The 61,164-nt window shown below is 33.9% G+C and overlaps 3 protein-coding genes across 6 annotated transcripts; 2 read left to right on the forward strand and 1 right to left on the reverse strand.

Annotated features, from left to right (window-relative positions):
* The first annotated feature begins 18,336 nt into the window (after positions 1-18,336).
* Positions 18,337-23,493, forward strand: LOC149911362 (uncharacterized). 2 transcript variants are annotated; one of them, XM_090105563.1, is made up of 2 exons: positions 18,337-18,623; positions 21,066-23,493. In XM_090105563.1, exon 2 carries the CDS (start codon positions 21,134-21,136, stop codon positions 21,728-21,730), a length of 597 nt encoding a protein of 198 aa, XP_089961689.1. In that variant the 5' UTR covers positions 18,337-18,623; positions 21,066-21,133; the 3' UTR covers positions 21,731-23,493. The 2 variants fall into 2 exon arrangements, with proteins under 2 accessions (XP_089961689.1, XP_089961680.1); XM_090105554.1 differs by having other exon boundaries at positions 18,337-18,601.
* Positions 23,494-28,943: 5,450 nt separating this feature from the next.
* LOC149911363 (uncharacterized) lies at positions 28,944-46,207 on the forward strand. Of its 3 annotated transcripts, none has more exons than XM_090105574.1 (17): positions 28,944-29,063; positions 29,500-29,628; positions 30,083-30,210; positions 32,531-32,683; positions 33,368-33,466; positions 33,618-33,691; positions 34,018-34,187; positions 34,660-34,796; positions 35,190-35,340; positions 35,985-36,151; positions 36,506-36,642; positions 37,333-37,450; positions 38,822-38,938; positions 40,419-40,614; positions 41,407-41,558; positions 42,735-42,857; positions 43,007-46,207. In XM_090105574.1, the coding sequence occupies exons 2-16, from the start codon at positions 29,526-29,528 to the stop codon at positions 42,849-42,851; spliced, it is 2,019 nt and encodes a 672-aa protein (XP_089961700.1). In that variant the 5' UTR covers positions 28,944-29,063; positions 29,500-29,525; the 3' UTR covers positions 42,852-42,857; positions 43,007-46,207. The 3 variants fall into 3 exon arrangements, with proteins under 3 accessions (XP_089961700.1, XP_089961718.1, XP_089961708.1); XM_090105592.1 differs by having other exon boundaries at positions 32,531-32,674; XM_090105582.1 differs by lacking the exon at positions 28,944-29,063 and adding an exon at positions 29,117-29,308.
* Positions 46,208-47,251: 1,044 nt separating this feature from the next.
* Positions 47,252-60,326, reverse strand: LOC149911364 (uncharacterized). The gene is made up of 11 exons (XM_090105689.1): positions 59,984-60,326; positions 58,402-58,539; positions 57,170-57,508; positions 54,893-55,319; positions 54,132-54,285; positions 53,469-53,518; positions 52,289-52,390; positions 51,484-51,593; positions 50,684-50,782; positions 49,952-50,137; positions 47,252-49,542 (listed from the first exon to the last, which is right to left on the reverse strand). The coding sequence occupies exons 1-11, from the start codon at positions 60,110-60,112 to the stop codon at positions 49,246-49,248; spliced, it is 2,031 nt and encodes a 676-aa protein (XP_089961815.1). The 5' UTR covers positions 60,113-60,326; the 3' UTR covers positions 47,252-49,245.
* Between the last annotated feature and the right edge of the window lie 838 nt (positions 60,327-61,164).

Genomic DNA, 61,164 nt, shown 5'->3' on the forward strand with positions numbered 1-61,164 from the left:
CGAAATATGTACCACCACGGGCGAAGCCGGGGCGGACCGCTAGTATCTAATAAAAAGATTTTGTATTTACATAAATCTAAAATTCGCACGATAATAAACTGATATGTTGACTTGATAAGCTCCACGTTCGTCGATATGTCGATTTAAATAATTATTTTTTGTTGCCAAGTGTAGAAATATGGCACCGCTCTGTCTACGCGAATCTACAACCTGCGTATCTACAGGCAGCGTAGGTAAGGTATTTTCATAATTTTATATTGTATCAATTGTAGACCTACATTTTATTATTTATTTGAATATTTATTTATTTGAATATTTATTGCGATTGGGGGATTTTCCAGGATAAAACCTATTCTAAAGCATAATGAGGAGAGGTTACGAGTACGTACTACGTACCTTTGTCAGAAGGTCGACTAACTGAAAATGAAATGAAGATGGTCGGGATGCCTTTATAAAAAAATATTACGAGAAATAATAAATATGTCTCAACTCTCAAGATATTTCATCTAATGAATGTACAGGATAATCTATACTCCGGTTTTGCTAGATGTCTTCACATCATCATCATCATCATCATTTCCAGCCTTTCAGGACGTCCACTGCAGGACATAGGCCTCCCCCAAAGATTTCCAAAACGACCGATCACCAGCGGCCTGAATCCAGCGGCTCCCCGCCACTTTGATCAGGTCGTCTGTCCATCGCGTTGTAGGCCGTCCCACACTGCGACGTCCTGTACGTGGTCGCCACTCAAGAACCTTTTTGCCCCAACGGCCATCGGTTCTGCGGGCTATATGCCCAGCCCAGCGCCACTTCAACTTACTAATACGGTGGGCTATGTCGGTGACTTTAGTTCTTTTGCGGATCTCCTCATTTCTGATTCGATCACGCAAAGAAACCCCGAGCATAGCCCGTTCCATAGCTCGTTGAGCGACGCGAAGCTTTTGCACCATGCCCGTGGTTAGCGACCACGTCTCGGATCCATAAGTCAACACCGGTAACACACACTGCTCGAAGACTTTCGTCTTCAGGCACTGAGGGATTTTGGACGAAAAGATGTTGCGTAGTTTCCCGAACGCTGCCCAGCCGAGTCGGATTCGACGATTGACCTCTTTCCCGAAGTTGGACTTACCTAATTGGACGGTTTGTCCCAGGTAAACATGTCTACACATAGTAAAGCCTAAAGAGTAACATGCATATTGAATGTTGGATATTTTTATAATTATATTAGAATAATATTTTTATAATAAATATTTACAAGTACTTATAAAAAAAAATATATATTGGGTGCTAAATCTCATTGTAATCGGTTCAGTAGTATTTACGTGAAAGTGTAAGGCCATTCTCCCATTGCGATAGGTACGCACAGGCGATTCAAGTATCCTGCAACTGCAAGTCTCGGAGACTAGTCGCCTCTCCATATCTTTCCGTAACTTCTAGATGCTTCTAAAATCTAATTTCAGCTGTTATAATACCTACGTAACAACGTAGGCCTGTCAGTTACCATGGATACCAGAACCAGAGGTTGGGCAGATACATTAATAAACAAATTCTTGTTCTTCAATCGCACAATGGGATAAAGACCCATTCAAAAAAAACACGTGTGCGAATATCCCCCAAGCACTTAACCAGTTTAACCCTTCAGGTACTTACTTAACTTATAGATATAAGTACATAAATAAAAAAAAATATTAGGTCGATTGAAGACTATAGTATTGGTAAAAAAGGGGAAATTTTAATGTTAGGGATTGTAAACATAATTAATGCAACCAGAAATAAATATAGAACTAAATATAGTTGAGTATAAATTCTTAAATTAGCTATCTAACTACCTACGCATAAAATCTAAGAACCGTCTTTTTGTGTCGCAACCAATCAAATAAAAAATGAGTGCCTTCAATCCCTTCAATATTAAAGATGATGTTTCTGTCGACGAAATTAAAGATAAATAATATATGTATATGTAATATGATTTAATTTTTTTGAGTTGTTTTATGGGTTTGATGGGTTTGTTTCAATCCGAGCATACGAATATCTCCGTACAAACATTTTAAATATTTATTTAGACTTATTATGTTACCAAATTATATCGTTATTGGTGATAATTAAGAAGAGATGGTAAGAATTATAATCTTTATCTCCTCTATGCATAAAAGTAGGTCGGGTGAGTGGCACCACTTTTCTAGGTATAAGTTAAAAACGGCTGAATGGATTTTAATGAGGTTTCTTTTGTTTCCGCCTGCTTTAGGAAATCGGAAAAGTCTCGCATGACGAATTTGCTTACTTAACTTTTACATAAGTGTTTTTATTGTACCTGTATGTCGTTAATTTATTCCTTCGGTGTAGACCGTACTTATAAAATATAATTCTGAACTAAAAAAGATTTATTTTCCTTATTGCAAGGAAACAAGTATTAAGTATTCGTGTTTATATGAACTTAACAATAGCCGTGTTTACAACGATAACAAACTTATCAATACATAACTTTCACATCTTATAAGGTGTTAAATATTTATTTTCCAATATTGTTACAAAATAAAGTATTAGAGATACTTTATATCGCCTTGTGTATAATTGGTGTTCCATAGAATATATTGCAAATGATTAAAAAACATTATCCGTGTTTGCTTTGATCAGATCATTGAATCGAACCTTTATTACACCTACTAACTTAGCTGATAGGTAAGCATGTTGTGTCTTCGTAATAACCAACGAAACGAACGAATATTTGGTTATCTTGTAGCAGAAAAAGGAAATACCAAACAATTTCAAAAAATAAATTACAAGTTTTTAGCTTTCAACAATAAGTATATGTACTCGAATGAAATAATATGAATACATATACATAACAATAATTTATAATTGTTTTAAATACCTACGACTAATCATTCATATCGTCTTATGTTTTAAGTTCCTAAACTTATCTTAATCTATTCTTATACATATTATAAAGAGGAAAGGTTTGTATGTATGTATGTATGGTTTTCACGCATAAACTACTGGACCGATTTTGATGAAATTTGGCACAGATAATCTTTAGACCCTAAGAAAGAACATAGGCTACCTTTTATTGCGAAATATGTACCACGGGCGAAGCCGGGGCGGACCGCTAGTTAAATATAATTTTAGTTCAGACCAGCCTGTATTACGCAATATCATTTCACTATAAAGTTAATATGTTAAATTAATAGTATGTTAAATGTTTACTTCGATTAATATGTTTTAAAATACTGCATAATGTAAAAGCGGTTTCTCTTTGCCCTGCGGACATTCGAATCATTTACAGCATGCCAGACACCAGACAGGCTTTATAAAGTTTTCGTATGTACTTTCAAAGGAATCATTATTTTCAGCGGTCAGCCATCATCATCGTATTATTCATAACGCAAAGGCCTCTCAACCTTAGCTCTCAACATGTCATAAAAAAAGAAATTAAAAAAAAAAGAACATTGTCGACGTTTTTCATATGATTGAGTGTCCGGCATCGCAAACCGTATACCTCAGCGTTGTGCCGTGTGCGTCATGATCACCAGACCAAAGATTTACGCAGTACGCTTATTCGATCAGGTCACGTGTCCTGACGCGAGTTTAAGATTTTATACCCAACGCCGCTAAAGAAGTTTTCACTTCAAAAATAAGTGTTGCCAGTATGACTGCAAGCTACGTAGTATTTATAGTCTGTGCTACAAGACTAAGCCTTCCTACCTCTATACAAAAAAATCAAACTTTAAAAAATAACAAAGAGAGTTAAGCGTTCAGATGGTCAGATTGTAATTGTAAATTATTATTTCTTTAGGCGGAGGGCGCCAGCGCGAGCGCAGGTGTGACTCGTGAGAAAGCTCTCCCTTCCTTACCTAGGATTTATTTTGGCAGGCGGAGGGCAAATTTGCAAGACTACGGGGTTGATTATTCCCACGGGATATTATTTGTGATTCTTTTCTTTATGTTCTTAATCGTTGCGGCTATAGAAATCTTGCGCTATTGTAGGAGGAGGTTCGAATTCACAGTTAATTTTACTGTACAAATTAAATAAATCAATTGTCCGTTTGTCAAGTCAATATAATATAACGGTATTTTTAATAAATTATTTTAAATACATATTAACTATTGTTTGTCTATTCGTTTGACTGTATATTAGTAGGGGACCCACCTGTTAATGAAAACGACTATACTAAACTTATTTATATAACAATTATTATAACTTTGGAAAAATAAGTAAAATTTCTGCCAAAAATGTTTCAATCATCACTACATAGTATAAAACAAAGTCGCTAATTGCTCTGTCGCCATGTCCCTATGTAGGTATGCTTAAATCTTTAAAACTACGCAACGGATTTTGATGCGGTTTTTTTTAATAGACAGCGTGATTCAAGAGGAAGTTTTTAGTATATAATTTATTATGTTTTAGACAAAGCGGGCGAAGCCGCGGGCGGAAAGCTAGTTTATAATATTATCGACATTCGACACGAAGAACGAGCGATATCGTCTGAGTCGTAGTCACGTCGTAGTCGTATCGTTACATGTGAAGTTCATCAAAGACCAATCGAAGACTAATGAGCTTTTATGATTTTTTAATAAAAATCAACATTATCGATAGCAAAGAAAATTGTATCGCAAAGTGTCTATTTTCAGTCTTTCACCGAAGAGCATTTACGATATTTATTGCAGTAAAATATTACTTGTTTGACTACAATATTTTCAGGAATTGAGTTTTTATTCAGATAAAAAATGTATTAGTTGCAAATTAAACCTTTTCCGTGTAAATATTAGCTTTCAAAGTGCATCGAGGCAGATATCGCTTTGAGTTTTGAAATATGTAAAATATTTCGCAAAATTATCGAGTAGGTAGATAAACAAAGAGTATTTTGGCTAATGTTTTACTGCACAACTTGTTTAAATATGTAGACCAATATTTTAATAAAATATATTTAAGGGTTATATTAGCATAAAAAAAATACTATGTAAAAAATAATAATTAATAACAAATATTATAAATGCGAAAGTAATTCTGTCTGTCTGTTACTCAATCACGCCTAAACTACTGAACCAATTTGCATGAAATTTGGTATGGAGATATTTTGATACCCGAGAAAGGACATAGTCATAGGCTACCTTTTATTGAGAAATATGTAGGTGCCACGGGTGAAGCCGGGGCGGACCTCTAGTGTAAAATAAATGTAATAAATGTTGTTCTAGTTCATGGTTTCATAATTTTTTATTTTTTATTTATTTATTATTTATTTAAATAATAAGGATACCTGGCTATGAGTAATTACTAATTAGGAACCTAACATATCCTAACAATATTTTAATTCCATCCAACCCTTATTAAATACTTCTGAGTATTTTATTAATCCATACTTAATATTATAAATGCGAAAGTAACTCTGTCTGTCTGTCTGTTACTCAATCACGCCTAAACTACTGAACCAATTTTCATGAAATTTGGTATGGAGATATTTTGATACCCGAGAAAGGACATAGGCTACATTTTATCCCGGCAAAATGACGCAATCCCGGAAATCCCACGGGAACGGGAACTATGCGGGTTTTTCTTTGACTGCGCGGGCGAAGCCGCGGGCAGAAAGCTAGTATTTCATATATGTACTTATAACACGTATCTACAACCTACATGCAATTTTTCCAACATTTCCAAAATCCATTTTTTGTTCAAACTACCTTTCAAATTAATACCGGGTGTGACGTCAGAGTGGTTATAATACTAACATAATTATATTATCTGTGCCTGATAATAACGGGCGGGGGTACCGCGCACCGGGCTAGACCCCCACAAGCCCACAACACTCGCGAGGTTACCAGGTGTTGCTCGGCACTCGTGAGAATCTCAGGAAAGCCCTCGCATCGCGCGGCGGAGATAATAAGCCATAAGATCAATCGCGATTGTTGATTTTACGCCCCAACAATTATTTCATGACTTTGATAATGTCCTTTTGACGGTGCCTACACGGTTCTATATGTGTACAATGTCACGGGGATGATAATAATTATGTCGTCTTAAAAATGAATGGCGTATTTTATATGGATAATATATAATTAGATCGATTTAAATAATAATAAACGATTAGTATTTTTTTTATTTTAAAACAGGCAGTTTTAGGTCAAACTGCAGTTTGACCTTTTGAGTTTTCCATAACCCTAACATATGTGTTAGGGTTATGGAAAACTCAAAATTTAATTTGTCTTACCCTTGTCTTTCCTCTGACTTTTCGTATATCAGTTAAAACCAAAGTGTATCAAATGCAAGTTAAATTTTCCAATATCGAAAAAGAAGTTAGAAAATAGGTGCAATGTCTTAGCACGCCAATCATTATCAATTTCTTTGAGAGCGAACCGCAAAATATAAAGTAATACCGTAATAGGGACAAAAAGGAAGCCAATATAATTTTATTTTCAGTCAAGAATCTTGGTGACTGCGAGCAGCGATATGAAAGGAAAAACGGAGTTTAAACAGTTTGTACAATTTATTTAGTTCACCTTTTAATATTGTTATTTGTAAAATTGTTTCTATAACACCGCTGGAAACGCGGGAATAAAAATGATGAAAATGTCGTCTCATCGACCCATAGAGGAAGTATAGACATTCATTTTGTCCATAGAATAAGAAATATGGATTGATCGTAAACATTGTTATTTAGATTTCTATGATCGTAAACAATATCGTTGCATTGTAGGTTCCATTACAGAACTGTAATTGTACATTACATTAAATAAGTAAAATGTAGGTACAACCTCATCACTCAATTTGTAATAACAAAACCTATTAGTTAGTCCTATGTATTTTTTATTATATTGAGTTTTACCTTTTTTTTCAAGTGGGGAAATCTTGTCTAAGATACCCACGGCTCCCGGGGAAGGAGCCGTGGGTTATGTCGGATTCCTACCGACTAATACCCCACCGAATACACATTCATATTATTGAGTTTTACCAGTTTTTACCCGAATCGAGCTGATAGTATAAAAAATCCTAACTGACACATTTACAAAATTTAATATACAAATTGGAGTACTGGTGTACACACGAAAAATAATTAACTAGGTATATGCAACTTTACAGAAATACGTCGAAACACGCATCTTTTTCTTATCCCTACGATAAGAAAAGATGGCGCGTAACGGAAAAATGTCACGCGTAACGAAAAAAATGTCACTTACACTAAATTTTTGAAGTGAAACTTCTTTATCGGGGTTGGACAAAAATTTAGTGTACCTAACATTTTTGCGTTACGCCGTACGCGTGACATTTTTGCGTTACGCCGTACGCGTGACATTTTTGCGTTACGCCATACTCGTGACATTTTTAAGGTCATAAAGAAGTTTCACTTTTTACGTGTGTACTCTAGTACACGCATACATTTTTTTTCCAACTCCGATAAGGAAGTTTCAATTCAAAATATTATTTCGTTGTAAGTAGGATAATTTTCAAAAGTAGGTACCTACCGCAAGTTAGGATCACGAACATAATATCCAACAGTGATTTTTGAAATCAGTCCAGTGCTTATAGAATACTAGCTTTCCGCCCGCGGCTTCGCCCGCTTTGTCTAAAACATAATAAATTATATACCAAATCCTTCCTCTTGAATCACTCTATCTATTAAAAACACCGCATCAAAATCCGTTGCGTAGTTTTAAAGATTTAAGCATACCTACATAGGGACATAGGGACATAGGTACAGAGAAAGCGACTTTGTTTTATTTTAGTGATAGTGCTTCAGATTAGCGCGTTCAAATAATCTCTTCAGCTTTATATTATTATGAGAATTGTTGAGTTTCATAACGATGATGTGCTTTGATGGTACCTAGTTATGCTTTTTCATTTCATAGAATCGTTTCGAGTCTCGTCCACTACTTCATTAGATTTGATTTTACAAGGAAAATCTCCAGGTTATGAGAGGCATTAAGCATTTTCCACGGAAATTATATTTATGAATCGATAATATTTTGAATATTAAATTTTTAAACATATACCTAGGTAGCACCCGTTTTCACTATAAAGGGTATTTCAATGTGTTATAATAAAGATCCATTGAACGAAAATAAGAATTTATTACCAATAAAACAACTAGGTTCACTTTAGGCATCCCCAAAACAGCCTGACATAGGTAATACCAATGGTAATACACGCCCTAAGTTAAACCGATTAGCGCATAAAAAATAATAAACAGTTTTTTTATTTACAATATTGAAGCTTGTGGAATGGTTAACGGCGTTAATCCTGAGTCTATCTGCTATCGGGTTGTCTGTAAAAGTTAATTGATCCTACACGTGTTAATACCTAGCTTATCAAATAAGTCCTAAAGATAACTGAGCTGTAAGAGTCAATTATCTTTTCGAGTAACCACTTAGACAACACCTACGTTAACTTGAACTGAATTTGCCTCTGGAAAATAAATCGCTCTTTAAAGTTTTTGTTAAAGTTAGTTTTTGTTAAGTCAATCAGTTATTTTCTAATAAGAATCTGATTTCACGATTGCACTAATGGACAGAATTTCTTTGTCTTCGCGTGTTTACAATTACAGGACCATCGTTGAAATGCTTTGAAATACCTAGTTCCTGGGAACTTAAAACGACACGATTTATATTTGTACTAAATTAAAAAATATTGAGTCCGGAATTATAAGTTAGAAATGTGCTGATATTTTAGAGGGTGCCTACTGCCTATTTTTTTTTTATACAACAACCGACAATGGAGCGGGCGGTGTACTGATGAAAATAATCACTGCCGCCCATGAACAATTGCAACGTTAGGTAACTTTGCGATTGTTATGCCGGCCTTTGAGAGACGCGTAGGCTCTTTTTTTGAAGGCATCCATATCATAGGTAGATGGAAACACCTAAGATGGCACCTATTCAACAGGTGTGTTGTGTGAGTACTGGCTTGTAGATTGTAGTTAATAAAGATACAATTCTCTACGAGCATGTAATATTTACTATTTTATTCTCAGGTCCCAAAAGACTGAAGGAAATGAAGTAAATTACAGTTTACACGTGTATTGGTTAGTGAACATTTTATTTAATTTCAAAAGAAGTGTTAGGAGGAGTTCTAGATTTACGTTAAAGAAGTAAGGTAGTATAGAAGACGTGCAGATTATTATTTATGTCCTATAACTACAAAACCGTTCATGGAAAAAATTCGATTTAATCCAGCACTAACAAGCCGCTTAGGCATCAATACCTATACTTAATAAAATTGCACATGCGGATGTCACTGGTATATTTATAGAAGTTGCAGAAATACTAACATGTTGGAATTTATTCTTATAGAAAAAGGAAAATTTTATGTTTGTCTATTTTTGCTGCTTGAAAGTGCATTCCTCGGACTACTTATTGCAGTTCTTAGGACTACATTTCATGATTTCATGTGGCTAAACAAATGGGACTTGTTATATTCAGGTATTTTCGCGAACGAAAACACGGAAAGAATCCGATCATATTATAAATATCTTTACAAAAAACCTTAAAAATCAATTAAATATTTAATTGTTCATTCAAGATGTAATTTTCATAACAACTGTATGTTACATAATAATATATCTTTATCTGACTTCGTCACATAATAATAACAAGTACCTAGCTTACTTCGCCCCGCGCTGCGGTCGGTCTAATGGTGAGCATGTCTGGTACACACCGAGAGGTCGCAGGTACGAATTCATATATTTGGTACGAATTGGGCCAGCTGGCACCGGGGACGGTATCACACCCCACAGCAGAGTACCAAGCAAATGCTACTGTTTTTCGTACGTGGGCGTGAGTGGGATAGCCAAAGGCGGTTTCATTTTCCATAACCTTGGCATTAAAAATAATTGGATTTTTTCAATAACTGGAGTGGGCACCTGGTATAATTGGAACACCTTCGGGCCTTAGAATCACGTGTCGTTATCGGTCCTACGTCATTTCTTTCATCCCTCAAAAATCATACGAGTAATGGAATGAGAAGCTGGAAGTAGGTACCACTTGTGTTGGCGCACATACTTGTACCTAGCATAGACTAGGCTGCAAAAGCGTACCGCAGACTTGTACGCTATCTGCTGCTCTTTGCAATTTTCCATGAAGTGGGTAGGTACATTATGGCCGATGTTCAGCCAAAAGAACAATTTTTAATTTTTATACTCAATTGATTGGTAGGCTTTGTGATGAGATGAGCAGCAGTCATCTCACACCTTTTTTTGTTATTAAAGTTAACAGAATTAAGAAATAAATCTAATAAACAAATAACATTGCGCCCTTTATATTAGCTTCACCTGTATGTTTGTTTGTTTGTAACCGACTTCTTTGGGCGCGATTTTGACCCACTTTAAACGGCCAGATTTCGTTCAAACTTTGTAGATTTATTGGGGACCGATGACAATACACTAATTTGATAAAAATTTTCTATTTTTTAGTTCGGTTTTCTATAAAAAGCGTGTTTTTTAGTTTTTTTAAACTATTATTATTTACTCTCATGTACAATCTCGACACTAGCAATCTATACAATATACCTCCAATGTTTCGTAGCAACAGGTAGCACCTATACTACTAAGTACTAACCTACTTTTTACTATAAAATAATAATATAGTATATATACTATTTCTTGGCACGGTTCTATCTATCATTATATATTTTTTGAATAAGCAAAGTAAATTGCAGTGCTAAATAAAGAATAAATCCGACTTCAAAGCCGCCTTTTATGTGTGGTAACCACGTGGTAACGTTGCCATTGTCTACACTCTACTCGATGACAAGAATAACCATCCATACTAGAGCTGTCTGTCTGTTACTCAATCACGCCTACTTACAACTACTAACCTACTACTGAACTACTACTACTAATCACAACTACTGAACCAATTTGCATGAAATTTGGCATAGAGATACATATTTTGATACTCGAGAAAGGACATAGGATAGGTTATATCCCGGAAATCTTACGGGAACGAGTTTTTCTTTGAAAATGCAGGCGAAGCCGCGGGCGGAAAGCTAGTATAAAATAAAATGCTTAAATCTAAAATTATTAGTTCACATACATTTTCACTTACAATATCCTCCGATTGATAAAAGGATTATTCGCTGCAGTACTCACACACACATTAGTACAGCGTGGATTACCTGCGAGTGCGTCTGTGTGTGTATGAATATCCTTATAGCTTAGTTAATTAACGTATACAGGGTGTCCCACCGTCGGTATTCTAAGTTCAATGGAGGTTATAGATAAAATACTTATATACTTATAAAATTTCAGATGCATTTTTTTTTCAAATACATAATATACATATATTATATTATAATAGATGAATTCTTAAAACTCTTTGTGTTCCGTAGTTTTTGCGTGAAAGCCTAACAAACACACGCACACACACACATCCTCACAAACTTTTGCATTTATAATATTAAATATTATCAATAAATAATAATATTATCTAATTAATTAATATTAGTAGGATAATCCCTAATCAATTCATAATTATTCATATGTGTACCAATATACGATTAAATCCTTACCAATTAATTATATGTATCAACGACCCTTGAACTATAACAATTAATCATAGCCACTAATATTAAAAAACACAACAACAAGACACAACCAAAATCGCATAGCATGATCTTATCCGATACCGAAACAATAACAAGGTCAAGAGTAGGCGTTAGAATTGAATAGATTACCCTTCACCTAGGTCCATACATCTAGGCAGCTGGTACACGAAGCCACCCCCGTTCTCACGCGAACCCCTGAGTCGGACCCTCCTTAGACTACGCAATAAACTTCTTATTATTTTTTACCCCAGCTCTGATTTTACAGCATAACGGTTTACAGTACGCATTCGTCGGTAAGACATCGTGCGTGCGGGACCTCTGGTCCCGTTGACTCCCCAGTGACGTAGTTACCAGTTGCGAACTTGTGTTGTGAAATTATTCAACTTTTCGACTCTATTTTTAGATACATGGACTTTTTGATTGGTTTCCTAATCACCTGATATGGGCAGCATGGATTTGTCTGGTATGTTTAAACTTTTTTGGTGTGAAATTAATTTTTTTATTTTCGTATTTTGATGTAAATATGCAATTTAAAACGTTGATGTTATTTTCACATTAATTAAACAAATTTTGAAGAATAAAAGAAACTTTTTAACAATTTGGTGACCGAATTTTTATCGATTCAGACTTTAAATTTTAATAAAAAGATGCAATTTTTAGTCATAATACAATGATAACTTAATATAGGTAAACAACGCAATTATCTACATTTCTTTAAAATATTCGATTTTTAAATAAATTATTAATTGCAATTCCTTAATAATCCAAATACAGTATCTAATAATTTATAATTTAATCATGTGGGTAACTACATATAAAAAGCTTGCTATGTATTTTTATTCGTTTGAAGGTTTGAAGTAACCATAAAGTAGGTATTGTATCTTGGCGTAAAATCAAACCAACCTGTTGAATTGAATAGCTCGGTATTCTTGAAGTGGAGACATTTTTACAATGCATTAGGTACGGAATAATGTTTCATATTTATCCTTACATTTGTACATGTTTACAATACATCCTTGAAGATATAAGAATACCTTTGTCATAACGAAGTAGTTCCATCAATTTATTTGTTTGCGGTTCAAAGGTTGTGATACAACGACAGAAAATGTATTTAAATTTCATTGCAAAAATACGTTTTAAAATAAAATCACTAATGAATAGAATAGAGATCACTGTTCATTAATCCATAAGTATATCATAGGTATATATATACAAAAAGCACACAAATTAAATATAATTAAGTATATGTAGGTAAATGTATTACCTAGGTAGGTACTAATACAATTATTACAAACGTGAAAGTTTTTGACTTTTGAGTATGGATTATTCATTATTGTATGTCATGCTCATGCATGAATGTATGTATGTAAGTTCCTCTTTCGGTTAAACCTATGTAAGTGCCTATGTAGGTAACTGAATAACACGTCATGTCATAAGCATTCAGCTATAAAAATTCTTGCCTTTGCCCACGCATTCGATAGCGGTTGAAGCCGCGCGACACATATAGTTCATATTATTACTAGCTACCCGATATGCACACTAAATTTCGTAAAAATCAGTCTGGCTGTTTCAGAGGAGTTTGGACTTTGGTAGCAAACTCCGCGATACCACGTGACACGCCAATTTTATATGCCTACTTAAGCGCGTCACACACGGTGAAGATGCTATAATATTTTATCTTAAGATACTGTAATATTTTATATTACAGTATCTTAAGGTATCCGGTATCAGCGTTCTGACCATCATTTTTCTTCCTGTTACAAATGACCCGAAATTTTGTGGGTCATTTGTAACAGGATGGCGGTTCTACAGGGGTCGTAGTACGCAATGACAAAAAGAAAAATTATGGTCAAAACGCTGATACCGGATACCTTAAGATACTGTAATATAAAATATTACAGTATCTTAAGATAAAATATTATAGCATCTTCACCATAGAGTAGTTTCTGTGATCTGTGATCTTCACCGTGTGTGACGCGCTTTAGTATCATGTGTATGCAATTATAATATACTTATATACATATAATATAATTATGATATAATACTATTCAATATTCCTATTCTTCTTATAGTTTATAGTTTATACTATAGGTATGTATTTACCTACGTTTAAAATATTAACGGCAATTGCTATCAATATTCAGATTAGTTACATACCTACTTATCACTATCATCATCACTACATAGTATAAAACAAAGTCGCATTCTCTGTCCCTTTGTACGCTTAAATCTTTGAAACTACGCAACGGATTTTGATGCGTTTTTTAGGGTTCCGTAGCCAAAATGGCAAAAACGGAACCCTTATAGTTTCGTCATGTCCGTCTGTCCGTCTGTCCGTCTGTCACAGCCGATTTACTCGGAAACTATAAGTACTACAGTGATGAAATTTGATGGGAATATGTGTTGTATGAACCGCTACAAAAATATGACACTAAATAGTAAAAAAAAGAATTGGGGGTGGGGCCCCCCATACATGTAACTGAGGGATGAAATTTTTTTTTTCGATGTACATACCCGTGTGGGGTATCAATGGAAAGGTCTTTTAAAATGATATAAAGTTTTCTAAAAAACATTTTTCTTAAAGTGAACGGTTTTTGAGATATCAGCTCTCAAAGTCGTAAAAAGTATGTCCCCCCCCCTCTATTTTTATAACTACGGGGTATAAAATTCTAAAAAAAATAGAGGTGATGCATGCTAATTAACTCTTTCAACGATTTTTGGTTTGATCAAAGTATCTCTTATAGTTTTTGAGATAGGTTGATTTAACTGTAATTTATTATATTTGCTGCTACGGAACCCTTTGTGCGCGAGCCCGACTCGCACTTGGCCGGTTTTATTTTTTAATAGATAGAATGATTCAAGAGGAAGGTTTATATGTATAATAACAACAAATAGTGGAGAAGTACTGTTATTTTTGAGGTTTCTAATGTGATGTCGTAAATAAGTACCGCTTACATTGCAAACACAGGCTGAACCCTACGAGTTTTATCAAAATAATGTACTAAATATTGTACACATTGAAAAGGTCTACAGAAAAGTCCGCGATGGCATATGTCTATCTCTTATGGATAACCCACAATAACTTTTTTTTGTCATTTACTTTTTACGTCAAATAATGGCTAATTTTCGAAGTGATTTTAACCAATACAGCATTAATCCTTAACCAATTAAATACCTTGAATATTCATTGAATAAAATTGCGGGACGTACTTACCGTTTGCGGTGGTACCGCCGCGGCCGGTACCGGCCGGCCGGGCCGCTATGTTTTATATACAACGTAAAAGTTTTTCTGTAGTGTATTTAGTATCAGCATTGCACCCGTGCGAAGCCGGGGCGGTTCGCTAGTATAATATAATTATAATATGTATAATACTATTCAATATTCCTATTCTTCTTATAGTTTATACTATAGATATGTATTTACCTACGTTTAAAATATTAACGGCAATTGCTATCAATATTCAGATTAGTAACATTCCTACTTACTTATAATATGTATATAACATTACGAACAATGAGTACCTACTCATATTTACCAAACAATTTTAACGAAAAAATATGTATTCAATAAATTCTCAGGTTTTCATTAGAAAAGCGAATCAATTCACGAGTCAAAACAATAAAATATTATTGCAAACATCTTGAAATAATATAATAGAATTAAAGATACAACTAAGTAATTATTAATTAGTTAGCTAAAAAATCCAACGCTGCTACGTTATCTGTAAAGGGTAATGCTGCCTGTTACCGGATACGAAGAAATGTTAAATTGATTTGTATCGGAGATGCTTCAAATATAATACCTATTATGTAGAATGAAACTCTACCTTCCACTTTGAATTTCCTGCAATTTGTAATAGCACGGCGATACAGCATATTTTAAGCATCTGCTATTTATTATTAGCAGTTTATGTAGGTAGATTCTATCGAACGTTCACTAATTAATTACCTAATTATTACACGAGCTCAATGGTATTATAGAAATAAATATACTATTTTGAATTTTCTAGTGTTTGATTTTAGAAATTAAAGACTTTTTAACGGATTTTAAACGCGATTTATTCATTATATTATTTTCCCGACGTTTCGAACACTTTGCAGCGAGCGTGGTCACGGGGAGGCAGTGTCGTCCGGGTCTCCTCGTGACCACGCTCGGGAAAATAATATAATGAATACCTAAATCACGTTTAAAATCCGTTAAAAAGTCTTTAATTTCTAAATAAATATTTCAAAAGATATACATATTAAGTATAAGTACCTACAATACGTAGATACGCATTAAGCCTATCAAAAATAAAAATATTAATTAAAAACCTCCAAATATTATATAAATACCTACGCATTTGCCTTAGTTGAACAACAGATCAATATGAGGGAGAATATTCTTTTATTTATCGACAAAGGAGCTGGTGAAGGTTTGCAGAGGTGTAAGACTAATTGCAGAGGCCTTCCGCCTCTGTAAATGGCTTGCCGACTTATATAGGTATGGGATAAGGAAAGGAGTGGGATGGGCAAAGGAAAGGAAACGGGCCTCCGGTTCTCCCAGACACCGAACGAAACACAGTACTACAGTAGCATTCATAAGGGATACTGACATTATTTGGTCATTTGTACCAGTATTGGAGGTTCTTCAGGGGTCTTAGTACGCAATGACAAAAAGAAAAATGATGGTCAGAGCGCTGGTACGGGCGTTGTCGAACTCGTCGGATAAATTACGAGTGTCAAACGATTTGTTCCACAAAAATTTTAGGATTTTCTGATAGCCCATAAATAAGATATAGGCGGTAGCCGGTAGTGTCATACCATACTTCTCCGATGAGACACAAGTTACAGTCCGCCCGCGCCCTACAGAGGCGAATGCGTTAATTGAAAAAAAATCAACCATTTGTCAATAATGCCTCATAATTCTGTTCATTGCATTAAAAAGCATCTGTCAAAATAGAAATATTTTTCTGAGCAAACACAATAATTGCACCCTACATCGAAAACGTATCGTTGTTCATTCGATTTTGAACCATTCTTGAATAATAGTTAATCCTTACCGTATGATGATCACTGGAGGCTCTTTTCCTCATGAAACAAAATACTTACAGCCAGTTTCATTATATCATATTATGAATACAATGATGGCCGAAGAGGGATAAATACAGCTACCTATATATTATGAATTTAATGCGCTTCAGTTTTTACATTTTATTCTGTAAACATGTAGGTAATTTACGCGGAAATCGAAAACGAGCTTCAGTTTAATACTGATTATATTTTGTAAATAATATACCTAGATGAGTTTTACCATAAATATGAAAATATTAATTCCTGATAAGTTTTCAGAAGTTTAAATAAGCAGGCGGAAGAGTGGGTGATAGATAATTTTACTTAGAGCAAGTAATTTTATATTGTAAAAATATTCCTATTTATACCAAGAAACTATTATACTTAAGCTGTTTTTCTTTCTTTCATCGAATCTAACTTCTTCAAAAAAGATGTTAAAAAAATAAGATTAGGTAGTCAGTATCAACATGGGTATGGTATGCTCACAAATCACAACCCTACTTAACAATGACGTCACAATCTCATAGATACTTTATATATTTTTTAAATTTTAAACAATATACGATTACAATCGAGTGTGTACCTCTAGCGAGTATTGTAAATCAAAATATGCCTTACCTACATAATAATCCAATCTTGTCCGTTCTTTGGCTTTATAATTTACTAGCCGCTCCGCGCGGTTTCACCCCCGTGGCTCCTCTCCTGTTAGTCGTAGCGTGATGGTATATAGCCTATAGCCTTCCTCGATAAATGAGCTATCTAACACCGAAAGAATTTTTCAAATCGGACCAGTAGTTCCCGAGATTAGCGAGTTCAAACAAACAAACAAACTCTTCAGCTTTATAATATTAGTAATTTATATGTACCTACTACCTACCTACTCAGTTACTAAAATGATAGGTACGTTCAGTTTCTTATGGGATTAAAATGCTTTAGTTTGAGCTTAGTGATTAATTTGAAACTTCTATTTGCATTTTCGACCGCGTTGTGTAAATAGAAATTTTGACCACGTCAATCGGAAGAGAGTCGATTTTTATTAGAGTCTAGTGAACAACCCCATTTTATTGAAATTCGCACGAATGCTTGTTGTGCAAGTATTGAAACTTTCATGCAAATATACCTACTTACCATTCAAATTTTAAAATAACTTTACATTAAAAATTCTTAAATGTTGTTCTGATCATTACGAATTATGTTTGAAAAAATAAAAAAAGTATCAAATCTAGGTAACTAATTTAAACAAATAAAATTTTGGTCGTCTACATTTATCTATTTCGATATTCTTCTATTCAAAATAATCTATTGACTAGGTACCTAGTCAAAAACTATTTTATCAGATGAGCTATTTTTCTTCAATTGCATTTAATTTTGAAATGAGATTCATACAACCACAGACAATATGATACAGCCATCAAATATTAAAATATTTATAATACTAGATGCGATATTATGTAGTTAATCTTGGTCGCAGACGTAGGGATGAACGAACACGAATGCTCAATTATAACAGTTTCGATTTTCGTCGCCTTATATCAGTAGGTATTCAATATGTTATATTAACATACAAATAAAGTAACATCGTTTTTAAAAATTAATATAATGAAAATAACAAAGAAAAGCCTCGTAGGTTATATACATTTATAATTTATATTGGTATGTGCGTACGGTGCGTGTGCGCATTGCAGCGATTCGCATGGCAGGTGTAGCGGGGGTGGCGCGGGCGCTCCGCCTGTCGGCTGTCAGTCGGACTGGAGGCGTGTTGTGAGACAGACGTGTTAAAGTGCATTGAATTACGATCGTGTGTAAATGTGTATGCCTATACGAGGCGCGGGGGCGGCTGGACCGGTCGACGGTCGCACACCCGACCCGCCGACCTTACTTACCGTTCACTACGCAACACTCACGCTTCTAAGCGCATCCCAGTACCAAAAATGCAGTGGATTATAACTGCACGGAACGAACTAGTGCTTGTGTGAATGTGTTATCGACTTGGACCCTCACTTTGGATATGTAAATCATGTGCGTTCTCTTTAAGTTTCGTGTAATTATGGTTTTACTTTTTGTTAGTGTGCCAGCACTGCATAATACGTGTTTAAATATTTCCATTTAAAAGCAGTCGCTCTACGGTGTTCTATCAGTTTTTCCAGGAATGTGGAGAAATCAAATGCAACCTCTTTAATTCTGCAAAAGTTAACGAACTATTCTTTGCTTTCCGATATTTTTGTGAAAAAACGCAGATAGGTACCTACGAAAATTCTTAGAAGAGAGATATTGAAATTTCCACGGAAGTGCAAATATAATATTTCATCACTTCTGTGGATTCTTATATCAATAATTCCTGATTAAAGAACCAATAAGCTCTACATTTTCACTTCCTTGAAAGCGTGTAGGTACCTGACCGCCCAGTTGCAGTTGTTCAACTTCCCAAATGATTATTGCCAGAGGTTTTTTTTTTAATTAAGACTGAAATTTTTTAAGTTTACCCCAAACTTTTCTCAACCTTATCCTGTAATAGGTAGTACTTCATAATTGTGTATAGGTATTAATCAACCACAAAGTATAGGTACCTAATATAAATTCTCAATCCTTCGGCCTACAAATCAAACTGTGGTAGAATAATAATATATTATAGAACCTTTTAAAAAGTTAAAATAATAGCTTTGCGTAAGCTTAGCTTGAAGTCAAACCTATCGTCCATTTCCATGAAATTCAATCATTTCCCTATGAGATTGCATTCTATATTTAGTTTAATAATATCATTGGATTGATACAAGTTCGTTGAAACTTAATCAAATGATACGGCGTATGCAAAATTCTTGCAAAGAATTTCTGCAAAAATTACGCATACAATATTACCTATCTGCTTTATCACATTTCTGCGAAGCCTCGTTAGGTCCGCTTCGGCATCAATATAAGCCCGTAGAATGTATTGTATTGCTACCCCCCCTATCATTGCTTGTTACTTGTCATTAGCAACGCCTTGTAAGATCATAAAAAAATCATTCTAAATCCAGTACCCGCGCGTCTTTCTCAAAATATTAGGGGAAGTAGCTATTGTACCGGCCCAAAGACATCCCATTGGTTGAAAAAGTTTACCGTCTTACCAATCGCATGATTAGGATAAGGGTCGCCCATTATAGTCAAAAGACAGATGCGTTAAAGGTGCAATTTATTATCAGTAAGTATTTGCTTATGCCTGACATCTCGCAAAATAAATAAGAGCAAAAAACCACAGCACCTGCCTTTTATTAATAAAAAAAAAAATATTTTAAAATTAATAATTATACTTTAACTTATAATTGTATCATTGGAAATTACATACGAAGGTATAAAAAAAATGTGTGCGTGTAGGTACTAGTGTACACACGTAAGAAGTGAAACTTCTTTATGACCTCTTTTTCAAAAAATAATTTACTACATACCTATATATGCAACTTTACAGAAATACGTCGAAACACGCGTGATAGGGATACGAAAAAGATGGCGCGTAACGGAAAAATGTCACGCGTACTAACGAAAAAATGTTACACTAAATTTTTTTCCAACTCCGAGAAGTTTCACTTCAAATAATAAAAGTTTAAAAAACTAAAAAACACGCTTTTTATAGAAACCGAACTAAAAAATGGAATAGTTTTATCAAATTAGTGTATTGTCATCGGTCCTCAATAAATCTGCAAAGTTTGAACGAAATCTGGCCGTTTAAAGTGGGTCAAACCGCGCCCAAAAAAGTCGGTTACAAACATACAAACATACAGGTGAAGCTAATATAAAGCGTGTAAAAAGCATTGATGATTACACAAATTATTGGTGATAAGGTCTTACATAATACCTATTATTATATATTTGTAGTTTAGCAAGTTATGCCGCGCGGTTATACCCGTGGTTAAAGCCGCTGGCAAAATCAAGTATTTCTATAGCTCATGTAGTCATGTGATACTCAGGTCTCAGGACTCAGACGTATAACCTTAAAGGTATTAGTTATTACTCTAACTTATAATGTGGTATTATTAACTAAGTATGAAGTTTTATTCAAATCCGACGTAGTTTTTTCGTGAAAGAGTAACAAACATTTACATAACTACATACCTCAACAAATTTCGCTTAAAAAATATTAGTAGGTAACACGTGCCTAAAAAGTAAACATAAAAACTTAACCCGATAGAGCTGAGCAGTACCTAACATCTATGGATAGGATACCTAAAATCTAAAACAACGTTTCGCTTCAAAATTTTAGTGAAGACTAATCTAGTTATTATATTATCTGAACTAGATAGAGTTTACAATTTATTTGGCGGGAATATTGTACACACCATTTTCCTACTTTTTTACTGTGAAGGCTTTAGTACTTATATGGAAACATATTTTAGAAACTGTTATTAAATCACGTAAAAGCTGCTGTAATGTTCTATAGTTATACTAAGTGAGACAAAACAGTAAATAGAGTATATATTTATGTTGACTAATTTAGAATTTCCTTTATCAGGTTGGCACACAGCATTGGACCCGGAAAGGAATGGAGACGAACCGCCCCAGCCAAACAGAACGGGAAGCATGGCTGAAACTGTTCCCGAAACTTACAGCCCCCGGTCCATGTTCAAGAGGCGACGCCTGTCAAAACTGCTCGACAAACTCACGGTGCAAATAAATAATAATAATAATTATCCGTTTCCACATTGGCTAATGCTCGATACTTCTTATTACGACGTCAAGGCGCCCGAGGACGCACCGCTCGACCTGTCCATAAAATCTGAGCGGCCGAAGCCGCCTGTGCCGCCCGTGCACGCTTGCGAAATATGCGGACAGACTTTCTCGGTGCACGATCGTCTTGCCAAGCACGTCGCGTCCCGGCACAGGGACAAGGCCCCGGATGCTGCACGGGCTTACGAGTGCGAGATCTGCAACCGTCGCTTCGCTCGCTCCGACATGCTGACGCGCCACGCTCGCTTGCACAGCGGCGTGAAGCCGTACTCCTGCTCCGCTTGCGGTCAAGTGTTCTCGCGCTCTGATCATCTGGCCACTCATCAGCGCACGCACACGGGAGAGAAGCCCTACCGCTGCCCGTCCTGCCCATACGCGGCCTGCCGCCGTGATATGATAACTAGGCACATGCGCACTCACAATCGACGACCCCATCCCGCCGAAATCTAAACGCACTCTAACCCTCTTATTTTTATTATCGGTTCTGAGTACCTATTTAAGTTTATTAATTTATTCTTGTATATATTTTGTGAGATGATTAATTTAATTATATCGGTTATTAGGTGGAGGACTCGAAGGATCCGATGGCGGTCTACCCTTCTTGTTTCGGTAAGACATATCTCATTGCAACAAACTTAGATTTCAATGCAAATAATTTTTCTGCGAATGTTCATTATTTATCTGCAATGCGATGTGTCTATTTCCTTCAATGAACAGATTTCGAAGTAAACTTTATTTAAACGAGGAAAAAATTGGATCTCACATGGATTCGCAAGCTAAAGAGTAGGTATATAAGAGCATAAACCAAAAATGTAGGACTTGACTTACTTCGAGGTCTGGTTTGCGAAGAAAAAATTTTGCAATGTTACTTTTATTTAATTGTTAATTATTAGTTATTACTATATTTTGCTTAAAAGCAAAAATATAAGATGTTTCAGTACCTTTATTTGTGTTTATTATTTAACGTTTGATGGTTTGATTTATTGTTTTTTTTTTGCTCAGCGCTGTTAAAGTTATCTTTGACGAATTTTTTTTGTAACGTAGGTAAATAAGAGTCTATACATTAATACATAAGTATTATAGTTAATGTTTATTGTAGGTACCTGTTGAAAAATATTATTGTATTAAAAATACAAAAAAAAATGTGTCATGTCAAACTCTTTTCAAATTAAGTATACATGTTTCTCTATGTGTAGAAAGATGATAAATACTTTATTATTCACATCATTACTCATTAGTAGCATAAAATATAAAAAAAAAACAAAGCGTAGGTACATACTCATACCTGTAGTCGTAGTTAAATATCCTTATAAATATCTATAATATAATACCTAATTACAACTTATAAGTACCCACTAGTAGCCAATAGGTACTTTTGGTAAAAAAATGTTACGTTTCCAATTCAGCTAATTTATCAGTAATAGTTCCTCTTTTTTTCTTTTTCATCTTGTTATTTAAAGACATGACTTGGTATTTAATAATATATTATGTAAATAAATTAATTTTAAGAATATATTTAAAAAATAGAGGCTTATTCTGCTTGGATATTTTCTTTAGATGTGTCTCAGAACTCCTAAGATCGAGGTTTTGCGAAATACCAAATAGTATTTAAGGCGTGCATACTTTAATTATTATTAGAGGTTGTGTTTCTGACGTCATATAATAAATAATAATATATATTAATGTAATTAAATATATAGGATAAATTATTGTTATATAATAGATGTTGTTCGGTAAATATCTGTAAGAAGAGGTAAGAAGTTATCTGCTTATTTCGTTGCATTATTTTTTAGAAATAGATGTCAGTAGGGATTTTTTTCATTAATAGATAGTAGCTATTACTATATAAGTATTGATTAAACTACCAACAAAAAATTGTGTGCATTCAAGATTCTAGCATATAGACCGTACAAAAACTCGTTGACCCAGCAAAGGTTAGGGTACCCTTAACAATTGGGATTAATAATTATTATTAAGACCGATACAGATACTCACGACATTTTTATACAAAATTCCATAAAAATCGATCAAACCGTTTCCAATGATAATAATCAATAAACGTAACTCCCATTTGATAAACATTGGATAATATATTCTTTTTCATTCTAATTAAGTAGGTACTTATGGGATCGACTGATTCGATTGATTAATTAATTAATTGATTATTGGAAAAGTCTTAACTTGAGGTAATTAACAGAATGAGAATCTTTTGTTTTTTCTAGTAGGTATTTAAAGTTAAATTGTAGATTCAATGTTAATGTGTAATCCCTAGAATATACTAATAGGTGTCGTAAATCCTTCACTTTAAACTATCGCTTATATTATTGTATTTTTAAGTTTTAAGTTGATACATATTTCTGTTTTTTATTTATGGTTATAAATTAGAAAAACCATGAATATTTGTGTGTATTTTACTGTGATAGTGAGTGTTATATTCAAAGTTATTCCGTTTGTTATATTATGTCGTCTTAACAATATCTAAGGTGTCTATTTATTGAACTTTGAACTTAAATAAAGATGAAAAAATATTCAATGTTGTATATTTGCTTTATCACCTTTATCTCCCATTCCCCATACTGAAAAGACTAAGTATCATCCTCTTAAGTCACAGGTTGCTGTTGAATGTTGATCACCATATTCACAAATTTAAGTTATATATATAATTAACCTCCTGGAGCCTGCGGTCATATATATATTACATAAACAATAAAAAAATATTTCAACGCCATCTTTTGCGTATATGCGGGAATAATACCTCAAATCGATGTAGTGGTATGTCATCCACTACACTAATCGGTTTTTGGTTTTATAAGTGACAGTGATTTGAAGTATTCTCATTTAGAAGTTGACGGTGGCTGTGCGACGGCAAACACGTGGTCAGTAATCTTACATTTCTAGTGGAACCATTCGTATATTGCAGTATATCTTTGTATATCTAATGATAATAGATATTATTTCAGGAACAGCAATAGTTATTTTGTAAGATAAATCTAAAACTTGTGAAAAATAAGAATGTTTTCTTTTATGTCATACTGGTAAGACATTTGGTCTCAATTCTTGCCAAATTGGTATTGGTTACAAGGGCCCCATGTATTACCTATATGACATTATTTAGTTTATGTTACAGATTTTATTATAATTTTCAAGGATTATAAGATACTGAGATCTACCAACACCTGGATGAGTCAAATATTGACCAATATGATGGACCTATGGAGTTTCTTGCCGGTTCTTCTCCATAGATACTGCTTTCCGAATCGATGGTAAATGTTAATACTGTTGGGACGATTCAAAATTGCTTTTAGAAGAAGTCTAATTGAATAAATAAATGTTTGAGATGAAGATAATCCCCCAAATGATACCGATGAAGCCGCCCAAATTCCAGAAAATTATTTTTCTTCCATTTGTCCAATGAGATTGAGTCATTTCAGAACAGAATCGTCACTATGTATGTGATCTTCTGTTGTTGGCAGACCATCTCGGGGACGCACATGACGTGGACCAAGCATTAGAGGAGGCTGACCGAGAAGATGGATTAGAAATTAGACCTAGGGGTGGACGTGACAATATAAATACACCGCCGCGCCGGTGCAAAATACTTGAACTGGTCGTTTCTCACCCTTAAAAATACCTAACTTTGAACCAAGGTGCAAAAAATAGACACAGAACAATGGATACAATAATAAATATTTAGATTCAAGATTAAAAATATATAATAACTAAAAAAACATGTAGTTTTTCTTCATTTTCATAAACTTATTACACTTGGAACTGGGACCCCCTGTAATATATAAATGACATAAAGAAAATCCAAGTTTTCCACGAAAGATTTTTTCTTCCATTTTTTTTAATATCTATAATTGCATTAGAACAGATACAGCTAATTTTTATTAAAAAAGAAAGAAAAAATAATCCTGGGTCTCAGGAGGTTAAAACCTAAAGTACCTAGTAAAAAGGCATATTAATAAACCAGACTATTCGACATCTTCCGTGATTTTGTGGTATGTATTTCTAAATCCTAGCCATCCTAGGATTTCGTGAAACAATTTTCCAAATGAGGAAAATGTATTAATATGTACATATATCTACTAAAAGTCTAAATTATTAGAAAGGCAAATTATTTAAGTAGGTATTACCATACTGTCTTTATGATAACCGTATCGACTTTAACCAATTTTTTAGTTGGAGTTGAGTTGTTGAAACCATTGCGTTATATAAATTATCTGAAAAAAAAAAGAACTGGTTTTAACGGCAAAATTTTCAAACATTTCGATTTTTATTTATAATTGGTTAATCTATCTATAGTTAAGTACTAGGTAGGTACCTATTAATAAATCTATCGCTAAGATGACAGACTGACGGACGGATCGATCAACGCGCATAGCCCAAACTACTGTACCGATCGGGCTGAATTTTGGCATGCAGATAGCCACTATGACGAAGGCATCCATTAAGAAGGGATTTTGGTAAATTGTACCCCCAAAGGGATAAAATAGGAAAGAAGAAAGAAAGAAAGAAGAAAGGACAGGAAGGTTTCTACCCTGATAATTTAATTTAAACACTTCAAGTTCAAGTTCAGTTCAGTTAGCTTGTTTGTTTGAGTTCCTAGATGACGAATTCAAAAAAAATTCATTCCGTTCCGTTGGGTATAAAACTAAAGCTATAAAGCAGCGTTTCGCAACCTGGGCTCCGGCGCAGACAAATAAAAAAACATTACCTTTTTAATTTTTTTTTTAATTAAAAAACGAGAAAATTACCCAGTGCCCAGATGCCAAATAGAGTGCCAAAATATAGCAAGATTTTTGTTTCTTATAATAAAATATATATTAAAAGAATCGAAACAGTTGAATAACACTATAACTACCTACTTAGTTGTCTATTAGGTATATTTTTTCACTGTGGGGCAAAGGTCCCGCGAAATAAAATGTCTTAAATACATAGGTAATAATATCATGGTTGTCCTGCCCTACTTCTCCTACTAATATTATAAACATTGCATTATAAAGCAAAGTTTGTGCAAATGGGCATTTGTATTTGTATGGATGAATACGTAGGTATGTAATGGTTACTCTCACGAAAATAAACTACTACTTGTATACGTAGTACCGTAGTATATTATTATTAGTCTGTGGTAGTACCTATATTATTATTAGTCTGTACTACACTTCGCGCGGCACAGCTAGATAGAACTGCATACTCTTCTTCGTGTTACGTGTGCGGTGTGACCCTCCCCAAAATCCCCGCGCCTGATGGGTGATTTATGGTTTGAACTTGAAAGTTCAGAAACTGCGGTACGCCACCACTCTTCACCATCACCGCACATCGCGCACATTTTTTTGTCATTTACTCTATGTTTATCAGTTAAATTTTCATGAATTTTCCTATTTTAAAAATAACAATATAAATAAACATTTATTACTAAAAATGTTTACGTAGGCATAGGGGGAGGGGTTAAGTGCTTTGCTTACTTTTGATGACAAGGGGGGCGGGGGGGTAAAAAATGGTAAGAAATCTGCTCACGTAATACTTGAACGGCCCCTTATGCCTTTAGATGAAATAAAAAAAATAAAGATTTTGGTTACTGGTTGCTCGATCCACAGAGCAAGTCACATTAGCGCCATCTTTAAAAATTTTCAAAAATGTTGATTGTTGACCATATCCAATCCTGATAATTTAGGGAGTTCCAAGGGGAGTTCATTCGAAATTAAAGCCAATAATTATTAATCTTTTCACTGAAGTGAACACTAATGTAAAATATGGTAATAATAATTCATAAAGTAATCATTGTTTACAACACCAAAGTCTGTTGTTTACACTTACAAATTCGCATACCTGTCAGTTAAAATCATGGACGTATAAAAAAAGACGGACGGTATATCGCCTATACATTGAGTGAAGCCTAGTAATGGCGGCGAAACATCCATGTGTGTGTGCCATGTTGCCATGGCAACAGCTGTCCTAATGAGTGATGACAATGGCGGCTGTATTTTTTTCTATAAATTTTGCCGTAATAATTTTGTCATTAAAAGATAAAAAAAATAACTTGCTTCCCTGTGGTATGTAATCCCTTGTGTTTTGTTATTTAAAATTGTACTGTTGCGACACCATTTAACCAGGCAAGACGGCATTTTAAATATTTTTTGTGAAACAGTGACGCAGTTAATCAGTCGGTAGTTCACGGCGTACGGGCGGCCGACTAGCTTACTATGGTGAGAGTGTGTGCGTGTTTATTGTCTTTACACGATCGCTAGCTTACTATGGTGGCTTCATGTTGTTTGTTCGTAATACGGCGTCCGTCTTTTTTTATACATCCATGGTTAAAATAAAGATGCCTACCTAGATTTTGAATAAGGTAAAATACAGTAATAAAAGGTAGGTAAGTATCTTATAAATAATAATGACTTGAATTAAAATCTATCTTGTTTCCGTCTGTCTGTATCTAGTATATAACAAACCAAAGAAATTTTGTAAAAAATTAGAAAGTAAAGGCACGGATTATAAGTATAATAATATAAGCACGGAATATGAGTACATATAATAGTAATACCACAGTATTACCATATTTCTAGGAAATAATATTGTAATACTGTGGTACTATGTAGTAAAGGTACCTATTACCTATAACGGATAAAATGAAACACACCTATAAAGTATTTAGTAGGTACAACAATTATTATTAATTACTAATTAGTATCAAATATTATACTAAATTAGATAACAATAATTATTATGCTCAAAGACCGAAAACGTAGGAACATTGAACAAAAAATTAAAAAACGTCTCACAAGTCATACCAACGCGAACGCCTCAAATATTATCATCACCACAATCATCACCAAATTCGTGTTATGACATACTAGGCGCTCCGCGCGGTTTCACCCCCGTGGCTGACGGTGATGACGGTCAATCATATAAAATTCATAACAAAAAACATTCCACAGTTACTTCACAGACTTTTAGGTACGGAACCACGGAACAATAAAATCGCAAGATTAGCGCATGATCTAAGGCTTACGCCTTACGCACTTACTTGCTCTGTGCTTACGCACCACGAAATAAGTCCCGTGGACGCGACGCTGTCAGAACCAAAAACAGTGTTGCTAGTAATAACGCCCGGAGGATTGAGTTCGGAAAAATCAATGGGAAAAATATATTCAAAAAAAGGTTAAAGGAAACTATTATAAAATACAGTTTCATTGTTTGTACTCATCAATATGTTGATTCAACTTTATTGCTAAACAAAACATGTTTTCAAACGAGACTCAATCATAATGTAATTTTCTTAAAATTTTATTTAAGAGTCATACATAGAAAATTTTTTAATGATACATTATTTTATTCTACATGTGATTCTACATAAGTATATTATTTTTTTAAATAATTAAGACACATTAATTAAACGCAATTTTAGGTTTAAAATATTGATATAAACTAAAAACTGTACATATTATTTAATATGCAGATAATTTATTTTTATTAAGATAAGTTTCGTTTTTTTACGAATGATTGAAAATGTTATGTATCTAAATATAAATTCTATTGAAATAAAATCATTTAAAACATGCATTTTTTCATCTGTAGCATGCGCAGTATGTTCAAAGTCGTAATGACGAGAAATCAATACATATTCATTATTGCAGATGGCAACACTAATATTTTAATGAGCGTAATGACTGGTTGACTGTTCATTAGTTCTCGTGGCGGCCATTACAGCGTCACAATCGCAAAAAATTGACTGGAACGCCCTCGTTGAGAAAATTTAGAAGCTTCCTCTCATATTCAGGTATTATCTATTTTATTATTAAAATATCAATTAAGTGTAGTAAGAAGGCAGATACAACTATTTAAACAAAAAACGGGGAATTTAGTTGTATCTTTAAGATCATAGTGCATGTGGAATTAAATGTCTTTCCTTTCGTAATTATCTATTTAACGCTGACGACAGCGCCGTCTGTGATCTTTTACTAGTTTTGTTACTCAGTGTATGGCGGTAATTTGTTGCTGATTACCTGGTTACGATTTCAAAAGGTATATTTCTAAAATATATAAAATCGACAAATTGTGTAGTAAGGCTTGAATAAACCATGTTACAATAAGATGGCGGACGGTATCTATTGGTGTTATGTTAAAGCGTTCTAAAGAGAATTAGTGCAAAGTGAAACATTTGTGTATGTGTATTCGTGTTGGTGTTTGAGAGTAAAACTTTGGAAAATTTATAGATACACAATATCAGTTGGCTGTTACCATGCCGCCCCCGGATGAGGACGTTATGAAGGGCAAGGAGGCCTTACTTCAAACCTACTTGTCTTCTTTGGACCAACATGCCCAGGATGCTTCAGTACTTACAGGTAATGAAATACCCATCTTATTCTTGCAAATTACTATGTTTTATGATAGACGAGCCTCGCCCACTTTGTCTCAAATTTAATAAATCATATACTAAAACCATACTCTTGAATCACTCTAGATCTATTAAAAAAACCGCAACAAAATTCGTAGTTTTATAGATTTAAGAATACAAAGAGACTTAGGGACAGAGAAAGCGACTTTGTTTTTAAATACTATGTAGTGATAGTATCAATAAGGTAACAAGGTAATCGTGCATAGATTTTGTGAATATTTCTAATATTTCTTGCCTTTGTTGTTCGACTAGGTACTTCACATTTTGTTAATAGCTAAGGTAAAATTAAGTTTCATTTTTAACCCATTGACCACCGAGCGCCCCGATCAGGGCGCGACACAATAGATTATCTATTGTGTGTGTGATTCCGGGGACTGATGGATTAAACCACTGATTTGTAGGAAATACAGATGAAGAACAAGACTCAACTGTAACATACTTTGTGGATGAAGAAGGCCGGTATTATTACCAGCCATCGGGAGACAATGAGAATCTTGTCTCTATACCCACTGCAAACGAAAATGAGGAGGTGAGTTTCTTATAAAATTATAATCTATAATATAAAAATGAATCCCAAAATGTGTTGTAAGCGCATAACTTGAGAATGGCTGAACCGATTTCGTTAATTCTTTTTTTATTATATTCCTTGAGGTACGAGGATGGTTCTTAAGTAGAGAAAACGTAAATATGTACCACGGGCGAAGGCGGGGCGGACTGCTAGTAGGTACATATTAATTACACTAATATAGTAATTGTAAAGATGTTTTTTTCTATGCTTGTTTTGAATAGCCTCCAATAGTGCAAATTTTAATGATTTTTTCACTAACAGAAAGTTACATTATTAGGAAGTAAAGGGCTTCATTTTATTTATATCATTGGTCAGCCCCAACACAGTTGTAAAGAGAGCATAGTAATATAATAAAGGGTATGTTAGTTTCAAATGAACATTGATATTATTCTTTACTTATCTTTTACACCAGTACTACATGCAGTTCTTAGGACAACCATAAAATTATATTTAACAATAAAGCCTAATGATCTCTAATCTGGACTTCCATATAAAAACAATCTATAAGTACAATATATAGCTTGGTTAATGACATGCCATTGTCAGAAAATGGATAACTCTTTTTATTAGTTTATTAGGATAACAAGCTTTTGGAATAAAAGTTATTACTGCCATTGTTAGACTACTAAATTACTAATCCATGTTAATACAATAGAGTCAAATATTCTGACCACCTTTTTTAATCCTATACAAAATTCTGTTATCTTTAAGTGTTGAATAGAAAAAACAATATCTATACTAAACAATGTATAAAGTTTATTGCTTATTTCATCTTTATAACTTATGACTATAATATGAACTATCTTATCTTAGCCATATAGTTCTCAGTTGAAAGCTTTCAGAACCAACACCATCTTGTTTTTCATGTCTCATTTGCATAATGTAATTCTTTGAATATCCAAGTAGTTGTTTCTTTTAACAAATATATATCCTCATTAGCAGCCAATCTATAATCCTAGTTTACTAAAGACCTGTACATCTATCTTAATATTCAAGCCTTCAATAACAACTAGTTTTCTCCCATTTCCACAAGTATGAGATATTTCACTATGGTAATAAATAATAATTCATATAAAAAAAAGAAAACAATAAGTCACCTTCAAATAATTATCAATACTTAACCAAAATTTAATGGGATACATTGTAGGCACTAATAAAATAAAAAAGAATTATTGGTCCCCCAGCCTAACGTTCGAAGGTAACAAAGCAAAAAAAGACAGTTTAATTAAAAATCAGAAAAAACTCTTTCCCTTTTTTGAAATAAATTAAAAAATAGCCTGTCAGTTTAACCTCCTGACTACATCCACACACTCATCTATATTTTATAATATAACAAAGTTAGATTAAATTTGAATGAAAATAATGTTTGTTTAAAAAGTATGTACATATTATGTTCTTTGTTTATACTTGTGAAGATAATAATATAACTTATGCTGATGTATTCAATTAAAGTAATATTTATTATCAAATATAAAACATCCTGTCACCATCATTGTAGGATTACATTTCATTTAGAATAGTCTTTGTTTATACTTTTGTGGAGTAAATAATATGACTTGAATGAAGATAGATGATGCTTAGTTGTTAATAATAGTAGAGGATTTAATTACAATTAAAATTATTATTTAACAAATGTCTACAAACATATAAAACTCCCTACATGATACATCATTATTCTGGGATTAGATTTCATTTAAAATAATCTTTTAAGAAAACTATAGTATCTGTTCATTGTTTATTTATTGTTAATTTTCTTAGTAGAGGGGCTTAATGGCAATTAAAAAAAAAGTTGTTACTAGACATACAAACATCCATACATTTGTCTTCACAAGCCTTTGTTTATACTTGCGAAGATAGTTTTATAATAACTTGTGAAGATGGAAGTTTGTATGTTGTTTATAATGCTGGCAGAGGATTGGATTTCAAAACTATCAACCATAATTTAATCATAAACAATTAATAGAAGGAAATAAACCAACAACTTAAACATCCTCACAACCCTTTTTGTAGAAGATAGCATAAAATTATGAGTTTTTATTTATGTTGTTACTAGCTGTATTCTGATGTTATAGCTTATGTGTGATTCTGATGACCGTGTTCTGAACCGATATTCTTGTAAAGTTAAAAAAACCTCAATACATCCATCCATCCATAATACATAGTAATATTAGTATGATTATGGGAAATAGGATTTCATTCAAACTGATCTTTGTAAACATTTATACATCGCAAGTGTTTTCGTATAACATTACAAAGGTTTTGAATGAAAATAATCTTCTAGATAACGGAGGAAACACAACTGCTGGTGGAGGGGGAGAACTATCAAACTGTCACAATTGTACCGTCGGAAACAGGGTCCGGAGAAGTCAGTTATGTACTTGTTGTACAAGATGAGCATAAACCACTCGTTAACATTGATATAAAGGTTGATCAGGTAATTTTTAGATACGCGTGGCCTGCTTGCTTCGGTTGTGGTTTATACTGCTTGTTCTTTGTTAGTTTTATATTATCAGGTTGGGTTTGGATAAGAAACACATTATACTTGAACAATTTAACCCCTTTTTACTGTTTCATACTTTACGAAACATAAAAATTACATTCTTCATTATGAGAATTTATTTTGCCTGTTTGTTTTCAAGTTAATAAAGTCAATTAGATTGTGAAATCATATGTTAAAACTAAGCCAGTCAGCTAACTAAACATATTTTTAAACTACCAGATTATTTTTTAGTTTTCGTAATTCTTTTTTTAATTTTTTTTTATAATTAGATACAGGAAATGGTATTACTTAATAACTCAGGCCCCGGAATCACAGACACAGTAGAAAAATCTATTGTGTCGTGGACCGATCGGGCAGTTCGGGGCTCAATGGGTTAAGCAACTCTGTTTTATTTAAAATAGTTTTTGTATGGATACTGTCAACTGTCACCAATGTATTTACCATTAAGGTATGGGGCGCCTCAACCTGTTTGTTACTTCATTCAAATGTAATAATTAAAAAACCAATAGCAGTATCAAGTTCTTTTTTATTTTTTGATTTATTTGCTTATAATTTGCTAGCGCTTATAAATAAATGTATTTCTCTGTTATATCACACTATAACTATTAATGTGTTTAGGTGGAGAAAGGTAATAACGATGTTTATAAATTCGATGAAGAAGATGAAGAGGCTCCACAGGAGAATAGTCAAGAGAGTACAGCTGAAGCTGCTCTCAAGGTATTCATTCACTATTTTAATTTGTATTGTAAATTATTCGCTTTGTTTGTGCCTTCTCATGAAAGATGGGTAATGCCTTTATTTTAATAACAAATGATGATAAGTTTAGTTAAAAACGGAATACTAATGATATTTTTTTCTTTGTTTGTAGCCAAAGCAAAGACGCTCCAAATATGTAAGACCACATTTCACATGCACGTTTTGTAACTATGTGAGTCACAGGAGGTTAGTATCAATAGTTTATTATGTCCTAGTAATAGAGTATTTTGTTAATCAATTATTAAAGAAAATCTTTAAAAGAATATTATTAAAGTGAAACTTTTATTACATCGTCTCAAACTTTTTGGTCTGTGTAGCGCATGTCGCGTGACGGTCGGCTGCCGAGTAGGTATATAAAGCAGTGTTCGGAGTCATTATCGTACAAATACGATAATTTTGTGCCTAAGTTTCACTTTACCCGTGGTTTCATAAAACCACACAACATTTTTTTTTTATTATTGAAAATCTATACTGTTTACAACTCACATATTAAACTATACAATACATTTCAGGTACCTCCTGCTCCGCCACATGAAGTCGCACTCCGACGAAAGGCCACACAAATGCACGGTTTGCGAGAGGGGCTTCAAGACTGTTACCTCGCTACAGAATCATATGAACATGCACAATGGTGTGAAGCCGCACGTCTGCAAGTACTGCAGTAGTCCCTTCACTACTTCAGGTATAACATTTTACTTATGTTTTTAAATTATGTATAGATATATACTCATCAAGATAATAAGCAGTTGAGGTGTCTTGACCAGTGTCTCAACTGCCGAAGCTAAGAGAGTTGTTTAAATTATATTACTTACTAGCTTTCCACCCTTGGCTGCGCCCGCGTTTTCAAAGAAAAACCTGTTCCCCTGTGTAGGATTTCCGGGATAAAACCTATCCTATGTCCTTTCTCGGGTATCAAAGTGTCTCTATGCCAAGTTTCATGCAAATTGGTTCAGTAGTTGAGGCGTGATTGAGTAACAGACAGACAGACAGAGTTACTTTCGCATTTATAATATTAGTATGGGTTTTAATAATGTTTTGTGTCCTTTTCTTTTAATATTATGTATTATTATTTGTTATGGTATATAAAATTGTTAAATAGTAAAAAAATAATGTTTTTCACTACAAATAAACTTTACGTATGTGATTGGCAACAGGTGAGCTAGTGAGACACGTGCGCTACAGACACACGCACGAAAAGCCGCACCGCTGCACCGAGTGCGACTACGCGTCCGTGGAGCTGTCCAAACTGAGGCGGCATGTTCGCTGCCACACCGGGGAGCGGCCCTATCAAGTTAGTTCATTTAATTTTGCCATGTTTTATACATGTATCTACTGTAATATACAGGGTGTAATCGTTAAGTATGCACAGGCGATTATTCCGTAACTATAATAGATATCAAAAAACTTTACTGATATCGAAAGTACTTAACCTAATGAGTAAAATGGCCATAATAATTTTTTAAAAATAAAACGAGAAATGTCCAAAAATGTTACACTAAACGCTCCCATACATTTTGTATTAATAGCAGATTTAATAAATAATTTTTCCGAATATAAATATTATATTATTTAAAAAAAAAAAAATTTTCAAATCGGACCAGTAGTTTCTGAGAATAGCGCACATTTACAAACTATTCACCTTTATAATATTAGTATATATTGTAATCACGAGACCATTTCCCAGTGCCCGAACTGCACGTACGCGTCGCCGGACACGTTCAAGCTGAAGCGTCACTTGCGCACGCACACGGGCGAGAAGCCGTACAAGTGTGAGCACTGCAACATGTGCTTCACGCAGTCCAACTCGCTGAAGGCGCACAAACTGATACATAACGGTGAGTTATGTAGTAGTGTACCCATAAAGATTGACATGTTGACTGTTTTTGCATATAGATATTACTAGTAAAGTATTAGGTTAATAAATAATAAGGTCGTGTGACACATTCTTTTCTATCGCTCGTGTGATGCCGACATGCCTTTGAGTTCAACGGTTAATATTTCATTTTTCGACTGGTTTTATTCAAATTGTAAAGGCAAGGTTTTATTCGAAAAAATTCTGGGCCTTCTATTTGCTTTTTGAAATAGAACGAAGCGAAAATGGCGCCATAACAGCTCCATTACTAAGTTACCATTAAAAAAAAAATTGGTTGTTTGTAAAGTAGGTTTACGATCGAGATGTTTACGTGATAACGTCTTATTGGTGGCAGCGCTCGAGATGAGACGGGAGATCGGTCCGTCTCCGTTATACCTGCGATCGCGCTCGTGAGGTTTTGGTGTGACACAAGTTTCTGAACATGTCACCCGACTAAAACGATTTTAAAAACGTTATCACGTTAAAAATTCTTGCCGTTCTATTTGCTTTTTGAAGTAGAACAATGGGGAAATGGTGCCATAACAGCTCCATTAATAGGTGACCATTACAAAAAAAAGTAATAATTCATAATGTCCGTATGGAATAATTCATAATGTTGTATAACAGTTGCGGAGAAGCCAGTGTTCGCATGCGAGCTGTGCCCCGCCAAGTGCGGCCGCAAGACGGACCTGCGCATCCACGTGCAAAAGCTGCACACGTCCGACAAGCCGCTCAAGTGCAAGCGCTGCGGCAAGACCTTCCCCGACCGCTACTCGTGCAAGATGCACAACAAGGTGAGCTCTTGTGCTATTATACAAAAAAGAGAATAAATCGGTCCAGCCGTTCGTGAGTTGTGCGCTTACCAACAAATCTTGTTATTAATTTTTATATTATGCTAGCTGCGCTGCGTTGGTTCACCGTTGGTTTTAGCGTGATCATATTTATAGCCTATAGCGCTCCTCGATAAATGGTCTATCTAACACCGAAATAATTTTTCAAATCAGACCAGTAGTTTCTGAGAATTTTTGTAAGTTACATAGAATGTTTCTGTAACAAGCAGATACACATCTATAGGCACAAAATTCATTTTGTTTTATATATAAAAGCATAACAAAATGTTCTATCTTCTAACAATAATTTGAAAACAGACGCACGAAGGCGAGAAGTGTTACAAGTGCGACTTGTGCCCTTACGCCTCGACCACGCTGCGCCACCTCAAGTCGCACATGCTCAAGCACACAGACGAGAAGCCCTTCGTGTGCGACCAGTGCAACCAGTCCTTTAGGTAATGTATAAATAAATAAAATAAATAAAACAAATAAATATTTATTTTGCCAAAAACATTAACTTTACAAAAATATGTACGCTGACTCTTGAACTAGAGTAACTCTGTGTCTCAATAAATGTACATATATGAGAAAAGAAAGAAAAATATAATACTTTATTCCACCGGGAACACACATACAGAGTCTAATATTTAATTTAAACGAGGTTAATCTGAAATTTAGTACCAGATGGTCTTTTTTAACGTAAATTATACATACACAAAATTATGCACAAAAGTTAGAAAAGCTTCAACAATTTTCATGCTTTAAATTCAGTTACCAATCGGGAAATTTGGAAATGTATTTTCCACATAAAAATTATCAATGTATTTAGTTACTTAACAGCACATTGTATCTACTAAGCTACTTAACTAATCAAGCAACATTTTAGCTACTTAGTTACTTAACTAATCAAGCAACATATTAGCTTCTTAACTAATCAAGCAACATTTTACTTACTTAGCTACTTAACTAATCAAGCAACATTTTACTTACTTAGCTACTTAACTAATCAAGCAACATTTTAGCTACTTTATTAATCGAGCAACATTTTAGCTACCTTAACTAATTAAAATGTTACCTTGTTTACGTTACGTTATTTGTTTGTGTGTTCTTACCTCATCAAATCATTAACCAAACAACACTCATAGGCAGAAACAACTGCTCCGGCGGCACCAGAACCTCTACCACAACCCGAACTACACTCCAAAGCCGCCAAAAGAGAAACAGCACACGTGCCACGAGTGCAAGCGAACCTTCGCACACAAGGTATGTATTGACAAATGAAGCGCTTTTCAATCCTTGGTTAAAATCTATATACATATATAAAACTCAATGGTGATTGATATAGTGATCTATCAACGCACAGCCCAAACCACTGGACGTATCGGGCTGAAATTTGGCATGCAGGTAGATGTTAGGACGTAGGCATCCGCTAAGAAAGGAGTCTCGAAATTCTTGCGGGAACGGGGAAAAACGGGGATGCACGTACAAAGTCGTGGGCGGAAGCTAGTCACTACATAGTATAAAACAAAGTCGCATTCTCTGTCCCTATTTCCCTATGTCCCTATGTCCCTTTGTACGCTTAAATCTTTGAAACTACGCAACGGATTTTGATCCGGTTTTTTTAAATAGATAAGAGTGATTCAAGAGGAAGGTTTATATGTATAATAAGATCCATTAAATAGTGGAGAAGTACTGTTATTTTTGAGGTTTCTAATGTGATGTCGTAAAAAATTACATTTTTTCCGCTTACATTGCAAACGCAGGCTGAACCCTACGAGTTTTATCAAAATAATGTACTAAGTATTATACACATTGAAAAGGTCTACAGAAAAGTCCGCGATGGTATATATCTATCTCTTATGGATAACCCACAATAACTTTTTTTTGTCATTTACGGTGCTATTTTAACCAATACAGCATTAATCCTTAACCAATTAAATACCTTGAATACATTGTTCATTTAATATAGATCTATATGGCCCTTTACACCGTATGATTTAAGTGAATATTTTCGAAAATATTACAGATTTAAAAATTGCGGGACGTAGCGTTTGCGGCGGTACCGGCCACAGATTATAGAATAGTTACTTTGGCCCGGCTATCTATTTTATACCCGTGCGAAGCCGGAGCGGGCTGCTATTTTTTTATATACAACGTTCACAGTTTTTCTGTAGTGTATTTAGTATCAGCATTGCACCCGTGCGAAGCCGGGGCGGGTCGCTAGTTTATCAATAAAGTATTACACAATATATAAAAATGTCCTTTGTAAATGGGATAGGCAGTGAAACATGAATACAACATATAAACAGTTGTTTAATATGTTATTCAACGGATAAGTTTTAACCAAGCATTGAAAAATCAATCTCAAGTTACATTTAAATTTGCATGCTGTTAAATGATGGCTGAACATGCTGTTATACTTAATAAAATAATTGGTTGTCTGTAAAGTCGGTTTACTGACGATAGTTGAACGTGACAACGATTGTGCTTCTTTGTCGCTTGTTCCGCGCTCTCGCTTGCACATAGAACGCCTCAGAGCGAGGTAACGCCGCATGAGTCATGTTTTTTCTTGCGTGCAGCCGGCTATATCGAATTATAAGACGTTGTGACGTTAAATAAATAAATTAATTGCAGGGCAATCTGATCCGGCACCTGGCTACACACGACCCGGAGTCTGGGTACCACGAGCAAGCGCTGGCGCTGAAACTCGGCAGGCAAAAGAAGGTCAAGGTCGTGGACGGACAGGTTGTGGTGCGTATACTACCTATTCTTAATTCTCCTATTTAAAAGACACCTTAGACAATAATTATTTGAGTTTTTTCGCCTGAAAAGATAATCTTGGTCCTAAGCCGTCTAACTGCCTTATGCCCGTTTTCACCAACGATCCGTAAAATTTAAGTGTCACCTAAGTCAATTTAAGGGATACCTAACGTAAAATTTGCTTTCACCGACACCTAAATCGTTAGGTAGCCCTTAAAATTTAGGGGGTGAATATTTGTGACCCCGTTCTTGTTTATTATTTTTAAAAGTTGCAATGCGAATTTTCTTTTGACTTGATTTAATTTACTTATGCTATCGAAATAATTTTTTTTTAATGCTGTGCAAGTTTTTCTGGGTTTCTGATTTTAATCGCAAAATTATGCATACATTGACAATTCTACAGTTAAGCTGACTGGCTAAAATTATGCGAATTTTCTATTTTTAGTGGTTATTTTTTGTGTTTTACGTCATTAAAACAGAGTACATATAGATATCCATACTAATATTATAAATGCGAAAGTAACTCTGTCTGTCTGTCTGTTACTCAATCACGCCTAAACTACTGAACCAATTTTCATGAAATTTGGTATGGAGATATTTTAATACTCGAGAAAGGACATAGGCTACTTTTTATCCCGGGAAAATGATGCAATCCCGGAAATCCCACGGAAACGGGAACTATGCGGGTTTTTCTTTGGCTGCGCGGGCGAAGCCGCGGACGGAAACCTAGTATTTATATAATATTTATTTCTATTACAAACAGGTCATTTTCACCTGAAGAACAACTGAATGGATTTTTAAAAGTTTTTTGTTTGTTAGATTTGTATCTGCTTGGATTAGATAACAATTGTAAAAATCGTGAATAATTTATAAAAACGTAACCACCTGGGCGGAGTATGAACAAACGGCTAGTAATAAATAATAACAGACTCGAAAAATATCTTCATTCAATAGCACAGCACTCTCAATACATAATAACAAAGTAGCCACTAGCGAATGTCTTGCACTTCATCGAACACCGCACTGCGAAAACTTTCAAATTTATTTGCACTTCACCTGCGCTTAAGCAGTTTCAAAACACATTAACCCATTAAACCAGCAACCAGCTATTAACCAAACTATGAACAGATGTATCTAACTATACAAGTTTCCCATACAAAAACTATGATTTACTTGACTTAGTGTCTTTTGACCCCTATGACAGAGCGTCCACAGTGCGCCGTCATCTCAATACAAAAATTGGTTGTCTGTAAAGTCTGTTTACTGACGATAGTTGAACGTGACAACGTATCGGACGTTGTCATGTGTATGTTTCTTTGTCACTCGTTCCGCGATCTCGCTTGCACTTCAAGCCTTACATGGAACGCATTAGAGCGAGGTGACGCCGCATGAGTCATGTTTTTTCGTGCGTGCAGCCGGCTCTATCAAATTATACGTTTAATCCACTAACAATAAAATGATAATCAAACAGGTCCCCGAACAAGGAGAGCAGCAGTCGGACATAGTGAAGTTGGAGTTGTCGAACAGTGACCTGCAGCGGGGCGAGCTGGTGACCGTGGCCGATGGCGAGGGCCAGCAGTACGTTGTGCTGGAGGTGATCCAGCTGGAGGACGGCTCGGAGCAGCAGGTGGCCGTGGTGGCGCCGGACTTTATGGACGAGCACCAAGGTATAATATCTCCTTAGAGCGGCCGTACACGGGCATAAACATGTTTGCGTTTTAGGCGCGGGACATATACAAGCGGCGCGGCGCGTGCGCTATTGGCATTTTGTATGAAATAATTTTGGAAAGGCGGCGCAACCTTGGCACAACCGTGGCGTGCCGTCTCGACGCCTGTCCAAAATTCTTTCATACAAAATGTATAAGAAGGACGTGGTGCAAAACAGATTCAAGAGGTGCGCTTATGGCACGCCCGCGCCCGCGCCGCGCCCGCGCCTTAAATGTAAGATTTGTTTGAATGGGTGCTTTTATAATTTGCTGTTTCACGGCACGGCACGATATTACCGTGGACGAGATAGAAGTTTTGTGGCAGTGGACGGCATGCCGTGCCGTAGGGTGATTTTATAATTCGAGGCCGCCGCTGGCGCCGCCCTGCCTCCCGCGCCTCTTGGCTACGCACGCACACATACAAATTTCTTGTACGCACACACTACACTCTCAACAATGCCGCGAAGATTTGATAGGGAGCGCAGTATGCTACGGCAACGGCACGGTAGATCGTTGCCGTTCACGTGGACGGTAAATTAAAAGCGTTTGCATACAAATGCATACATTTTGCTTTCCTAATTTACCGTGACGATAAAAACGTGCCGTACCGTGCCGTGCAACAGTAAATTATAAAAGCACCCATTGATTCAAAGCTTTCAGTAACTCTCACATTATAAAATTGCACTAGGAAAAATGTCTCTTTTTTATGCTATAATACAATCAACAAGTATTAATCTATGTGTATTCTTGTAGAAGAAGAAGTAGAGGAGGAAGAGGAAGAGGAGGAGGAGGACGAGGAAGCGCTTGAGAAGCAGCGCGAGGTGATCTACGAGACGCAGATGAGACAGAAGATGCAGCGCGACATCAAGGTGGAGAGGGACGTCGATACCTGCTTCGGGTTTGATGTGAGAACACACTTGATATAACTAACTAGCTGTGCCCTGCGGTTTCACCCGCTCTTGTTGGTCCTAACGTGATGATATAATTATAGCCTACTAGCTTTGCACCCGCGGCATCGCCCGCGCAGTCAAAGAAAAACCCGCATAGTTCCCGTGGGATTTCTAGGATAAAACCTATCCTATGTCCTTTCTCGGGTATCAAAGTATCTCTATACCAAATTTCATACAAATTCAGTAGTTAAGGCGTGATTGAGTAACAGACAGACAGACAGAGTTACTTTCGCATTTATAATATTAGTATCGATAACCTTCCTCGATAAATGGGCTATCTAATACGGAAATAATTTTTCAAATCGGACCAGTAGTTCCTGAGATTAGCGCGTTCAAACAAACCAACCAAAAAAAAACGTACAGCCAAATTGAGAAGCTCCCCCTTTTTTATGTCGGTTGAAAAATAATCAATATGTAGTAATTCAGTAAAATTATAATCTTACTATGACAATAAGAGGTAGCGCGCACGAGCAACTTTGTCTCCGCAACTATTTTGTCTCCGCGACTATTTTGTCTCTCCCACCTATGGGCTAGTATGAAAGTGCGCGCACGTAGCGACGCAACTCCCATACAAATTGATGGGAGAGACAAAATAGTTGCGGAGACAAAGTTGCTCGTGCGCGCTAGCTCTAAAATAATAATGTGCATTACGCCTCCTTGCAAGTATTGGTCACCATTTCTTATTGTAAAGTATATACATCTATTTTATACAAACAATAAGTTATGGTTTGTATCGTTACTTGTATAAAGGTGATGGTCCAAAAAAAACCCAGAGTCGATTTAGACAAATTGGGTATCAATGGCTTTATTATATTACACAATTTACCCCACCGAAAAATTAATGCCCATATCCATGGGGTATGAGAGTTATAGGCTAACAAAGTATATATGAAAAAATCATGAGTAACTTGTTATTTTTACCAGTTTTTACAACAGCAGTATACTATTAAACCATCCATCAGCCGAAGGACGTCCACTGCTGGACATAGGCCTCCCCCAAGGTTTTCCACCGCGATCGGTCCTGTGCCACCCGTATCCAGCGGCTTTTTTTTGTCTAAATCGACTCTGGGTTTTTGGTCCATACATTTTTGGACCATCACCTTTTCACTAATATACTGCTCTATCCCGCAGGAGGAGGACGAGGAGGAGATGGAGCAAGAGCAGGAGGAGGAGATGGAGCAGGAGGATCAGGAGGAGCAGGACGATGACGTCACGTACAACGAGCGACTCGTGTTGCAGCTCGTGTAAACTGAGGTTAGCTATCTATATCCTACTGTAATATTATAAAGGCGAAAGTTTGTGAGGATGTATGTGCGTGTTTGTTACTCTTTCACGTAAATACTACTGAACCGATTAGATATATGTACTAGTTTCCTAATTATTTTATTTTTTTATTTCCACAGTTAACACCAAATATCTTGCGATATTCAGTCCTGAAAATCCAGCTCCGCGAGGAACAAACACAATGATGCATAGTAATATATATATTAGTGAAATGATTAATCTAATTATGGAAATGATGGTAAAAATTAAAATAGTATATGTGGTGAATGTATATATTTTATGGTTTTAAACTTTTAAGAGCCAGTTTCATAACTAGCGGATACACCCGCTGATAGTCTATTATTTAGATAGATCTAAAACAAGTGACTAATATGATAATATCCATATTATAACTGTCAGTTTAACTGACAGATAAGCGGAATATCTGCAAGTTATGAAACTGGCGAATGTTTAAAAGTAGAAGTATTGTCGTAAAAAGGATTTTGATGTCTCCCCCTACCAAATACAAGACTATGTGTTGTGATAATCGCGATCTTAAATAATTGTATACATTTTTGTTTATGTTGCAATTAAAAATCCATATTGAATTATGTTTAATCTGAGACAATATAATACGTTTTAATTATGAATGTAATATTTAAAGTGTTTATGTGTGTAATATTTTATTTGTGCATTTATTGAGGCTTCTAAAGAATACGTATATATTATTGAAACGAAAAAATCTGATTGGTTTCGATCACGGTATTAATTTTTTTATAGTACGCATTAAACAAAAAAAGGAAAATATATTTTCCTATATGTTATAATTAATTTAAGATAACTTCATTTCAAATTTCGATTATGGCAATATTATTTGTATTTTTCAGATAATAAGTTATATTTTTGGTGTGTATTTAAATTACATTTAACACTTCTATATTAATAGTCGATGACTATAAATTTTTATAGAATGGAAAGTCGATTTCTCTCAACACATTTATATACCACTTAAAACGGAAATCAGATTTATTTTAAAATTGTATGAAATAACAAAAAAAAAAAAATTCAAATTAAGATAAAGTATATACGTATTGTTTGGAAGTCGTCATAATCGTATATCCCAATATATTTGGGTATGATGTATGTAAATAACCTGTTAATTTAATAGGACTATTGTAAAGTATGTTTAAGTTGTGAAAAATGTAAAAATTAACTGCTTTTTTTGCTTTAACGCGTAGTTATTACAATTTAGGTTATACGGCGAAATAATCGACGCTTAAACGTTCACTTGATGTGAATTGTAGTTATTGTGTTTCGAATGATGTTAAGTTTACGTGAACTTCATTCGACTGTTTATTTTACGTTATATTATATATTATACTATAATTATGAATTATACATTTTACACGTCCGTGCATGAGGTTGTGTTCAACCGTTAGGAATCATTTTATTTTTTTATTTTATTATATTATCCTAAAACCAACATTAAAAGTATGCATGTTTTATCTTTTTGATCCATATTAAATACAAAAAGTGTTATTTCGATGAATTAGTCATTTCTATATGAATATGCATGGATTCATTTTTAAAAACAAATTGAACGAAAATAGCACTTAGATAGATATTAAATATAGAAAGTTCTGTGTACTTACATGTTTCGGTAACAAGTAAATAGTTTAAAAACAACCATCATGTTTTCTTTTTACCACTTAATAGCAGTACCCGTTAAGAATTTTCGACTCTAGATAATGTTATTCTTATAATATGAATTTGAACCTTATCAAGTTATTAATATTCATAGTGTTCTTACAATTATGTAATTTACTAGTCGTGACTTTTAGAATATCAAACTATTATATAGAAATATGTAACGGTAAGATCCATTTAGATAAATTATGAATTTAGATGTTATAGAATCCAGTCATTTGAATCTTAATTCCGACTTGTAATACATAGATGTAAATATTACTTAAAGCGCGTTTTACATTAAACATCTTGAAACTTAATGTGCACTCTTTAAGTTTTTAAGTTGAATTAGCAAAATTAAGTTATGCACTTATTCCATATACAGATCGCATAGGTGTAAAAGTAACCGATTAGTTAGTTTCATTTACACTTAGTACTTAGGTTTAGATTCGAACGAGAGAAGTAGCGGCGGTAAACGGTAAAACGCATCATTTTTGGTCCAGCTAATTCTCCTATTTTTGATACACTTGTTAATAATTAATTTTGAAATTTATTATTATTATTTAAAGACCTTAATATGTTTATTTCGAAATCAGTTATCTCTAAGTATTGCTTTGTATTTGAGTTTGTCGTGAATAATAAATAAATATTAACATTATCTTTTTCAGGTATCGCTTTAAGAAATTCTTTAAATTTAATTCGACTATTTGTTATTTCCCTATTTCATGTAAAAAACGGATAAAAATACTTTTTTTTTAAATTAGATTCGCACACCCAAATTTATTATACTAATTCCGACCTGAAAAAAGCTCAATTTTCTAACCCCAAAAGATAAAAACCTCATGGTTACACTACCACTAGAAAACCAACTAGCTTACCGCGCTCGACTTCACTCTCTTTTCAAAATATTCAATCGTGAAAAATTATGTTATTATATGTATATCTATTAGTAAGAATGTATATAATGTATGTTATATTGATCACTTAGATAGTGAACAAAGTGTATACTTGGCTGAAGAATTGCCAATTAAGACTTTATAATATGTATTGGATTTTAAATATGATCGATCTATTATATCAAATAGCATCTCTTGATAAATTAAACAAATTTAATAGAACGTCAAGAAAAGTGGATCCAACATCGATTAATAAACAAAATTAAAAATAATAAAATGAATTTTAATAACAAATTCAGGGTAAACCCTTCGAATTAATTGCAAATGAGTTTTGTATGTCTTTAAATAATGTTTAATATTAAAAATAATTATAAACTTGGTTATGTATTCTTTCTCTGAGTTTAATAAACGAATACAATGCAAAAAGACTTTATACTGCTAATTAAGTACTTAATTTAATTGAAAAATAATTCATAGTATGTACTGGTCTAGAGACTCTTGAAATATACCACAGTCATACGATACGTTTCTGCGACAGACTATTTTCGAAAAGGACTCTGTTCTTGTTGTTGTTTAATAAAATGACTGTATTATCGTAGTGAAAGTTCTTAAACTTCCGTAAAGGCACCCATGTTAATTGTATTAAGAATTGAATTTTACACTTACGTAAACTTTTGTTGTATAGTTGTATAGATTACTGCGGAGGTGTCGCCCAGAGAGACGACACCCATATTGATGTGATTAAATAATAAATATGAATTTGTGTTTTATTTATATCACCCAAGCCTTCTCTTTCCTTTATTTTTAATAATACGAGTAACGTCGATAATGTAGTTGTTATTTGTTTCATATGTTTTTAAACTATCAAAGTTGCTATTGTACTACATAGTATAAAACATAGTCGCTTTCTCTGTCCCTATGTCCCTTTGTACGCTTAAATCTTTGAAACTACGCAACGGATTTTGATGCGGTTTGTTTAAACAGATAGTGTGATTCAAGAGGAAGGTTTATATCAATATTGCGTACATTTTTTAAACGTAGTCCAAATAGGAATTAAGCACAGAAGTGAGGCAGTGTTGATTATCATAAGTGAATAAATAAAATAGTTATACCATTTTAATTATTTTTTGTTAAATAAAACAACATAAAACATGTAAGAAATTTAATTGATGATATCAAAAAGTTATTACAAAAAGAGATCACATAAAAATAATAATACTGTAAAGTTATGGCACACATAATTGTGATTCTTACCTTTTATCAAAATAACTAAAAATAATTTGAAAAATATTATAATTAAGTAAATCACAAAACAATCAAAGTTGTGCAAGAGATTTTAATTTAACAATCTGATTAGTTAAATAGAAAAATAAGACAACAGAAGTATAGCTGTTTTTAGAAAAATAAAATGTAAGGAGCCAATTAAGAGTGCAATTCCAATATTGCCCCTGCTGCTGCTGTTCGTAGGTGAGTAGCCGGTCTAAGATGTGCTTTAGATTAATAATGAAAATACTCCTGCAGTCTTTCAAATGATTGATATACAAATGTAAATATGTATGTAGTTATAATTATACTTGCAAGTATAATTTGATATCTTATTAAATTCCAAATTTAACAATAAATATCAACATTTTCAAATATAATTATAGCAACATTCAAATAATAAACCCTGGTTTTATATTAAAATTGGGACCATACTCAAATATGGTCACAATTTAAGGTACATACATATTTTGTTTATAAATTAAATCTATAAATACATAATAAAAAAATCTCACTACAAAAAAAAAAGATGAGCGTCGACCAAGCTACGAAAAATAATAACTTAAAACCCCTTAAAATTGAAAATAAGTCCTGATATACGCTCATCCAACTGATTAAATCTTCTAGAAAAATCAACGAGATTATAAAATTAGTAAAAAATCAACTTTTTAAGCTTCATATATGTATAGAAGCATACTTGTAATAAAATAATTTGAATTAGCATACATTTACGGACCAGAAAAATGTATTTGGTCAGTTTTACTACAGTAGTACCACAGACTAATAATAATATACTACGTGTAGTTTTTTCGAATTTTAATTGATTAAATTCGATATTTTGCTCTTTTCTTAGTAAAAAATATAAACTATAATCGCAAAAAAATATAGCAGCTTAACTTAAGTTTCAAATAAATATTATATTTAACAAAAGAACGTACTTCTTTCTCTTTCCATCAAATGGAAATGTTCATAACCAAAACGAGATAGATAGCTTATAAACGTTGTTACATCGATTAAGACTCGTAAAATAGTGCATCTCTCTCTAGTAATAGACAATTCAGAAAGAGATGGAGAGATTAACTAAATTGAGCCATACTACACTTCCATAAGAGGAATTTAAATATAACTTAAATTTTCTTCTTTCCTAAAACTAAAAAAAAAAACATAAATATACATTTCAATGTAAGTACTATATTAAACTAAAAATATGCATGCTAAACCTTTTATTCATGCATTATTCAAAAGTAGCTTCATAAATTATTATATAACAAAAACAAAGGCGGAGAGCGAGCGAAGCGAATACGATACTACACTTCCATAAGAGGAATTTAATTATAACTTAAATTTTCTTCTTTCCTAAAACTAAAAAAAAAAAAAACATAAATATACATTTCAATGTAAGTACTAAGTACTATATTAAACTAAAAATATGCATGCTAAACCTTTTATTCATGCATTATTCAAAAGTAGCTTCATAAATTATTATATAACAAAAACAAAGGCGGAGAGCGAGCGAAGCGAATACGATACGGTATTCGCGAATTAATTATTAAATACATACACCCATATTTTTTGTGCTACTTTATTTTTAAACAATTATATTGAGATTATGAGTATCTTAAGACTACGCAACTTTTATTATATTAATTTATCTTTTCAAAATAGAACTTAATTTTAACAATATATTACATATAATATTATATTTATATCGTTGAAAAAGAACTCTTATCAAAATAAAAATACCTAAAAAACATGCCTTATAGTAGGGAGCCCATGATGCTAAATGTGGATTTACTCGAGCGTCACGGGAACCTATTAGAATTGGTAGATTAGACCATAGCGAGAAAAAAAGGTCCTATAATGTTTTCACTTTTAGCGGTGGGGAAGGGTTTTTTGATTTTTTTTAATTTAAAAAAGAAAAAAAATGGCTTGGAAATACTCAAGCGCATTAGATATTGATACTTTGCATGCTCCAGGACGTCACTGAAATAAAGTATACGTTAATCTGACGATTTAAGTGGCGATTTAATCGCTATGAAGGAAGGGTAAAAAATTAAAGTAATATTATTCGAGCGCGTCAGATTAACATATGGGGGGGTTAATTACAATATAAGAAGTCCCCATTTCACTAATCTGATGATTCGAGCTCAACCTTAGGGAATTATGGATTATTCAATTTTCCAGCGGGGCCCCTGAGCGCACCCACCAACCATAACTGCTCATATTGACTAGAGGTACTAATGAATACCGTCCGTTATAGCACAGGTTATAGTAATCTGACGCGCTCGAGTAAATCCCAAAATCCCCTCTTGGGCTCCCCTACTATTAGCAATGGCACTATCAATGTAGGTTTTTTTCTAAAAAAAACATTATAATAACTGAAAATTAAATAATATAACAAACTACATAATAATTAATAAGTATATCGTTTAATTCTGGTTAAACTTTACTTGGCAACTTTTAAAGTTCCCTATTAATTAACTAATTACAAGTTAGAAGGCTAGTGTTGCCAGGTTTAATAAAAAAACTAAATACTAAAAATTTAATAACCTAACGAACAAAATAATATGAATATCGTTCAATTCCGGTTGTCCTACAACCACTTTGCTTGTCGACTCCATTACTAGCTCCCTATTAACTAACTTCAAGTTAGCGCTATTGGGCAATAAATCTAGTGTCGCCAGGTTCAATTTGAGGCAATTTAAATGGTTTTTAAATGGCAAGTTTGGGGGTAAAGGCTCTATATTGCCTTGCCATGTGTGTGGTTCTCCGGTCACTTTGTTGTAAATGGTAATTGAACCTGTATTTTTTATTATGTTCGGTGATGGTGACTGGAAAAGATTTTTATTTGTTATTTAAATGCAAATTACAAAAAAACTGAAATAATTTGGAAATAAAAATTGATGTATATTTTATAAACTTGGATGATATGGGATAGATACGATGATATGCTGATAAAATATCATATTATTACAATAGTAAATAGTTATTACTTAAAAAACTAAGTAATTTTTGTTACAAAAAAGTTATTATTTGGTTTGTAATTCAACAATCACGTCGCATCGATTTCATATCTTTTCCACATAAAGGAATCTCAGCGAAATATAAAAAATCACCATATAAAATTCACTTAAATCAAAAAATTGGTATATAAGTAAAAAAAAATCTACTACAGAATCACAAAAATTCATCAAAAAAATAGTTACTATGAAAAAAGTACAAAAAAATGAAAATACTTACCGACAAAGTGACCATAAAACAGTCCGGATCTTCATACTTAGCACTTAAAACATAGAACGACGAATTGTACTCTATCACTTTGCTATGCCACATCGAATTTGATATCCCATTTTGAACAAGACTTCCCATAGTGAAGCTTATATTCCATTCAGACTTATTCTGCTTTATTATTTGTTCTGCGTGCTCCTGAAATTTTTTTTTTTTCGTTTAATAAGGTTTTTTGTGGACTTACTACTATTATAAAGCTGAAGAGTTTGTTTGTTTGAACGCGCTAATATCAGGAACTACTGGTCCGATTTGAAAAATTCTTTCGGCTTTTAGAATAAGTTTTGTTTGTATATACAGGGTGTCCCACCGTTGGTATACTAAGCTCAAAGGAGGTTATAGTCTTGCATACGCTGAGCAAGTTAAAAATACTTATAAAAATCCAGACGCATTTTTTTTTCAAATAGATGAATTCTTAAAACTCTATAACAAGCAACCCGCCCAACTTTGCCACCAGCACGTGAGCTATCGTTTAAGATTATGTTTTCATACACAAAATGCTCACATTAGCGAAGCAGTATATGCCGGCTGCGCGAACCTAGAGACGAAAAAATTAGCAAAAAATTTTTGACGTTATTTTGTTGTTTAAGTATTTTTTACGTATTCGGTGTATGCAAAACTACAAGTTCCTTCGCGCTTAGTATACCTATAGTGGGACACCCTGTATAAATAAATAAAAAAGCGAACCTTTCTCAAATGGTCCTCCATTATAACAGTGGGTCCAGCCCAGTTGCAGAGCGCGCACAATATCTTCTTACTGTCCATTCCGATGCGGTCCAAATAATCCTATGCAAATAATAATATATGTATTTATTTATTCATTTCTGATTCCTTACTGCTATTCTTACAATAATTACATCATATTAAATCAAATACGCCTATTAAAAGGAATTCCACTAATAGAATTATAAAAACACTAGTGGTCCGCCCCGGCTTCGCCCGTGGTACCTACATGTTTAAATTATCCTATCTCTCAAGTTGGATCGAACTGCTCATGGTGTGCGATTCGATCCAACTTGAGAGATAGATTGAGAGATAGAGATAGATTTTATTATAATCGGTTAAGTGGTTTAGGAGTCCATTGAGGACAAACATTGTGACACGAGATTTATATATATTAAGATATGACAAAGAAAATCGAGAAAGGTAGCAATTCACTACAGTTAACAATTTTAAAAAGAAAAGAAGATGATATATTATGTACGTGAAAATAATAAACATTGTACTTGTGATGAGTGTCGGTGTAGGTATGGTGTGTAGTCTGTTGTGAGCGAGTGAGAGTATATACTTTTTGGTTCTAAATTCCTTTTTTCTATTAAAATAATACATATAAAAAAGAGCGTGTGTGCCGAGCACGTGTAAGAAATGAAATTTCTTTGGCAAGATTCAGAGATACCAAAATCGTCGCCCTACTCCATGACGTGAGGCACGACCTTGAAATTTTACTCTCAACGCGCCTAAAGAAGTTTCAATGCAAAAAAACTTACGCCATCTTGGCTAATAATTTCCAACGCATCTTCCACCATTTCAGGTATAGTGACGGAAGCGCCGATATCCTGGCTCGTGTCCACAGACGATACCGACGAATTGTATAGTTCTGAAAATAGTGAGAATTATTATTATCTACAATAATCATATTATAAAGCTGAAGAGTTTGTTTGTTTGAACGCGCTAATCTCAGAAACTTCTGGTCTGATTTGAAAAGTTCTGTGTCGGTGTTAGATAGCCCATTTATCATGGAGCGGAGCCACGCGGGTGAAACCCCGGAGCATAGCTACTTAGTAATTATGATAATTGGGCCAACCGAAACTAGCTTTTAAATAAAAACAATCATCAAAATTGGTTCAACAATCAAAGGTTCTTAAGTAACGAAAACAAGGTACTTAAAAAATACATTCGAATTGAGAACTTCCTTCTTTTTATGAAGTCGGATGAAAATTAATAGCTTCAGTATAAAACTAACAGTTAAAAAATAAATTATTATTATATCACACAAATATATTTCGCCTGGTTTTAATACAGATATCTGAACTAAACTTCATAGAAGTCATTCTGAACGTTTTTGCTTACACACAAATATCTAAAAATCAAAACAAAAAAAACTTGAGCGATGTCAAAGGACATCCGGATGGAACGAAGTGTTAAGTTAGAGGGAGACAGACAGAGAACCACGCGCACGCCGCACAACTCTAGGCAAAAAGTGTCGTGACAACTTTTCGTAAGATTTTTTTCCGTCTAGCCCCCTTTCATAACGCGCGATAAGGAACTTCGTTCCAAAAGAAAAAAAAATACCTTCAGAATACAAAGAATCCTGTTGCATTTCCTGTTTAGAACAAGACGAGTCGTTCACAAAATGTTGGTTCATGTCGTTGCGATCGAAACTCTCTGAATTTGCTGTCAATTTAATAAAAAAAAGTATTAGAACAACAATTTTATGTTCGCTGTTTGTAGGTACAGTACGATTCAAAATTAATGGCGGCTCGGAACATCGTACGATCCGATGCGCAGAAAACAATTTTAGATGGGACCTGTGCGCACCCGCACTCGCACCTGCACTTAACTTCCGAACCGCCATTAAGTTTGAATCGGACTGTATAATATAAAACACTATTCGATAATGAGCCGCTTGTTGGGAATCCGCTCAATTAAAAAAAATTGGTATAAAATTATTAAGAAGCCTATTTTACTGGGTAAAGGCAGATTATTGTCGGTCGGTGTAGATTATGAGTTTACACTTAAGAACCAAATAAAAAATCTTGACGTCTTGATTGGCTATCCTTAATTTATTAAATAATAAAAAACAAAAAAATACATAATGGTCCGGGAGCCAGCAGCAGATTTTATGACCAAGTTCCTCTCAAGAGATAATTCGTCAGACGCATGAGAGTATAGTATTATAAAGCCTCGTGAACGTCAGCTGGAGCTCGGTTGGGGGGAAGAGCGGTTGTAGCCTCCCGTATCAGCTGACGGTTTTTCCACCAAGATACAGCCAGCTGACATATATATTTATCCACAGTTACATATAAGCTATCATCAGGTAAATTTTTGTTTGAGAGGAAATAACGGAAAATAAATTTTTCTTTAAATTTAACTTTCATGTTCGAGACACCAGCTGACGTATAATACACCATGTTGTAACCAGCTGACTATTTTTTTTCGTTGAGATATTGGGTTAGCTACAATTTGACAAATTTTTAGCTGAGAGGAAATGAATGTATGAATGTATTTTTTTTCCTATGTGCGTGGGAGGCTACAACCGCTCACCCCCCCAACCGAGCGCCAGCTGACGTTCACGAGGCTTTATAATACTATACTCTCATGCGTCTGACGAATTATCTCTTGAGAGGAAATAGTTAACCAAATTTGCACCTGGCTCCCTAACCATAAAATAAGTTTTTCACAAACAGTATCAGATTTTTTTAACAGTAAGAAATACCAATTAAATAAAAGCAATAACATTAAAATAACTCACAAGGATAACTGTGCAATAGAGGCATAGATGCGGCAGATGGTTGTACTTTCCTGTAAGCCATGTGGTAGTAAGCAGACAAGCGGACATACAGCATTTATATATGTAGTTATTATGTGTGATGTTACAAAGTAGGATACTCGACCAATAAATATAAAAAAATGAAATTTAAAACCTATTCCTAAAAGCATGCTCAAATAATTTTTAGTCAAGTACCCTCTTTAAGTGGAAAAAAAAAGAAAATGAAAAAATTGTCTGCAAAAAATTATATGCACAGAAATGATATAGGTACAAGGAACATCAACTCATGTTTATAAAATGAGAGATGAAATTAAAATAAGAAAAATAGTGCTCATGACATGATAATGATGGAACACAAACAGAATAGACATTAGACATCTATTATAATATAAATTCAAATGTGTCCAAGTAGAAAGCACTAATAATTTTAAAATTAGTAACATTTTATGTGATTTTATACACAAGACAAAAGTGGTATAATTGTGTAAATTAGAACATGAGATGGTTTATTTTGAAAATGAAGCATTTATAAGCATTAAAAATAATAAGTTTAGGCATTAGTTGAGTGATACTGACGCTAAAATTTCATTCAAATTAATTCGGCCATAGCAAACCATACACACATACAAATATACAAATACTTACGTCAACATAACTGTCTGTGTACTGAACACGCTTATAGTGTGAGCCGCAGTTGCCTTTTGTAACAAACCATTTGCTAGTGAAGTAGTTTTGAATGAATAAAAGTTTTCCAACATTATTGGATTAGGGTTTGGAATGTATGTTGTGTACATTGGAACTGAAAGACAAAAAAAATTCAATTAAAGTACATTAATTTTAGGGTGGTATGTCAAATATAAAAAAAAAAAAAAACAAATATTTTAGGACAATTTTCACACATGGCACAACCTGATCCCATACTAAGCTTTCGCTCGTGTTATGGAAACCAGATGGCTGATAAACATACATATATTTTTAAATAAATACTTATATAGATAATTAACACCCAGACACAGAGCAAGCATCTAGTTTTATCACACAAATATTTGCCCCGGGTGGCAATCGAACCCACAACCTCTGGCTTGGAAGGTAGGGCCACTAGTCACTACCAACCAAGTCAACCGGTCAGTCAATATATTTTACTGATTAACCAAAATATACAAATAATTGCCATGATTTAGTTGTTAACATGTGTGGACATGAGTGGCACATTAATATTTTTTTTATCACTGCTAAATGGTCCTCTAAGTTCTAACTAATGTAAAAAAAATTCAAATTTTGTTGAAACTTTGACTGGTAGATAGCTCAGTTTAGGAGAAATAACTGGAGACTACTCTTATTTTAGATAATTACTAGAATTTTCATGCTACAATAACTAAAAATAATAAGTCAAAACATTCACTTACTTCTCTCATACTCGCTAACTGCTACATGCAATGGTTGCGTATAATCCCTGCCGTTAAACTTACTGAACACATCAATGATTCTCGGCAGTCTACTTTCATGCTTCCACATTGTGTCTTCAGCTCTAACTTCACTACAGCAACTATCTATCAAATTATTCACTTCACTAAACTTAGAATCTGTTATCGAGAGATTTTCTACCAAATTATTATTAACCGGTGTATTTTCTTCCAGATTGTTTAGTATGTCTTCAGTGTCGTCTGTTTGTGTTTTACATTCGTGAGTACGTCTTTCGACGATAGCGTTTATTATCGATATTGTTCCGTCCTTTCGTCGCAGGCTCACTCCATTTGTCTGTACGTCGTTTTGTATTGGATATATTCCGCTTAATGTTCTTTGACGCTTTGCTGGAGACTGTGATTGTGTACTCTGTAATATTTATAGGTAACTATTATATTAATATCAATTTTAATTTAACCCTTAAAGCTTTTCTGTCACTTTTTTAGTACATGTACTTATTGCCGTGTAAATCTTGAACGTTCCAAAAAATCTAGAAAATTGACTACGTTGGAGAAAGTACGATAACAATCCTTTATTTTTCTCCTACATGCCAATTATAGAGAACATTTGATTCGTGTGCTAGGTGACTGTTGAATTTAGGGATTCCCGGAATTAGTGATGGTTTGTGTTTCTGGTCAATAATAGCTTTAATGAAATAGTTTCCATGTTTGATTTCTATTGATTTAACTTTCAGGTGAGATAAACTGTTGTTTTTGCTCTAAAGATTATGAGATATTCAAATAATTCTATGACAAAATATTCGAAATATAGCTGGTCCGTTTTTTAGGACAGTGCCGTAGATACAGGTAACTAAGAACCCATTGGCATGTCCCAAGAAACGGACGTTGCCATGATTCGTACTTTAATAAAATATCACTTTTATGGGATTTTCTTGCTTTAGAGTCTTTAATTATATGTAGAATTATTTTTAATTAAGTTCAAAATGATGAATATTATCTAAGATCAGTTAAATCTGTTGGGTCTACAATAGAACCGGGAGTTCCTCGACCTCCACATGCATTTCGTCTAAATGTCCTAATCATCGGCCAAATATCACTTCACATTTAGAAAAACCATTATCATTTGTATTAAATGAAACCAAAGGTTGCTTGACACGAAATAATAAATGTTATTTAACATTCCACACAACTAAATAGTGTGATTGAGCTCGAGAGGGCTCAATTATCATTTGTTAGGTATTTAATTAAAATTGAAGAATTTTTTGTTATAATAGATAGTGCAAATACTGTGTGACAATAAAACAATAAAATGCTACTTGAAATTGTTTTCAATTGTGTTATATTAAGTGAATTTTATTTTTTTTTTCATTCTTATTTTATGAGCTGTATGACAGCGTTGTCCGTTTTTTGAGACAGCAATGAAGACGGGGTTCTTGGCAAAGGCCGTTTTAACGGACATCCTGAAAAACTTACTTACAGAAAATTTATTTTATTTTTTTCTCTACTATAGTATTTTTTGATCAATAACTATCACTAAAACCAATTCAGGTTATATCTGGGTACATTATTTCAGGGCGTGCCGTGTTAAGGGTTAAATTATTCATTTACTCTATATTGTACAACAGTCTTACGAAATAAAGTAAAACATTCAAAATGTATGTATAAATGGCGGCCTTTTCTATCAGTATCGCGGCGGATCTTAAATATAGTAAATGTATCATCTAGAGAACATAATTTGAAACTACAGAGATTGCTTTACAGCAATAAGGCCGCCTTTTGTGCAAAATTTAATTTGTATGTACCTAAGGTCCATTCAGATTGTTTTGTACAGTAAAGCATTAATTAAATTATTAATAAATAAAAAAAATATTTCAGTACATTTTTCACACACGGAATGACCTAATCCCATACTAAGCTTTTGCTTGTGTTATGGAAACCAAAGGGCTCATAAACAAACATATATACATTTTAAATAAATAATTAATAGATATATAAATCTCGTGTCACAATGTTTGTCCTCAATGGACTCCTAAACCACTTAACCGATTATAATAAAATTCACACGCCATGTGCAGTTCGATCCAACTTCGCGTTGTCACGGCATCACGTGTGAACGGCTGAACCGATTTCGATAATTCTTTTTTTATTATATTCCTTGAAGTACGAGGATGGTTCTTATGTAGAGAAAACATAAATATGTACCACGGGCGAAGTTGGGGCGGACCGCTAGTAGCATATACAACTGCATTATAAACTTACTTCATTGTGATACATATGATGGTGATGTCTCACAGGTGTTAGTGTCGTCAACGGTTGCAATTGAACAGTTAACTCAGACAATTGGAACGAATTCTGCCGACTCACTATTTTCATACATCCACCTGAGGTATGAGCTTTTATAACATCTGTAACGTTTCTTATATTTCGACCTTTACATGAACGTAACATTCTAATAGGTTCGGCGTTAGGGCTTCCGTTTAGACGTTTTAATAAACTGCGGCGTTTGCTTAATCGCTGTAGCGTTAGCTGGTTGTGTTTAGGTGTTGCTGTTTTAGGTGGAGAGTATAATAGTCGCTTTGCTATTATGTTTTCTGTGTCCTGGAATTAGAAAAGATAGAATAATAACTACATAGTATAAAACAAAGTCACTTTCTCTGTCCCTATGTATGCTTAAATCTTTAAAACTACGCAATCAATTTTGATGCGGTTTTTTTAATAGATAGAGTGATTCAAGAGGAAGGTTTGAGTATATAATGTATCAGGTTTTAGAAAAAGCGGGCGTAGCCGCGGACGGAAAGCTAAAATAGCATAATAAAAGCATTTGCATTGCAATTCGATTATTCTAGAAAAGTACAAAATAATTATTCCAGAGTAGTGTAAGACATGTAGCAAGCATAATAACTAACCCAAGTCTATTCAGATGTGATAAAGACACACAAACCATTCATTTATAATATTTTTGTATTACATTAAACTTTCTGTTCATACAGAGGCATGTAAATATATAATAAAACTCAAAGGTGACTGACTGATATAGTGATTTATAAACCCATAGTCCAAACCACTGAACTGATTGGGCTGAAATTTGACATGCAGGTAGATGTTAGGGTGTAGGCATCCCCTTAAAAAGGATTTTGATAAATTCTACCCCTTAGAGGATAAAATAGGGGAAAAAAGTTTGTATGAAACTGTCAATTTTAAACCGATGGGATTGAGACTTTACATTCTTAAAGCTACTTTGATGTAAGCGGATGCTTAGAAGGGATTTTTATAAATTCTACCCCTAAGGAGATAGAATAGGGGATGAACATTTGTATGAAATAAATGTTACGACGTAATCATCTGCTAAGAAAGGATTTTGATCAATTCTACCCCCAAGGGGATAAAGTTAGAACCCCCAAAAAATCTATACCTAATCTATAATAATACTCCATAACGCAAGCAAAGCCACAGGCAAAACCTGGTTCTTTCATAACATTACATTAATTTACCTTCATAGTTTTCCTTTTACTCTGCCTACGAATCTGAGATGATTTAGCTCTTTCTTGTTTAACTTTAGCTATGATTCTTTTCACTTCATCTTCTTTGCACCGCTTTCTGGCTACGATCAAATCTATGAGATATATTTTCTGAAAATATAATTAATTATTATTTTAAAAGATATTTTATAAACTTTGTTTTTTAAACAAGTTATTAAATTCTAAATTAAAAACAAAACTGTGATTTTTGAATATCTTCAATCTCTATTATTAATGTATTTTGTAAACTACCCTACATAAATTTATGATTTTATCACATTTATCAGCTTTAATAGCAATGAATTAACAAAAAATTGTATGCATTATCAGTGCACTACTTTTATCTTTTTAAATTAATACCATTTTCTAAAATTAATGACGTCAGTGATAGTGTTTATAGTAAACTACAAACAAAAATTCATGGTTAGATAAAAATAAAATGTAAATATTAAAATGTTTAATCTTTGGCTTTGAATTTGATGTAAAATATTATCAATATACATTTTATACACTTATTAAATACTTTGCTGTGATAACATGAATTTTAGATGGAAATCTTTCAAGGAAATTTTTCAAGGCTTATCTTCAATTCCTTCCAAGAAAATAAAAGGAATTGAATCCCCAATTAAGATATTAAACGAAAATTTAAATCCTCTTACTTATTTTTCCCATAATTTAATTAAGTATGGACAGTGCTAGTCGTCCGCTAAACGGATGAATAAAATAAATTAGTTGTCCGATTACCGGATGAATAAAATAATTTATTCGTCCGATAACATCTATTTATCTATATAGTTAGGTTATCAGGGTTTCTTTAGAGAATTGCCGCACGTATTATAGGTTTTTTGTGGGGGGAGGAGGGGGGGGACCCTCCCACCAAAAGGGGAAAGTTAGGAAACCAATCGTTTTGGAGAAAATCAATTTTCCTATTCTAACCTCAAAATGTATGGAATTGGTGTAAAATCATTGTAACTAAGCATTAGACGATAGTAACAAAAATTTTACGATACATAAATAAAATACAAACAAGTTGTGAAAACCTACGTAGTTTTTTTTATTTGAGTGGGAATCGCCCTAAAGTCGCTTCTGGCGCTCGTCGCTTCGCTCCTCGCTACCTATTTGGATATTAAAAATAAAAGTTTCATAGTTTTTTAACGTACGTAGATTTTTTTTTTGTGGGAATCGCCCTAAAGTCGCTTCTGGCACTCGCCGGCCGCTGCCGCGGCATGCTCGCTTCGCTCGCTCGGCTCGTGCGGCAGTTCAAGAGTTAACCTAACACGCTCGTCGCTTCGCTCCTCGCTACCAATTTGGGTATTAAAAATAAAAGATTAATAGTTTTAAAAAGCCAACCCAGGTTATCTAGTAATCCCTAGTAATCTGAATAATCGGACGATTAAATTATTTTATTCATCCGGTAATCGGACAACGAATTTATTTTATTCATCCGTTTAGCGGACGACTAGACACTTCGATTAAGTACAGGAATCTATAAGCACATAATTAAGATCGATTAAATAAAGATACACTTACAAATCCAAATAATAATTAAACTCACCTTGAAATTGGATGGTAAATTCAAGGCTTTTGTCATTTTTTGAAGATAACGGTATGGTCTATTTTCCAGACCAATTCTTACAGATTTTTCATGATTTTCCATCGTTTCTTTTTGTTTTTTGTCACACATTTGCCATGAACACGCACATATAAAGTTGGTCTTGGTAGAATAAAGTATTATTGAGGTTAGGTACCGTAACTATAATTATTACAATACCCCCAGCCCCCAATAAATTAATGAGTAGGTAATTTCACCACAGAACGAGATTTATGATTATCAGCTTCGATATAACTTATAAATTACTTGAATTATCGTAATTAGCGTTAATTTTACTACCCTTTGAAAGTAAATATTAGTATAGATAAATATTAATTTAAGAACACAGTTTCTGTTTCTAGAAAATTTAAAATTCGAAGACAAAACCTTATGCCGCGTCTACACAATATATTCTGTCATCTGTGACATATCCAATGTGTGTACTTGTGTAGAACTCGGGCGTCTTTCTTACCGCAGAGGGTAGAATTAAAAAAATTGACGATTTAAACTACCCAGTGCCAGACTATATTTTTACTTGTGATTATTTTGTGTATCGGTTTAGTTTAGTTCGGATAGTACAGAGCAAGAAACCAATGCAAACTTAGCACACCATCAATGGAATTTTGGGTCGAAAATGACCTTGATCGATAGGTCTCCGTTAGGTCCTTTAAGGTCCCACAATTTTTTCGTTAGGTACCCTTTAGTTTTTTTTAAATATTTTTTTTTAATTTTGGGTAAGTATAAAAAAATTACACTTTAGCACCTCATCCATAGCAAAATTGGCTAATTTTATCAAAATCGTATTCTTTACCGTTAGGTCTGTATAGGTCCATCATTGAAATTGTTAAATTATTTATTTTATTAAAATTATAAAATAATTAAAACCTGCGCATGCGCCTTAGAGCATTAAGGCATGCGCACATCATACATAAACAGCGCGAATTTTAAATTGGTATCGTTTCATTTATTAAATAAATCAATTGTTCTGAGAGTGCTTATTTATTAAAAACCTACTTTTCAACCTTAGATCATTAAGTAATTGATGGATTACGCTCGCATATGTTCTAACTGAACTTTCTGCCGATTTTGGTGCGGGGAGGGTAACTCACATTATTCATAAAAACTACTACACAGGTCATTTGTAA

The sequence above is a fragment of the Colias eurytheme genome, chromosome 1 (assembly GCF_061535395.1).
Source record: "Colias eurytheme isolate Ceu_HAF_F1 chromosome 1, ilColEury1 Martin Lab GWU primary, whole genome shotgun sequence".
NCBI lineage: Eukaryota > Metazoa > Arthropoda > Insecta > Lepidoptera > Pieridae > Colias > Colias eurytheme.

Bases quoted from the DNA above. Each gene is read 5' to 3' on its own strand.
- LOC149911362 (XM_090105554.1), top strand. From the start codon at position 18,559: ATGTGTTATCGACTTGGACCCTCACTTTGGATATGTAAATCAT. The intron at 18,602-21,065 runs GTGCGTTCTCTT...TTCCTTTATCAG, and splicing joins ACTTTGGATATGTAAATCAT to GTTGGCACACAGCATTGGAC.
- LOC149911363 (XM_090105574.1), top strand. From the start codon at position 29,526: ATGCCGCCCCCGGATGAGGACGTTATGAAGGGCAAGGAGGCCTTACTT. The intron at 33,467-33,617 runs GTATTCATTCAC...CTTTGTTTGTAG, and splicing joins CAGCTGAAGCTGCTCTCAAG to CCAAAGCAAAGACGCTCCAA. The intron at 37,451-38,821 runs GTATGTATTGAC...AATTAATTGCAG, and splicing joins AGCGAACCTTCGCACACAAG to GGCAATCTGATCCGGCACCT.
- LOC149911364 (XM_090105689.1), bottom strand. From the start codon at position 60,112: ATGTGTGACAAAAAACAAAAAGAAACGATGGAAAATCATGAAAAATCT. The intron at 54,286-54,892 runs GTAAGTGAATGT...TTTGTCTTTCAG, and splicing joins AGTTAGCGAGTATGAGAGAA to TTCCAATGTACACAACATAC. The intron at 53,519-54,131 runs GTAAGTATTTGT...CATGGCTTACAG, and splicing joins ACACAGACAGTTATGTTGAC to GAAAGTACAACCATCTGCCG.